The sequence below is a fragment of the Pithys albifrons genome, chromosome 1 (genome assembly GCF_047495875.1).
Source record: "Pithys albifrons albifrons isolate INPA30051 chromosome 1, PitAlb_v1, whole genome shotgun sequence".
Classification (NCBI taxonomy): Eukaryota; Metazoa; Chordata; class Aves; order Passeriformes; family Thamnophilidae; genus Pithys; species Pithys albifrons.
This window is the reverse complement of record NC_092458.1, coordinates 111,947,030-112,019,118: the sequence shown is the minus strand read 5'-3', so window position 1 is coordinate 112,019,118 and position 72,089 is coordinate 111,947,030. Positions and strand designations below refer to the sequence as shown.

Sequence of the window (72,089 nt, the reverse complement as noted above, 5' to 3'; positions counted from 1 at the left end):
GCAAAAACATTTTCATTCTTGCACATCTAAGTGTTGCAAAGCAAATGAGAAAAAGTTTACATATGCTGTCTAAATGACAAATAAAAAGAATTTCAAATATTCTTTCTACTAATGCAGATGAGTTACACATGTCCTGTGTTTTCAAATCTCAGCTCTTCAGAAAAATAAGAGGTCCTTGTCTACAGAGTCACATGCTTTGATTTAATGATTAAGCAGAATACACAGCACAAATCACTGAAAATCTGAGTGCTGAGGGAACACACAAGGAGGTGAAATAACCTCTGTATAAGAATTGGCCATTTAGTAACAATTAGATGCGAATCAAATCATTTATTAAGGCTCTTCTTCCATATCTCATGTCTGAAAACACCAGACTGATTTGAGTCTTTGTTTAAAACATGCAACTGTGCATGTGCAAAGTTACAGAGATCTATTTGTGTGCTTATGTGTTTTATTGGATTTGAATTTGGGCTTGCGAAGGTTCAGTAGTAATTGATTTTGTCTTTAGTAAGTTGTGTGAGGAGACATGGAATGAAGACTAAAAGAATAAGAACATAACAAATGTATCAAGTGTTGCCTAAAATCGAGGGGGAAAAAAAAACAACTTTTTGAGACAATATTAGTATAGATAAATAATTATTCTTAGTAATCTGAATATATATTCCTAAACCACTCTTCCACTGCTTCTGAGGCTTATCCATTACTACCAAAGGGACATTTTTATGGAGTATCTCTTACAGTAAATGTTCTAATTTGACTTTGGATACCTTGTTGTCTGAAAGGACAGGATGTGCTCAGCTCCTGCTAGGAGGTAGCATTGGTTTGCCAAAGCTGAAGAAACTGGAGTTTCTTGCCTTCTCAACTTTGAGCTGCTCTCAGCAGAGACTAGAAAACCAAGAGTGTGACCATCACGAATTTCGCTGTGACAAGTATGCAGATGAGGCAGGGTGTTCTCTCCCTTAGAATGGGAGGCACCAGTTTCATGTTCTTGTACTTTTTCCCAGTACAAAAGAGATGAAGCTACTGGAGAGTCCAGTAAAAGGCCACTGAAAGGATTAAGAGACTGGAGCACCTCTCCTATGAGGAAAGGCTGAGACAGCTGGAACTGTTCAGCCTGGGGAAAAGAAGGTATTGGGGGGATCTCATACATGCGTCATACACTGAGAGGATGTAAAGAATGTGGAGCCAGGCTCTTTTCAGTGGTGCCCAGTGACAGGGCAAGATGCAATGGGCACGGACTGCAGCACAGGGGATCCCTTCTGAACATCAGAAAGCATTTATTCACTGTGACAGTGACTGAGCAGTGTCACAAGTTTCCCGGGGAGGTTGTGGAATATCCATTCTTGGTGGTATTCAAAAAACTGTCTGGACATGGTCCTGGGCAACTGGGTGGCCCTGCTTGGGCAGGAGGCTTGGGCCAGATGAAATCCTGAGGTCCCTGCCAACCTTGACCATTCTGTACCTGTACTTTTTTTTTGTCCTAGTTATGCTTTGAGCTGAAAGCAGATCCTTCACAAATTCACATACAATCGTTGCCAGTTATGCAATTCCCTTGACTTCCTGCACGGTGACAAACTTGATTTTTCTTTGTGGCATCTCTTGGACTTAGCACACCATTGAAGATACTAATAAGCTAGATTATAGCTTTTGGATCAAATCTCTGAAACTTGGTCATCAGATTTAAGTACTTCATTGCAAAATTAACAATAGGTAAACTTATTATTCTAAGCTGTGCTTCTGAATTGTTGTTGAGTAGAGCAAAACTATCTCTGCAATTACTCATGTGTAAAACTGTGTATCAAAAAATATCCGTGATGAAAGTCAGATCTAAAAAATACCATGAATTGGAAGACTATTGCAAGTGAAATGAGAGGTCCTTAATGCAAAGTGCTGTTTGGAGAGGAGGAAGTATAACTCACTGTGTCAAATATTCTAATATGCAGGTTTCTGTTCTATTATAATTAAGGGATAGGAGTAATAAATGGAAGGATAGTATTCCAGGAAGCAAATAAGATGGGAGAATGAATCACTTTTACTTCTTCTATAACTTCTCCTGGATTTATTTCTCTCTCATTTTTTTGAGTGATTTTAGTGTTGATCACCCTCTAGCACAGAGTTGATAAAATAATAAAGATAATAATGTTCCCAAAGGTACTATTACCATTCCCATATCACAGACATCACCTAGTGAACTCCACTCCTTATTTTCATAAATCATGGTTAAGACTCAGGGATTTTGGAGTGGAGGGAGAAAAGAGATCGGGAGGAGGTTGGACAGTGTTACCCTACTTTTTAGAAAGCATTTTCTATACCTCCAGGTTGCTCAGAGATAATTGAAAGGAAAAGATGTGAGCGAATGATTGAGAGAGAGTAACTAAAGACTGATAAAATTTTCAGATGAGGGGTGTGTGTCATAACTGAGAAAGCAGGGCAAGTATGATCTTAGACTGCATAAGACTTTTGATGAATGAATAAATTTAAGGCATCAAGTCTGATAATGAGATACATAAACATAGGAGGGCTTCATAATATAATATGGGAACAATCTCTAGATAGAGATAAAAGGTGAAAAATTTAAGGAACCTGTTTGTATTCAGTATCTTAAATCTATCATCCACTAAGTCCAATCTAATCATTTCATAGTAACAACTCAGCACACTGTAAGGCCACATCATTATTTCCAGTTTCTGGCTGTAGGTCTTATAATGAAAAATGCTTCAAACTATTCAGGTACTGAAAGCAAAGAGCTTTATTGGTAGTTATTCTCCACCACATCAGCATACTGCATATTGGTAGCTATCTACTCCTCTGAAATGAAAAGAATTATATTTAAAATATATTTTTAACCCTCTTCTGCTGCTGAAATGTTTACCTGGTTACTCAGCATAGCAAGGTGTCAACCACATGGATGCCATTCAGCCCTTTTTACTCCTCACAGTACAGCTGAATGGGGCCCACACAGCCAAATGTCCATGTGTTGTGCCAGTCAGTGTGACTCGTTAGAGTTGTGAGAAAGGCCACAATTTTCTCAAGTGGCAGCAGGCACCTGTGCCTCTGCTTTACTCATCTTCCTGTCAGGAAATACCCAAAGAACCCTCACATGCAACAATTTATGTTCTGTCTGATGGGCTGCAAAGTTGCATAGCTATCTGCTTTGCTGATGTGGCTTTGCAGCTCTAAAAGCAGTAATATTAGATAAGATGGATTTAAGAAAAAAAAGTATAAAATTTGCAATAACCTTGGTCAGGTTGTAGCTGAAAGGGGGAAAAATCATATGAAAGTTATCAGCTGGTGTAGAGAGATTTATTAAAATATTAATAGTATAGATAAATCATGGCTCAGATGAGTTACTAAGATATTTTCAAGCAGCTATAAAAACTTGCACTTAAATTACACTAACTCTTAGTTTACCATTACAGTTACTAACAGTAATAACTGCTAAGCAGCAAAATCTTCATAGGAACATTTTCCAAAAGGTGTCATATCATTTGGCTTAGTTCTGTAGAAGTGCCCAGGGAGCCCACAGGCTGCCAGGGATGCTGCTGTCCCACATTTAAAGAGAGGGCAAAGGGACCTGCACTGTGTCCCTTTTACTCTGATTTAAAGTTCCTGGGTGCCTAGAGCTTTACTGGGTGTGTGTTTTTGGGGGGTGGAGGGGGTGAACGATAAAAGGAAGAAGTCATGCCTAAAAATTAAATATAATTTAGAATTTTCTCATTAGATTGACATTTTCTGACAAAGTCCAATGCAAAGAGAAGTACCAACCCCAGTTTGGTATCTAATCCTGAATCATGCAGTTGGTGTAAACCCTATTTGGCCATTCATTGGACTCTCTAATGACAATAAGAATATTTTAAACCATTCAAAATGATCACAGTTTTGCTTAGCTGCCCACACTTTGCCATGGTTACGTGAAGAAGTAACTTCATGACACATGCTTAGCGTTTCTTGTATTTGTTTGTTTGTTCAGGCTCTGGGAGGGCTACCACAGCTATACGTCTGAGAGAGGAGGTTTGAGTTTCCATCCTTTCAGCCCCCAGGCTGTTAATTTTATCAATGTGAGTAGAACTGCCAGAGTTTCCATGTTTGGTGTGTTTGGGGTGTGCCAGGGTGGGGGTAGCACAAGGAGGAGGTGTGCTATGAAATAGCAGGTGAGGGTGGTTTCATTGCCATGGGAACCATGAGAGGAAGGGAGCATATCTGATGTGATGGGGAGAGGGCACAAAGAGATGTGTTATTATTTAGCTGTGCTTATTTTTAAAATTGTTTGTGGCATGGAAATGTCACCAATGCAGACTGTGACTCAGAGAGGACTGGAAGTGACCTTGGTTTAAAGCAGCTCTGCACCTGCCAGGACTATCCTCACAGAGCTCCTACCAAAATGTTTTCCTCTGATATGTATTAAAATTGGTGATGTTGTGAATATACATTCCTATAACTTGACAGCAGTTTCATCCATTGGTGATTTCATTGGTGGGTCCTTCTTGAAAAAGTAAGCAGGTGGTTTTGGGTCTTGTGAAAATTAAGATCAAATCAAAAGCTGAGCACCTTTGGCATCCCCAAACATTGTTTATGTTGCCCCTGTAGCTTCCAAACCAAAATTCCCCTCTGTCCATGTTTAGTATGACTCTTTCAGTTTCTTGAATGTTGAGATTTGGTTCAGGTAAGTTATAAATACACTTCTTCCCCATGCAATATCTCAGTTGTGGCTCAAGCTACAATGCTTTCATTGCAATGAAAGCTGTAAATATTAAACTTAAGCGGTGTTTTTATTTATGATTCTAATCCATCAGGAAAACTAAAATCAAATAATAGTTCTGAACTTGCTTTGCATTTGCATTGATTTAATCAGTTCTCTAAAGGGAAGTGGATTTCCTCTCTGTGCCAGTCACTAAAGATGTCAATTCCAAGTACAAAGCTCATATTTCCTAATGGAGATGTTCTATGGGAAATATTATAAACATTTATTTAAGAAATTATGAAATAAAGTAGATGCCTTTTTCCTTTTTTAAATTTTTTTTTGTAGTGATGAATTGCCACTGAGAATCACCAATAAGAGCACTTAGCATTGAAAGGGTATTAGCTTTACTTACTTTCCACCCAATTAGAACTTCATATAAAAGAGAATTTAACTAAAATGTAGAAAAAAACATTAAGAAAATAACAGTAATTATCTAAAACTTTAAAAAATGTTCTTTGGTTGCAGCTTGTTTGCTATACCTCTACACCAGAGGAAGTATTACATATGATTAGTAAACAGACATATTGTGGTTACCATATTTGTCCATTTTCAAACTGACAAGATTTTACCAGTTTTTAGAGTAAAAATGAAGAGTGAGTTCTGCTGAACCTATTTACCCATTAGTTCATAGCACTGTAGGACATAGGTTTTAAAATAAATGCATTGAATAATATTCTTTGCACCTGCAAGTGAATCTACTGCTGCCAAAGCCTGTAAATTTCACTTCAATAAACTTTCAGTCTACTTAATGATCTTTCCCATTGATCTTGTGACTTGGCCTATTATAAAACTTCAGCACAAACATGAACTGCTTAAGACATTAAACCTAAATTATGTTTTGAGAATTTTATAAGTTGTGGTAAATTTAGAGCTTAATGTATGTTATCCTTCTTAAAATTTAATTTTAAATAGGCCTGTTTTATAATACATATAAAAGAATATAAGCATTTTTTTAAAAATTAATTTAAACACTTTTTGGAATGTTGATTTATCTGGGTTTGCACTTCATTATGTCCGCAGATTTCAAATAGCACTGGACTGGATCTTGTGTGTTGTCTAAACCAGAATTTTCAGTGACTATTGTACTAATTATATCTGTTTAAATACAAAGAAAATCCTTGTTAAGAGGAGGAAATTATTTTCAAGTTTTAGTGGGTCTGCTAAGACTGCACTATTGCTTTCCAAGTTATGTGGAAGAACTTTTCAGCCAAGGACACAACTCAAAGCTGAGGACCTATGGCAAAATGATCTGATTTTACTTGGAATTTGTTTAACTCTTATGTGTTTTACTGAAGGTCTTTTACTCTGACAAGAAATGTTAAATAACCCAGTAATAAATCAAAATAGGAGATAGGATACAGTTCTCATTCCTTTTTTGGTACTTAGGAAATGTAGGAAGCGATTTATTGACTACTGAAATTCAAAGGATTGGTCACATATGGAAAAATATTTTTTAAAAAATAAACCAGGACAATTGCGTAAATTTAAGCTTCTCAATGTGTTATGAAAGTTGTTCCTAATTACACATTTAGTGGTAGCTGAGTAGCAGTAGGTACAATCTGTTCCACATATTCATTCCCTTCTCCAGTTCCATAATACAGTAAAACATGTGGCATGAGGATATATATGTCTGATACACATGCTTTTTTAGTATGGTACAATTCCCTTCTATAGACAGACCTTAACAATTAAATTCTGCTCAGTTAGTATACTTGCATTTATAAACCTTGAAAATTTTTGATAGCTGCAGTGGATTATTGCCACTCTAGATCAAGGAGAATTAGGTTTTTTGTTTAGTACTTAATATATCTTTAAAAAAGTTACTTTATTATCTTGGTTCCCCTGATTTCCCTTAGAAAAATAAATCTGTTTCGTAAAGGACTAGAATAACTATTTAGAAGTTGACTTTGTTTCAGAAGAGGTGGACAGAAATGGTTCAATTTTGAATCACCCCTTTCCAGCTTTCTTCTGAAATAGCAAAGGTTTTGTTACCATCAGACCATTTGGTGGCCAATTCATAGAAGACAAAGCTTGAAAGTCTTCTGTTGCTTTGCACTTAATTGCACTCTGTTTTATTTAGAATGTAGTGCACCAGATGACAAAAACTTAACATGCTTTGACTGGCACTGATAGTAAATGGCTTTTAGTACAGCTGAATATATCAACATAAGCTTTGATAAAGTTTTCTTCTTTAGATTAGCAGAGAGGTTAGAAAATGTTTTACAAAAAATCTATTTTTTTGTGTCTGTTCTTCTATTTATAATTTTAGTTGTAAAAATAATTTAGAAAACTGAAATAATGTGAAAAGTCACATGATTTTTACTGCCTTGGATTTTTATAAGTAATTCCTCTTTACTGAGATGGCTTTGGGATTACAGGTTAATTCACTGTATTATTTTTTTGTCATAAAGAGCAACTTCCATATCAAATTACAAAAAATGGAGAATGTATGCCATAGTTTTCACAGCTACTTAAAATTCAGCAGCATTTTTAATCTTCTATAGAGGTTCTGAAATATTTAAAAAACAAAGAGGAAAGATTAATACTGGTGGAATAGTTCAAACAGAGGTGAGTTTTGTAATGTGAAAAGTCATACAAATCTTTAAGTAGAATGAAATAGCAAATTTATTTAGAGAGAATTCTTTAAAATGTATTGATGAAGTACATTTGTATGGGAACTTTGATTAATTTGTGTGTGCATTTCAATTGTGTTTGTTATTTTTTTGAGCCAAAAAAGAGAAAAAATGTACAATAGTTTAATATGGTGTTTGAATGTTGGAAGAAATAGAAAAATGAAGTTGTATTTAGCTGAATACAGAATAATAGAATCTATAAGTGTCAGTTGACAATATCATGTCGGTTTTTATATTGTGGTTCATTCCATTTTTTGGGTACCTACTTTTCACTAAGCAAATCATACTTCAGTTATGCCACTTAATGTCATGTTGATTATTTCATGTAATTCTCTCAATAATTTTTAAATAAAGTAATTTTCATTAAAAACTGCTGGTAAATAGTGAAAAACAAAAACCTAACCAAAAACCCAGGAGAATATTTTATTTCTAAACAGCCAGTTCTGTTAATCCATAGTTTTCATCATATATTTCCATTTGGTTTTAATTACCAAGTACATTTTCGTGAAAATTAGGAACTTTTGTGGGTTAAGGGTTCCTCTGCTCCTGCTGTTTATTTCTTTCACGCAGACATACTTCACTGTTTCTGGCAACCAGACTATCTTTAGAGCAGCACATGGTAACACTGCAAATTCTGACAAACTCTGAACACTGACTTCAGTGAGAAACATGGAACAACACAAAGCCTGGACCAAATCTTGAGGTGGTGTAAAATGATAAATTTCTGGCTTGAGGCAGATCTTCAAGTTTCCCCTACCTGAGCATCTTAGCTGTGTACATATCTCCACGTAAATATCTTCAAACCCACTGAGAGGTGAAAACTGAAATTGTATAGTGGCAGCACCTCTGTAAACAATAAAATTTCAGGCTTGCCATACAGCATTCCTTTGGCTTCTGTGGTTGACTTTGAACACATAAAATAAATATAATGAGCATATGAGAAGGGTTTCAATGAGAAAAGTATCTGTATTGCATGAATTAACAGTAGTTTTATCAGGACTGTATGAAGTCTTGATCTAAATAGGAATGCTGCTCAGCTGCATAATTGTGCCCATGTCATATGTAAGGGGAAAGTGCACTTTACTCAACAGTGCCATTAAGGCTGGAAGGGAGAATTGTAACATCTTTGTTCATCTACAAGATCTATAAGTAATATCTCCCACATAATTTTATTCATGGTTTATCTTCCATTTCAGACTTTAAGATGACAATGCTGCAGAAAAAGTTGTCACCCAAAAGAAAGCACAGGAAAATACATTCTCTTCTAATTATTATTATTTTTTTTAATATATTTCTTCCTTAGGAACTGTGCTAACTGTAGGTAAAATGTTAGGTGGCATTAGGAAAAACTGTCACCTCACCAAATACTACTCCACCACAAACTCACGGTGGTTCAATGGGTATGGGAATCTCACTTAGAAAAGAGTACTAGTAAAGAGCAATTAGGGAGGGACCAGCCACATCAAGCCTTTTTGCTCTTTATCAGCATCTAATTAATTTGTATTAAAAGCTGGCTAGATAGCTGGGAGTGTCAGGAAGCCTCTGTGCTAATTGCTTTTAAAAATAAATGCATCAGAGCCACTGGGGCATTTCTGCTGTGTTTTTAGATTATTCATATAAATTATGAGGTTATCAAATGCAAATGCGAAATTGCGAGGCATATGCTCGGATATCATTGTCCTAAGCTGTGCAATTACTCAGGGTGTCATCTCAGTCTTCAAGCAACTAGAAACTTCTGTTTCTACATAAAACATCATCAAGGTATTATGAAGCCTTTGGCAATAGAACACAATTAAAATACCACAAGCAGTGAAACCCATTAATATAAAAGAGGCTAAGTTCAACAGGAATAGTTGGGGCATGCCTGTTTGACAGTGACGGGAGCACAGAGCCCTCGTAGGTTAAATCACCCTGCAGAGAGTCTGCACTCTCTGCATTGTAATGTCACAGTACAGTGCCCAAGCTGCTACACTTAAAGACAATTTGGACATCTCTGAGCTCCACCTCAGTGGCTACAGGCAGCATTTGTCCTTCTTTTGTGAGTCCAACTCATATGAAAGCAGTAGCAGCACAACACAATCCAGATGTTTATGTTACCAGCTTCAACTACAGCTGTATTAGGCTGTGTCCTGTTCTACTCCTGACTCCTTCTGCTCCTGTGCCTGAGTCCTTTCAGCCACCTGTATGGGCACAGCTATTTCCAGCAGCTTGGATGCAAGCCACTGCTGTTTAGGAAGTCAGTGGAGCAGTGGTTATTATGGGGCCAAACCTGCTCTAATGTGTTCTGCAGGACCAATAAAACTGAGGAAACATCTTCCCAGCTCACAATTAACCATGTCCTTTGAGATCAAGAATTCTCTGTCAACATGCTGAGTTACAATAAACCTATAGTGTTTTAATCTTTCAGGCTTGAAAAAGATAAGATACACTGCACCATAGTGAACAGCTTTACTTGTAGATGCTTTGCTAAGCTATCTTAGATAAGTTTTGAAAACAACAGTTAAACGTTCTGAAGAGTATCCAGACACTTAAAATTCGCACACAAAAATGTGCTGGAAACTTTCACTTCACTGTTACTGCATTTACACTATGGAGAGTTTATATTATGCACATAAAGAAAACATCTGTATTTTCTAATTATAGAGGTCTTAATAAACACCAGCTTTGAACCATGACTTTTTCTATATCCATAGAAGCACAGCACAGACAACTGCAAGACATTTCCCCATGCTACCTTTCTGATGTGTGTGGGACCTGACCCCAAACAAGTACCTTTATGCAGATAAAGTTGGGGGTCTGGATACAGTTAATTTTTAAAGTCTACTGAACTTGCCAGCTGTGAGGACTTCTGGAATGCCAACATCCCATCATTGGAAAGAGACCATTATTTCATGTAAACGTGTAAAGAGCTTACAGATGAAAATTACTCTCAGTCATTCCTTGCATGGCCTGTCCTTGAAAGGATCATCAATTTTCATTTCTTTCTACATCATTACTGAAATACTCATCTCTCAATTAATGTACTGCAACCTTAAAAAAAAAAAGAAAAGGTGGATCAGAACTTTCACTGTCATCCCACCTCATGACCCTGTACTTTTTATGAGGGCAACCTCTCTTTCCATCACAACAATTATGGAAGAGTAGAGCTATCAGTGGTTCAGTCCAGATGCACATTTCACAATTTTTTCCTGGAAAACTAGAGCTATATATAGTCTAGTGAAATTGTATCTTCTAACTTAGCATTTTGCCTTTCATTTTGTTCCTACCAGAGGGGCTGTCTACTGTGGGCCATCTAGTTATTTTTGAAAATGATCAATCTATCAACAGCAATTGTACCCATAAAGCTTCCCTGTGTTAGCATCTGTCATAAACTGAAAAATAGATTTTTACATATAAAGGTATGAATCTGTGTATCATGTATTTTAATGAAAACTACATATAATATATGCTATACTTAGATTTCAGAAGTTTTAATGAGTCACTCAAGTACCTAGTCAGGGTCTCTGGCATGATTTATTGGCTTGTTAAAATTCATAACTGTAGTTTCCTTTAAGTAGTTACAGACTTTCTCATTAGTACCTGTACAACCATCACTACAGACACTGCACACCAGATGACACTTGCCAAAACTCTCCTGCCCCCTGCAATGCCCCCTGGCATCCTACAGGCTCCAAACTCACACAGAGCTCTGGGAGCTGCATCTTGTATCACAATTCCTTGTGCCCCCAGGTGAGAGTTCATATCACCAGTCATAACCTGCAAACTGCTTTTTAGTGGTCACTACAGGTTTTAGCTCCCTTAAATTTGTCAAGTTATTCCCTATCCATCCGTTTCCATTTGAGCTAAATAGAAGTTTTTCATTTGCAAGGTATGAAGAATGACTTGCTAAATAAGCAGTATAATAAATTATTGCTTGACGTTATATGACAATGATTTGAGTGGCTCAAAACTTCTTTCATGACTTGTATGTAATCTATGTGGGAAATGGCATTTATACCTTCAGTGAAGGTCTCTCTTTGCTTAAAGGTTCTCTCTGTTTGTCCTCAAAAAACTTGGGGAAGAAATTCAGCTTCTAAAATCTTTCTAAAAATCTGCATTTGTTTTACTCCTGTCTCCTTTATTCTGCATATTTTTTTACAGAACCCTTTTCTTGTAGGTTTCCTTTTGAAAGCTGGAGACCAAATTACCTGCAGCAATGGAATTCCCCACATCCCAGCCTGGGCAAGGGCAGAGGTAAGGAGGAGGGAAAAAAATTCTGCTAGGTAATGTCTGCGAATTATAAACTCATTAGTTCACATTCTGGTTTTGGATTGACTGAAACCTTGTTGCTTTTGTTGGAATTTGTTTTAGCTGTATAAATGATAATTATAATGCTTGGCTTTGTGAAAGTGAATAGGAAACTACTACATTTGGTTTAAAGTGTGTCATTTTAATTTAATCCTTGGTTAATTTCAATTTGGTAGTAAGAATGATTCTCAGCAAGTAAAGCAAGGAGTAGAGGATAGTGGACAGAGTATGAATGTTTTGTCATTGTGTCCTGGATTCTACAGGGATGGTGATCCCAAGTCCTGAATTGCAGTTAGCTTGGATAGTAACTGTTTGGAAATATGCTGATGGCCAAGCACATAATGCATGGCAGGGCAGCAATAAATGTCTTATCACTAGAGAGCATGGAACACATGTGTATATACAGGACCTGTGCTCTAGGAGGCCTCAGGATGGAAATGTTTAGTGAAAGAAGCCCCTTCCCAGCTTCTTTTCAGCTGCTGTTCGTGCAGGCAGGGAGCAAGAGAGCAGCAGAACTTGTGTGCATATGAACCAAATAATTTCTTCTGTCATAAGCCAGGCATACTCCAGTAGACCTGCGGAAATATTATATGCATGGAGTAAATCTAGAATAAATCAGGACTTGCTATATTTGCATGGTGGACATGGACATACTTCATGAAAAAAGGCACTTACAGCCCTAAGTGGCCCCGTGTTTGCAAAAGCCAGTCCATAGAGGGCTCTATGTGAGAGGTATTGGTTACCTTAAACTTCTTCCCATATAAAAAGGAAGCTGTGTTGCTGTGTTCCCAAAGGACAGATATGGATTGGAAAAATCAGCTGTGAAATGACTAAGAAAAATTTAGTTGCATTTCCCAAAGCCAAAAATAGAAGAGTGCTTATAATAGTAAAGGTTGACTGAATCCAGTACTTGTTTCTGCTATAACTGAGCAGCAGAAGAGTTGCATTTTGTTGAGGAATTCTGTTGTCTGACTTCAACATCCAGTTGGGGGGAACCCTTCATTTCTGTAAAGGAAGGTTTTCTTACAATTGGGTTACGATCAGCTGTGTGAAAACACACCTTGCTATTTGACATAAGTCAAGCAAGGTAGACTACTGTGCCCTCTTCCTCACAGACAGGCAATTCATGTCACTGTCATCAGGTAAGTAAGGCACACACACCCTACAGTGAGGCAAGATTCCTGAGTTAATCCAGATACTGAAGTTGTGGTTCTGGTTGACTTTTTAGAAACTTCTTTGCATCTCTCGGATTCTCTAAAACTGAGAGTGATAGCATGTGACAGACTTTGATCTTGAGGATTTAACCATTTGTTCCCCCAAATCCCTTGACATCTTCTTTGTTTTCATGCAGTAAATGTACTATCTAATTTTTTTAAAACCACAGCCAGCTGACTGGTTATATTCCTGTCGATGCTAGTGAATGGCCTGACTTAAAACAGGACTTACTGCTCTTCTAACTGATCTCCTATTATACGCCACTTTGCCTGAATTCCTTTTCCGAAATTGCCATTAGTGCTTAGGTAATAAAAGCATGGCATCCTGTACATACTTCACATCACTCAAGAATCAAGATGTCAGGATTGCTATTTTTCTCAGTATCTTTCCTATAGATAAAATAAGCAACATTGTAGAGGCTTTTATCAATGATTAGCTTATTGTAGAGCATATTTCATGCACCATGCAGTTCTGTGTGCCTTTTAGGAATGGTATTGTGGTTTCATAACATCCTATCGGCAGGCAGACACTGCAATAAGAAACACCTGATTCTGACTTTGTGCTGGCATAACTCTGCTGCTTCAAATGGACAGAATTGAAATTAGAGTCAAGTGCAGTAGAGTTGCAGACATGAGCTGGTGGGCTAAGTAGAAACTTCTGGGCTTCATTCGAAGCTATAAATCTGTGGGTAAATTTTAATTCATTCATGTGCATAAATATATTGCAGGTTTGGTGTTTGTAGGCCCAAAGTTTCTAGCCTGGTGGGTTTTTTGGGTTCCAAGTGTCCTCTTGGCACCAGCAAAGTAGAGAGTAGCACAGTGACAAACATCACTCATAGCAGGACTCTGCTGCTGTCATGATGTTACTGCTGCTCATGTTGCTTTTCCCAAATTAGCTTTTGATGAGCTGCTTGTGCTCCTATCAGAAAATAGCTGCAACTGCACAGAAGATAGTGCAGCTGCCAGGGAGGTTTGGTACCTCTCCAACCAAGATCCACGTCACTGTAGCTACTGAACTGTTGCCACCTGATATACTTAAAGTCAGTTGGATGAGAGTTACTTCAGCTGCAATCAACCCTTTTTATTCAGGGTAGGTGAAGTCTCAGGTTCAAGTGTCTATCATTGCTGTGCTAACCACAGTATTATCCACATTTCTATGTATTATTTGCATAATTTCCTGTCTGTAGTACCAATAGTGTAAGTCCTAGATATGATTATACATTGGCAGTTAGATATGATTACACATTGGCAGTTAGATATGATTATACATTCACAGGTATTAATTTTTTAGAAATATGGAAATTTGCTTCTCTAAATATACTTTTTAAATGTGCCAAGATCAGTGATGTCTGATATAACAAAGTTTTCGTATACTGTTCCTCCTTTGTCTTGACTAAGACCATTTCTAGCATCCATTTTAGATGCCCACTTTACACTTCATGGAGTCTTATAGTCAACCAAAACAATATACAGATCATTCTCAGAAAGTTACAGTCAAAAGGATGTGTCTGAAAATACTTCTTTGGAACTACTGTGCACATACAACTTTAGATCTTTTTTTCCTTTAGTCCGCAGCTGCAAATCTTTGCTGGCCCATATCATGGAACTGGGGTACTGCATTTGTGCTGTGCTGCATTCCTACTGCTGTTTCTGCACTGAGTGTCCTAATAACACTTCCATGATTATCCTTAGTTGGAAGAGCTGCCAGTTTAATGAGTTGCCTGTTGGCTATATTGGTCTACCAAACTACTCTCCTCCTTCAGTGCTCCTGGCTCTGATCTCATCAGAATGAACTAGTAACACATCCGTAAAAGTTTTGCAGTGTTGGAGAACCTTGTCTCTCCCCTGCCACTACAAGCAGTAACAGAGCCTTGATGGAACAAGCCCAGCAGTACCTTCAGCACAATGTATATGGCTGAGATTACTTGCTTGCCTCTGTGTTCTGTCTCTTTGATCGTGTTCAGTTTGCTCAGTACTGAAGGCATATTAGAAAAAGCAGTAATATCTTAGGTCATCCTGTCCCCTTTTTGTAGTTTTTGGAGTGATAAGAATTTCATAAACTGCCTGTTGGCACAAACTCTCCGTGCTTGTGTCTGTGGCAATTGGAGTGGCTGTTTGGGCAGAACATATAAGCCTGTTGACATTCTGATGTTTGTTCCTTCCTTCTGTCCCAGAATTAAAATTTTTGGATTAGGCACATCAAGGGAACGTTCCTGTCTCTTCCTCTTGTTATCCATTTATGGACCTGTTGTTCATGAATGTGTGCAGCTGCTTTTCCAACTTATTGATATTTTTTTTAACACAAACTCCTATGGGAAGTCTGGAATGTAAAAATGCAGCTTAAATACCATGGTGACACAAAGATAAGCAAGCTTTCTGAATGTTTTATAAAAGGAGATTTCTACCATAAATATCATCTGTCAATACTTTGATTTTTTAGTGGAGCAGGTAGCTGCATAAACCATGAAATCAGCAAAGTGGAGTGATACTTCCATGTTATGACACAAAAAGGCAGTGGAGGGTCAGATAAAGGTATGGCCAGTCATGGGTTTCATACAGTCTCCTCTTTCCAACTTGATGGTCAAGGTAAATCATAAGCAGATTGAATACCTCTAATAGTACTTTCCCAGCACTTTTGCCAAACTTCCACTGATATGAAATTCAATGATGAAATTCTCTGAGGAACCTAGTCTAGTGAAAGGTATCTGCTCATGGTGAAGAGCATTTGAATTAGATGATCTTTAGGGTTCCTTTCAATCCAAATTGTTCTATGATTATATGCAATACTGATCCAAAAGAGTTTAACAGAAACTTGCTGTAAATTTCTTTTACAAAATTATCTGGTTGCTTTTTGAATCCCTATAGTCTGAGATTTCAAAACACTTTGTGACAGGCCGTTCCTTCCATAGCAATGCTGAAATTCTGATATTTGGTTGATTTGTTGTGAGCACCTTATGCATATGTGGAGAATTGCACTGGAAAATGCATAATTATTTTGAACAACAATTTCAGATTGTGTTTATGAGCTGTGAACAGAAAGGGGGGATTGATTTGTTTTAATTTATTTATTTGGATTTTTAGTAGTGCTATTGACATGACATGGATGACATGACTGCCTGATTTCTGACTATAATAATGAAACACAAACAGAGGATTTGTGGTGTATGGTTCCAAGCATATATGCAAGTTATATCAGTTATTGACATACACAGTTATACAGATTTGTGGAATCAAAAGTTCTTTTTATAGTCACAGAAGCTTGTTTGAGTTGATCCAAAGCTACAGTAGAAGATTAAATTTCTGTAAAGTACAATCCCAGTTCTTCCAGACTCTTGAGAACATGGTATATTTTAAACAAGGCCTCCTTCCTGCTACAGTCCATGATATTGCTTATCTGACAAAGCCAGGCCTGAGCCTTCAGCCCCAGGACTGAGCTGGAGCCTGTTGAAAAAGCTGAGATGGTGGAGGAGTGTGGGGAAGGTTTGAAAACAGCTGAAGTGGAGCCTTCTGGGTTTAATGTGTTCCATAACCAGTTCAAACAGGGCAGTGTCTGAAAAACCCAGATGTCAGAGTTACACAACAGCTCCTTCAGGAAAGCAGCTTTAAGTTTTCAGTGGGCTTTATAATAAAGAGCATGCATGAAATGTTCACCCACAGATAGTGAAGTGTTTCCTTTGCTAGCAGTACTCACCCACCATCAGCTCTCAACTCATCCTTTCACAGGGGGAGAGAGGGATCTTCATCCCTAATGCAGGTTTTTACATTACTCTTATGTTACTGTGCGTGGGTTGTGTATAGCAGACTTAATGCAGCAATTTGCAGACCTGCATCAATTTAGTGCTTTTCTTTGTTCTTAAAGAAATGCTATGTTGAGTGAAAGTTTGAGGCTCTTTTTCCACCTGGGCTACTGTTGAGGCCCTTTGAATGAAAGAGGGTTTATTTTGAAACTTACAGAAGTTTGGCATTTTCTGTTCATACCTGTAGCTTTGTATTCCAGCAGTGTTCAACTACATCTGATCTATATTAGCCACCCACCATGGGATGTGACGAGATACATCCTAGAAGCAACTATTTCTCCCCTCCTCTGAAGGGAGTCAAGACTGTGAGCTCTTGTACTGAAACTATTGAAAGAACCCCACATCAGCTATCCTGGTTTTAAATATTCAACACTTCTAAAATTTTCCTATGAAGTTCTGCAAATTTAGTGTTTCTAGTGGACTGTCAGGATTCTTTCACATGGCACTTGTTTTTGGCACGGTGTTCTTTTTTACCCTTTTATGGGGGTATAACAGCACTGCTACTTGTTTTACTGCCTTGAAATGACTAAATTTTAAACCTTCAGTCTTGCTAAACAGAAGGTTGTTTTCATCCTGAGGAATGACTTAAATGGACCAACACTGACCTGTGGTATTCTTATTTGGTTAAGACTAATGCTTTGGTTGGGTTAAGAATACAAACTGCAGTGAACTGTCATTAGCATGGACTCACATGGCCTGTGCCCTCAGTTTAGTTAACCAGCTGTAATGGTGCCTTTACATACAAGGTATAAAGGAGGCTGCAGCTCTGCCATTCCTCCAGGTACAAGCTGCCATCTCCTCAAATCTTACAGTGCTGGGCCTTCTCAAAAGTGGAGTACTTCTGGTTCTGAATGCTGTAGAAAAAATATCTTCACCTGATATTCATTACAAGGCTTGATGTGCCTCTGCTGCACAATCATAAGTTCTATTATTACCATGCATAAGACCCTTCAAGTTTGATGCATCCTTAGACCATCTTCAAACTGCCTGGAAGGGTTTGGCACAGTCAGGACTTAGATAAACACTGATCTCTTTTTACTTTGTATGTCTCACTGGCTTTTCCATCCCTCTCTTTGACTCTGTGTGTAATTTATTGCCAGTATGCTGATCTGTACCCATCTGTGCTAATGACTTTAACCCAGGGTTTTCATGTGACTGTAGTAAAAGAGGGAAAAAATTAGTCAGGATGTTTCACCTCAATCTCAAACCTCCGCATTTACCTTACCTGACCTTTGCCTCTCTAAATAAATACTAATGCCAACCTCTAAACAACCTATCCACCAGTAAAAATTTCTGATGAGAGCTGTCTGTGATTGCTGACTAGCCTCCACTGGACTGTTATAAGAGGATTTTAATAGGGCTTTCTTTTTGCTATCAAGGCTTGATCAGTAAGGCTTGACACAATATTCTTATTAATGAGGTTCCATAGACTGTTTGTTTTTCCTATTGTGCTCAGTGAACAGTGTAATAGTCTAAAAAATGAGAGGACATGTTGGATGCTGATTTAAATTTATTATAAATCAGCAACCTGTAGTCATATCAGCTTGCCTTATTTTGCCAGAGAACATGAAAAATGTAACAGGAATACAAGTTCTGTTTCCACAAGTCTGAGGAAATACTTCATTAAACGACAATTTCTTGGGTGACTTTATAACCTTACATATTTGATCAGTTGTACAATGCACTGCTTTCTCTTAAACGACCTGGATTCAGAGAAGTAAGAGCAGAAGAATCTAATTAGCTGTCCCTAGCTAGCAACAAACCGTGGTGTAACAGCACATGAGAAAAACAACTAGCTGCAGTGTTTAAGCTGGTATGGTGGGTGCAGTAAATCCTTCAGAGGCTTTCTGCTCACTCTGTTAGTGTGTGTTGGTGTCAGACTATTGTATGTGGTTCTCCACAGATTACTGGGTCCTACTCTAAGCCCATACATCAAAAGACAGAACATACCAGGGTGAAACTTACCCCACAGATTTCATGGCTACAAGTCAGAAAGAGCCTCTGTATCCCACTAAAACTTCACATTTTTAATATATGAAAGGGTTTCCATGTAGTGCAAGGGTCAAAATCTTCTGCTATGTCATCAGCACAATCCTACCTATTAAACTGAATATGTCAGTCATTTGGGAACTGAATTTGAAATGAATCTGTCAGTTATCTGGGGATGATGCAGAGGCTGGGAACAGTTAGTTACAGGGAGCGTGATGCAATTCCGTCCTTCTGTTGCTTCAATACTTTGTATGCTTCGAAGAGAATCAATACTTCGTCCTTGCACAGATGAAAGGTATTAATCAGTATTTAGCACCAAAATTTGAGCCTGGATGAGTGGGACCTAAGCTATCCTGACAGCTACTAGGAAAACCACAAACTCTTTATCTGTTTTCAATGAACTTTTAGCTATTCCATCACCTCTGTTTTCTACTTCAAATTGGAGCTAATATACCATAGGCACTAAAATTTAAAAGCAAGCTCCTTTTTCTCTAAGACAAATCATTTCTCTCTATGGAGTTCTCTTCAGTGTCCTTGATGCAGAAGTATGAAATGTTTCTTTTGAACAGATGGGTTGAGCTCAGCACTGTGGTATACTGATGGTTGCTGCTTTAGCCAGGTGGTCAGAACCCTCCTCTCTGGAGGAGATTTATGACAGCAGATGATGCCTAAAAGGATTTGAGAAATGTGATGAATTGTCCATTCTATTCTATCCCATTTTTTTCTCAGGACTCTTGGTGGGAGAAAGGTTTTAGTGTAGGAAGGACCAGGTTAATTCATCACACCTTATTCAACAGCCTCTGTTGGCAAGGTCCAAAGGATCCCTGCTTGAAAACTATCAAGGTATTCTTGATCTGAATGAAATTGCAGAATTTCTTTGCTCGAATACAGGTGCTTCTAGGCTCTAATTCGCTTTTGGTTTTGGACAGTGAGTGCCCCTTCATGCTGGGGCAGTGTAAATGCTCCTGCCTGTTTTGAGCACAAGTGTACCCTCTTCCATCTCCTTTTCAGATGGGAGAACCCTACAGAAGGGCAGATAAACTGAGTTAGTTACTGTTACACAGTTCTCTACTGGCTACAGGATTTATCCTGAGCTTTTTCTCATAGTTTTTCTTGCATGGAAAGGGCTGCTTAATATAACTGCAGGAATTACTGGATTGTGGTAAAAAGCATGTAGAGCTCGCACTGAAGGGTATTTTCAAAGAGTTGACTTTTCTGAGAGCTCCTATAGGTAGCCAGGGCTTACTTGACTTTGACTTTAAATAATATAATTCTTGTCTTTCATAATAAATTTCTAATAAGCTACAGCCTTATTCAATTAGTATGGTGAGCAGTTCTATTTTGTATAGTTTATTTTTGAACTGTGTTTTATTTGAAGGTTCATCTGTCATCGAAATTATGAGAAATATATGAAAATAGCATCTCAGCATATAGATTTTTTCCTTCATATTTTGTGTGAAATAAAAATAGAAATAAGGTAAAAATGTGACAGAATTAATATAGTACATAACTCTGGAGGCATTGCTGCCTGGCAGAATAATTCCTAATGAAATCATCATTCAAAGGAAACCTTGCTTCAAGTTAAAGAATGCACATGAAAACAATAGATTATTATGCTTAAAAGAAAAGTAGATAAATAGACAGAAGGCACGATTGAATAAAATTCTCCCTACTTGGGTAGTTTGTATTTCATTTGGTAGGTATAAATCCATGTTATAGATGCCTAGAAGAGACGGTATTTTCCCCAGGCTTTCCGTCACTAAGCCATTAATGTGGATTTCTTTGCTGCCCTCCTGATTGATATCATATCACTGACTGTCCTGTGGCAACTACTCCCCAGCAATTTGGCACATTCATATTACTCATGTTAATCAGATATTTTCTTCAGCACCTGCTCTCATCCTCTGTAGGCTTTCTTTAAACTTACATGAATGTTACTAAGAATTGACTGAAGCTCAATGTGGTAATAAAGGTATCCCCATTAAAAAAATTAAAAAAACAACCCAAAATTTCTTGCAATGTAGAATAAAACTTACAGTTTCAGTACTTTAAGGGACTTTTTAAATGATCATATTTGATAGGGTCTATCAGGAATTTAGATCTATTTCAATTGAAGTGAGTTTATTGACCTATGTCCAAGAAAGCACAGGCTCATTCTTGAATTCTATGTCCTCCTGCAGTTCAGGCTGCAGACTAAAATCAGGCAATTTGCAGGTATTTCCAGTAGTTGTTCAGGGAAGGATATTTTATTAGTTTCCCCTTCTCTGTTGTTTGAAGTTCGTGTGCTCCCAGGAAAATGCAAGTTTGACTTATGAAACTAGTGGTGTGGTGCCTGGGGAGCAGGTATCAGTTACTCCACAGCTCTAGTGAACAATAAGACTTAAGGTCTGAATTTCTCCTCCCATAATGGGCAACTTCCTCTCACCAGGCATGGAAAGACATCATTCTGCATGGCTCTGGACCATAGTTAGGAGAAGTATTTCTATTTTCCTTGAGGAACAGTGGTCATATTACCCACTTAAAATAGTCTAGGTTTTGACATTGTATTTCAGAAGCAAAATTATTCCTGGCTAGCCTGAGTTATGAAAGATTTACTTTGAAGAACAATACAAAACTGCCGATGCAATTATAACGAAAATACTATTCTGAGGTAAGGCTATAGGAAGAACAAGGGTATATAAAAGCAATTTAATTTCATGGGTTTTGGAAGCATTGCCTTTTATCTATTTAAGATCTATTTTTATTAAAATTTTTCAGCCTGGAGGTTAACTCATATTTTAATGTATGTTTGTCTTTCAGTAGAGTATTGATTTAAGCAGCAGGTTGCATGACAGTGGTCAAAAAATATTAATTTTCATGCATAATATTGATATTTTCTCTTCAAGAAACACAAACGGCTATTTAGTAAAGCTTCTTTTACTGAGTTGCTTTTTTTTGTTAACTATGCTAAATGCAGGTTGGCTCACTAATGGATTGTCACATGATCCTGAGGATAAAGAAATTTGTTTATATTGGTCTGTGCTTTTTGTCCTTTACTTCTTCCACTAGGATCTTTCCTGTTCTCTCCCATATGATACCCTCAGATCTCTCTCTCCACTGTGTTCTTATCTCCTCTTATCTCACAAATCCAACAGATCTCACCACTGGCCTTATTCTCCTTACCCAGCCTGCTGGCTGAACCAGAGGCAGGCTGACCAGCTGGCGAGCACCAGATTGCCTTGCCAGGAACAAGAACTTCCCAAGTAAGTAGTGCTCTGTGGTGTTAATTAACAGGGTATTCATCTAATTCATACACAGTGGCAGTTCATGCTGTGAGCCAAATCTTTGATTGACAAAATCTTGTGCACTCTGACTAAACCAAGCACTTTGTTCATGTAAACCAGAACCTAATCCTTAAAGTGGAAGTAGTAGTTGTGTAAGAAACTGCTGGGTGATCTCATAAAGTGAATTTATCACATCTCTGGTCCTGCAGTTTTCTATGTGTTAATGTACTAATTTATTCTTACTTTGAGCCTGGCCTGCATTTCCATGCTGCTGTTGCAAAATGCCTCTTTTGAGGTTTAGTGAGTTCTGAGATTTCTTGGAGAAGTCTATTGGTGAGTTTAGTTCTGCTTTTGAAGTCAGAGGGCAATCAGATTCAGAAGAAGCCTGACTTCTCTTGCATTTTGTTCAAAAGGGGCTTTTATAGCTCAATCCTCAGTTTAGAAATACATGCACTTTCAAGCAGAGCTATGGGTTCACATATCTTTATCAAAGTGCCTCAGTGCATACTGAATAGGAGCCTAACACAACACAAAAGTGAAGTTGTCTTCTGCCTGTTTTACCAAAACTTTTAGTTGTTGTTGCAAACCACAACTATTCTTTGAGTCATGTGATTATTTCTTTTTAAATATTCCTTACTTTTATTTAATGCAAATAAAGTTTTGTTCTCGCAGTTACTGACAAAACACCAGAACTGTGTTTTCCAAATTATCTAATCCAAATAAAACCAATGGCAATATAAAACCAGAATGACTCCAAAAGCTTAGAAGCCCAAAGTGTAATAACAAATTCAGATGAGCTCATACTTGAATTCAATTGTTTTAAAGTCAGTTTGAAGCTATGATTTTAGGAGCATACCAACCAGTGAGTTTTGATTACAATAGACCAAAAATAGTGCTTCCCTGTAATCAGGTTATTAAAATAGAGGAAATAACCAGCAGATCTTACCTCATGGGCAGCCTTCCAGAAACAGTCCAGTCAATGCTTGTGTTTGCTAAGACAGTGGGAATGGACGTATCGGATAATCAGTGGAGACCATGATACCCAGCTATCATGGCTCAAGTGCCTGTTAAGTGTTAACCAGAATGGAGACTGCCCTGTATGGTGCTGTCATTGTGCCCAGTGCTCTGCACAGACCCAAACCTTTCACCTTCTGGCCAATGACGTCCATCTGCTGGACACAAATCGACATTACAGCAGCCAAACACAACGGCTTCTTAAGAGGCACTGTCTGTATGTATAATCGGGACTTTTAAGGAAAGAGGTTTATTTGCAAATTCTTGTAGCCTGCGGGAGAGTTTCTCAGACTGGATGATTTCCTCAGTAAACCTATCACTCTTAACGGAGATATATTCTCACTTTTTTTCCCCGCAGATTCTTACCTACATCCTGATGAGGCTGCTGCATTTTCTTCAGGTTCAAAATCTGAACAGTGGCTGGCTCCCTGCTGATAAATTCACCACCAGAAAACAAGTAGAAATTTAACAATTAAAATTTGGTCTCTCACTGTCTGAGAGACCTAAGCTGTATAAGTCAATTAAAGACAATCCTTTTCCATTTGTTTTAGCATACATCACACCAGGAATAATCCTAAGAGATTTAAATGAATCCTCTTATTTGTATGCACTAGATCTTGCTACCTAGGAGATGTACAACTGCCATATGTAATAGCACAGTGTACCTGAAGTGTGTTTAAAAATAGGAAGCCTGTGAAACAGAATGGTAAAAGCTTGAATTAGCATGATTTACAAAAAGCTTTATATCAATTTTATCCATGAAGAATAATTCAAAGTATCCCAAGTTCCTGTTCATGTTGGCTAACATAATCCATGGAATTTAACATGTGTCAGAGAAGAACCAAATTAGAAAATCCTCTTGAAAATGTCATATGGTTTTGAGACCATCTAATCAAAATTATTCGAAAGTAAAGTGTTTTGTAGTACCAAACCAAAGTGTTGAACTGCCAGAAATGGGAATCCTGCTGAATTTCCCATCCTCCCCTCATGTCAACATGGAAAGGTAGCACTGTTACTGCCTACATCCTGCAGTCTGTTCTCCCTGGAGTCTCTTCACTGCCTCACTGAAGTGATTAACTGATAGATCCATGTTTCTGAATCCCAGCCAACACAGTGATCTTTTACTTCAGTTGTTGAACAGAAGGGCAGTAACCACAGTGTAACTGGAAAGTGGTTGTAAGTCTTGCTTTCATGGCCCCTGAGCACTGAGTGTCCTGCTGTGCATATTCTTATTCTCCTTTGAGAACCCGTATCCAGCTAATTAATTACCCAGTGAGCTGTGTTGTCCCTGATGCTTTGCAGACAGAGCAGAGCAACATTCCCAACCAGTAACTTCTCTTAAAAATTGATGTTTGCCATTGGACAAGACATTTTCTCCTTGTGGTGTGTTTGCACGCTTGCTAGAGTGAGGAAGTTCCTCTGATACGAATACCCCTACCAATAAGCTTCAGGGTCACTTGGCAATTCTATATGAAAACCACTTACTGTTCTCAACAAATTGTAATTCTGACAATTTTTTAAGGCAACACTAAACAGAGAAAATCAATAAAACCCTACTCAAGTTGTAATTTGGACAATTAAAAATTGTAATAAACAGTGAGACAATTGGTAAGTGACGTGTTGGTGCGTATTGGTGCTTAGCTACATGCAGTGGATTAACTTTCTGATTTGGCTAATTTAAAATTCACTACATGCAATCAGCTTTCTTTTTTTTCTTTTGAGAGGGAAAACCACAAATGAATGTAAGATCTTCATTCTCTTTTGTACCTCAAAAATATTAATTATTGCTGTTAGTACTGGCATTTATAGAACACCAATTCTATTCCCTGTATACAGCAATAGAAAAAACAATATCTGAGATATTTCCAGCTGTGTGTGGTGATGTTTATATTTCTCTTTAAAGAGAAGGTGTGAAGGGAGAGAATCTGTGTATTTCTCCCTGAATGTTTTAGAGAAAGCAAGTTCCCATATCTGATGGAAACAATATTGCAAGGGCTCTGGTGAAAGCTGTCACCTTTCTATTTGCAGAAAGCTCTGTCTTGTATGAAGATTTGTGTCCCTTCAATACAGAGATGTGGGAGCTCTACCCTCACTCTGGGAATGCAGAAACCTTATGTCAAACAGGCTTTGCTTCCAACCAGTTTTCAGTATGGAGCATTAGGCACTTTCCAGTGTCCTGGAGTCATATCCAGCCACTGACCATGACAAATAAGTGAGACACAGATTAAAACTCCTGCTGGACCTTAAGACTGATTTTCATACTGTTTTGCAATATAGATGCCATTTAGAAAAAGGGAAATATTTCTGCCAAGGTTAAATATTCTGAAAATAGAGAAATTACCTGTATAAATACTGCAATATGCCTAAGGGACATTTCTTTCTTGCACAGTGTTAAGTTTAAAAGTAATCAAATCTCCTAGGAGTGTAAAGTCACATGAAGTGATTTAAAGTGGAAGAAGAACAGAAAAGTTAACATTACCATTTCATCTCTGCCATTGTTTCTGTTATGCCCAAACTTTAGAAAACACAACAACGCCTGTAAGAGATCCGGCAGGCTGATGTCTGTCCATCCCGAGGCACAATGGAAGGAATCAAGAATAGAGCAGCTGCCTGAATTCTGAACCATCTTGTTTTCATAGCCTCTTACATAATCCTTTTTTCCTTCTGATTCTGTATTTGCCAAGTCAAGGGTCTATCTCATTGTTCCATTAGTGCATTACCTGAATTCACAGCAAACCAATGAAATATGGCAATAAATCCTATCAGATGTTGTATGTGGAACATAGTCCCAAATGCTCTCCTGAGTGATCCACATCCCTCTCAAGCACATATCAAAAAAAGTAAGATTATATAAGGGAAAAGAGAACAACAAATGTTTTCAAAATGGTGACATATAAACTGAACAGCACAAGTGCCATTCTTTTGGAAAGTGAGTTTTTCAGATGATCTGTGCATAAAATCACTGATGGGATATGTGAGTAGAGGGGATAAAGTGCTCCCACCCTCATTCCTCTCTCCCTCCGTGTTCCTGGCAGGAGTCTGGATAGGGCAAGGCTACGGCCGCTGCCCCTCTACTATCAGACCCCACAGCTGATGAGTATCATATGTTAGTCCAATTAATTTGAAGGATTAATTTTCATACAATTTAGTCTGAAGAGAGAAGATGCAGTGTTTTAAAAGCACGTTTCTTGCCTTGCTATGGATGAGGTATCTGGCTCATTTGTCCTTCATAACTTGCAGGTCTGAATGTTTCTGAGAACGTTAGGATTGTCTCTCTCATGCATTGCTTCCCATCATGTCACTGCTGGATCTGTGACCTGTCTTTGAGCAGGCCTGTTTACTTGTCACCTTATAATTTATAATTAGGTTGATGTTATTTATAACCCATTCAAGAGATGCAGATAGATTTTCAGGTGTTTTTGTCCATTTATTATGACTGAAATCTCTTAGGTTTCCCCTAGGTCTCAAGAGGTTCAGTGTTTTACCAGCAGGAGCTTCCTTATCACTGTCAGGAATGAAGTGTTTTTTGGCATGTGCAGAAGCTGAATGCTGGGCTCCTGGAGGACTTAAAACTAGAAATAGGTGCCTACTTAGGTTTATGAGCCTTCAGAGCCAGGCAGCAGCTGAGCAGAACTTTTCAGTATCACTGCTGATAATTGCAGCTAACTTCTGTCTAGCTGCCTGCTTGGATACCTAAATACCTTTTTGGGATCTGGCCCTAAAGAACTTTTTTTTACTTTCTTATGCATTAAATAATGAAGAGCAGGCAATTAAGAAATCTTGCTTAACTGGTTAACCTCCTTAAGAAAGCTACAAATCAGCCTCATTTCCTCCTCCTGAGAATCATTAGATCATTTGTTACAAGAGCAAAGGGAGCCTCTACAGTGTTTCATGGCAGAAGCTCATAGGGCTGCTCTATGGAGTGCTGTGTTCAGTTGTTTACAAACCAAGTGTGATGGATTGAGCATCCCAGTTGGATGTTTAGTTTGAAAAGTGATATGTCAGTTGCTATTTAATTAGGACTCTGCAGCTCACCTTCCTCAGAAGCTGCAGCTTATTAAAGTGTTCCCTGATTGGGAATATGCAGATGCTGTTGGTGGAAGAAATAGCTGCCCTTAGTCAGAGTGAAAGGACTTTGCCACCTCTGACTTGGAGTTATGGCAGCAGACTTGGACCCCAGGGCTTAGGTGTAAGGACATAGCAGACAAACAGGCTTCTGTATTCCTTCCAAGGAAAATGCTGTCAGAGAGGAGTGCTGTTGTGCTCCCTGTCCCAGGAGGGGAAATGCTTCTCCATTGCTGCCTGTGTATCCTACTCCCATGGCTCTTCTCTGCAAGAATTTCAAGAACAGGTGAGCAACTTCTCTGCTGCTTGCTCATTTGGGCTTGGATGTGAGAGCAATAGCAGGCAAATAATTTGGTGTTTAGTACCTCTGTGAGAGGCCTGCAAAGAATAAGCTGCTTGCAGTAAAAGAACATGACAGTGTTTAAGGCCAGGTTGGATAAGGCCTTGAGAAACCTGGTCTAGTGGAAGTTGTCCTTGCCCCTGGCAGGGTGATTTGAGGCTAGATCAGCTTTAAAATCTCTTCCCACACAAGCCACTCTATGATTGTCCAGTGGTGCAGCCTTCTCTTATTTGGAAGGCAGTTAATACTTTACAAAATTGAGGCCTTGAAGCTGCAAAGAGACTCCCCAGAATGCTCTACTGAAATTGTAAAGATACCTCTAAAATAAACTATACTGTGCCATACAAGTGCCCTGGTTTAGTCAACTACTGTTAACTGCTGCTTGCCTCTTCATTGCTGCAAGATTTAAAAAAGAAAACAAACCCTACAACAACCAAACTCAAACTCTCCCCAAAACCTGATGATGCTTATGCAAACTGTTATACTGATACATTTGGAGAATTATATATGTTATTGATACTAAGATACAGCAACTGTGCCAGTGCCTTAAGCCTGTCCGTTCATTTGCTTCAAATGTACCTTTTGAGAGGTGAAAATTCTCTGTTTCAGAAGTATGAAAGATGAGTTTAGAGGAAATCATCTAATCTGTGTGTATATATATATATAATTTTTTAATAGAAAAATTGACATTAATTAAGTAAAACACCAAGTACAGTGGTGTTGGGCCCAACTTCTCCAAAAAACTGTTGTATGTACTTCTAAGACAGAAGCACGGTATTTGTTCTAGATATTAGAGATAATGATGTGTATAGGGATAAGGATTGTTTAGCAGGTGAGAAAGTTCTCCATTATGGAAGTAAAAGATGGAGCTTAATCTTCACCTCTTTTATCTCTGACTTTGGGAATATTATCTTTATTCAGCAGTTTGCTTTGGCTTTTGTGCAAGCAAAATTCTGCTGTATTTCCCAACTCTTCTGTCTTTTGGGGAAGTGACAAATCACCACTGAGAGCAATATCTCCTTTTTAAGTTTGTTTTTTTCAAGCAGTTTCAGGATGCTGGTTTTGCTCATTTAAACACCTCCTTTTTTGTTAAGGCAGTCACATCCTATAGCACAGAGATGCCCCTAGTGTATGAAATAATCATGCCAATGAATCTTGCCCCCTACAAGAGGCTAAACAAGATGTGTGACTTAAGCCTGTGTCTGAATGACAAAGTTCTAGCCAAGATCTTGAGCCGATTAAGTCTACAGTCTCTATATCTCCAACTCTAACAGAAATAATGGTCATAGCTTATATGGTCATTGTGGGAACTATTGCACTTATATATAAATATTTTACACATTTTACTGTGCAACATTATTTCACTAGGAATTAATTACTTTCTTGCTCATATAGATATTTCTGGTTTCATGATGGGAAAGTAATGATGCCATAGACAACTGAGGGGAGCTGGCTAAGTGTTATCAATAGCTGCATTTTATTTACCAGGAGACTGGCAATCCTCTAGAAGTATTTTTCTAGTCATTTCCTTCACCATACACACAAGTTCTTTGGATCAGCAAAGAAAAGCTAATGAAAAGCCTATGATAATGAGATCACAAGAGCAATATGAAAAGAAACTTTCTTGATTATTATAATAATCTAGTATAGGAGCAAATTATATTATTACTCTAATATATACTCTCGGCCAAAGGATTAAAAAAACCCACATCAACCCCCCCAAGTAGCTGTGAAATTGTTAAAGGCAGTTATGAAACTGAAGGAAAACAACTTTTCACTTCCATTTAACATGTATGTATATTTAGAGCTGGGAAATGGTATGTGGTACTAAAAACATACAGTAAATGCTTTCTGTCATGTAAGCCAAAGAAAGGATTGACATTGCCCAATTTCTGCAAACAAGAGCAGAAACATAAATGTTCCTATAGTCACTATTCACACCCAATAAAATATAAGGAGTGTTTCTAGCTGAAATATTATTGAAACCACTTATGTAAAGCAAAGGGAAAGGAGGAGGAACTAAAATGAATGGAGTTCAACTGCAATTACTTTGCTTCATGAGAAGTTACCTGAAGTAACCTGGGAAAGATGGGCTTGCAATGTTTGGTGACAGAACTGTCTGAGGATGAAGCAGGAATGCAAAATCATTCCTGTTCTCCTGTAGATTGCAATATCTGAATGCAAGACAGGGGGAGGAATGTTAGCTATGCCAGCAGGGATGGTTGTAGAACATCTAGGCACCACAGGGAAGTCAGATTGTAAGACTTCAGAGTGGTTTCATTTTTTTTTTAATTACGACTTAATCTAAGATAAAACTGATCATTATTTCACTCTGTTAGTCCTAGCTTGGACTTGTGCCTCTGTCCTAAAAACCTTACAGACACAAATGTCTGTACTCAGATGAGGCAAGCAAGGAAATGGGATTTTTTTTTTAAATTTTAAATAGAAATCATGGCTAAAGCCTTATCCCTACCTTAGGGCTTGTTGGATGGGGTCAAATCCTTGTGCTCTACAACACCCACTTTAGTGGTTTGGGTTTGTTCTGAAAGTGCTGCCGGGCTGATGTTTTGCTTTGGGCTTCACTTCAGACGAGGCACTGTCATCTTGCCCCCAGCTACACAAACTCTCTGCTGTGTCTGCAGACACTCTCTATCATATTCTGGCTCAGTCATCAAAGTGTCCATATGACTGCCATGCCACAGTTACAGGTGGTGTGGCAAAGACTGGAGCACTGCTGTAATACTCTGTGAGCAGCTGTGCTGATGACAACAGGACAGATTTCAGAGCAAAGTGTCCGTCAGTGATCATGCACTTGTTTCTGGTCTCCAGTTTAGAGAAAAATAAAAACTTTTTCTCCCAGGCTTTTCAGTTGCCAGGAACTGCTGGGTTTCATCCTCAATGGCTTCATATTTACCCCTTTTGCTGCAGTCTGAGAGCTTCACAAGGGAAGCAGGGAGGGAATCTGTGCTCAATCTGTGGCCAGTTAGAGACCAAAGAAACCTGCAGGGTAACTGGGAACAGCACTGAAGCTGTCCTGCATTGGGCCAGTTGCTGCTACTGTGTCAGCTGGACGACTGAGGGAGCACACCAAAGTGCCTTTTTTATATTTTTATTTTTTCTTTTCTTTTTCTTTTTCTTTTTTTTTTTGAAGGAGGAGGATAGAAGAGAACAGCATCATCCAGCATATGAGCATATTTAAATCAGTTTTCTGCTTCTCCTTTACAGTTACTTCCCAGCTGCTTCCCACTTCCCTCTCAGATGCAACAGGGCCCCAGATTTCAACTGCTGAGATGGAAACATGCTTAATAATAGATTATGAAAAAGACATGGTGAAAAATTCCAGTATAGATGGAGGATTTTAGTGCCAGATTGTGCCCTGGGATTCCAATGCGTATCTTCCATTAAAGCCATGAAAAATGTTTGCTTTTCAAGGAAGAATTTGGACTTTTGACACAATTCCATCTTTTTCTTTGGGAGCCAAACATTTTCTGTGGTAACAGAACATATTATAACAAGAATAAATATAATGCATTCAGGCATTAAAATGAATAACAGTCCTTGATCTATTTGCTGAAGATTACAGGCATGAGATGTGAAAGCTGTTAGTGGCTTAAAGAAAGATAGAAAGATATTTGCTGTAATTGGCACTGCAGCCTTGCTTTTTTTTACAAAACATGAAGAAGATGACCAGAGAGGTGTCCACATCCTCACATTCTGTGGAGACATTGCCATGCATCTCATGATCCTAAATTTGGCCAGTGGTTTGCAGTATTTCATTGCCTTTTGAATCAAGAGATCCTAAAATCTTGGTGTAATGTACTTGCCACACATGAACTATTCCAGAGGGGTCAAAACCTCAGTGGTGAGTGTGTATGGCTGTATGTATAAGGGAAATGTTAAGCCTGTTTCCTGTACTCACAAGTGTTGTATGGATTAAAATGGCATTGCATGAATGGAACACTTCTTTTTTTTTTCTCAAACACTCAGCCCTTCAATTTCTGTATTATTTCAAAATGGAGCAATATAAGTATATACTGAGTGGTACTTTGTCCTCCAGAATGGAAATAGTTCCCATCCTTCTCTCTCTCTTGAAGTGTTTGGGGCAGTCTGTTTCCATTCCTTCAGGAATGAAAGTGAGTGCCTGCCTGCCTCCAATTTGTGCTTATTCCCTGGCAAATGGGGTAAAACAGAGCTCAGCCCAGGAGTTTTTGAGCTCTCTGTTGCTTCCTGCTTTTCTGGGACTTAGAGCTGGAAACGTAGATCCCAGTGGTAATGGTGCTGCTATTTTACAGGAATATGCCTGTCATGACCTGAGTCCTGAGGTCAAGATAAACTTGCTTACTGGGCTACCCAGTACAATGTAAGTTGGTGTAAAACCTTCAGAAATTTGTATGGTGGCAGATTTCACCAGAAGCTTAACTTGCTTTAGTGAGCATCTGTCAAAATTGAGTGTTCTCCCCAAGAAACTGCTGTTGCATCAAAGTTGACTTTAAAAAAAAATTGTCCATCTCATCAGAGAATTTTCAGGTAGTTGTGAACACACATTGTTTTTAGCATTACTATACCTTTACATATGAGGCATAGATAATGCCTGGTGTGTATTTCCTTGGGATGCATTGTGTATCTTCTGTTTTGGTCTCCTTGTTTAGGAAAAACTAACTTGTTTTACATTGTTGGCTGTTGAGTGGGCCAGAACAGCAAAGCCAAGAGGTTTTGCCTGTAAATACTAGCCACAGCTAGCTAGGGTGTGGTTTCCAATGATTTAAATACTTACAGAATGCCAGCAGAGGGTGAAAAAAGGAGGAGGGGGGAATAAAGGATCGGAGTTGTTGTTTTGTTTGTTTTAATCTCTGTGGGGCTGCTAACTGCACAGAGCTGTCTCCTCAAAGAAATATTTGGTAATAATCATATAGTGATGAGAAGGGAGGGGAAGGACCCTTACTTCTTGTTGTTATTGTTCAAAAGTTTGGAAAGGCTTGCAAATGTTTTCCAGCATATTTATTGAGACCTTTTCATGAATTTTCTGTTCTATGGAAGTGGTGAGCACCTCCAACTCCAACAATAAAAGCTTGTCTCAAAGCAGACAAGCAAATGAATGCTTGAGGAGCCTGCGCAGATTGCTTCTACCACTTTGTTGTGCTCTTCTTCTCTCCTTCAGAACTACCCTGTACCAGACAGGTCATGTTCCCTTGATGTTACAATCCACATAGCTGCTGTATCAAGCCGGGTTTGAAGGAGTGCTTACTTAATGCTCTGTGAAGGATTTTCTGGTCTTTATTTCTTATGCTTCCCCTTAGCATCCCCAAAGTTCAGTGAGTCCAAGAATTGGTGTACCCTGATGGATTTAAGAAGCTGGAACACCCAGCAAAGATGAATGAACTTTATTTAAAATAGATACAGCCAATTCTTTTCCTCAGAGTAACAGGCTGTGGAAGAGCTGGGATGTTTCCCTACTGTAAAGATCTTGTCCTACCTTAGCAGGTTCCTCTCCTCTCCTTTTGTCAGTGTGATGCATCTGCATTAGCAAGCTGTGCTTTTCATTCCAAAGTGATGAAAGGGGACAACATTAAATTACAATGCCTTTCAAGAAGTCTCCAAATCTTATCAGATCTCACATTTCATCCCAGCTGTTCTTTCATAACTTTTTTTAACTATTACGCTAATTGCCACTCAAAATAGTAAATTTACTATCTTGAGTGGACCTAAGTTCTTGCACCTAAGTATTTGTGCACCTCAGTGCTTGCAGCTACTGTTGTGAAATAGTATGGAGGTAGAAAGCAGAGATCCTCTCTCTCTTTTTTTTTTTTTTTGTACATTCCAATTCCTTGTGAAACAGCCAAACTCACAACCTCCCATGTTTCTGAAAAGAGTGACCCTATATGTACCCTGAGCTATTGTTCCACTGTTAAAAATGGAAATCTGATACTGCTTCTTGTGGGGTGGAGGGGAAAGAGTTGAGAAAGGTGGCAGTTTTACCCCAGCTGTCTCATGATGCTTGAATACCATGAGGGGAAAACAATATAACAAATATCTGAAAATGCAGTCACTTACCACTCTTTTATATAAATTCCAGATTACAAGCCAAACTCATTGTTGACATAAGCAGATGCAAATCTAATGAAGTCACTGCAGTTACTCCTACTTATGCCAGAGGTGAATTTGTCCCTATTTTTGGAACATGCTGGTTTTATGCTACAGCATTGGCACACTGTATCATGTCAAAATCCTTTTGAGCAATGGCAGCATGCCACTGGCTAGCTGACACAATGCATCATGTCAAACATCTGCCTGATAATGATCCTGGTCTACTTTTTGACATGATGCATCAGGCCACTGTATCATGCCCCAGAGGCATCTGATAGGAATTGTGGCAGGATCTGATAATAAGGAATGTGTGCTGAGTATCAGAGCATTTTGGAATCTTGTGGAAAACAGTGATCTCTGTGTTAGTGCATTTATAAACCTCTTGCAAGTGCCTCATGTACTTGGGTGAAAAATGATCACTAATGTACTCTCACTTCAATGTGTTGAATTAACATGGGAGATGATAAATCATGTTCTGTTTTAGTGGGTTCTCCTTTAAGGACTGGTATTGGATTTTCTCTGAAAAATGATCAATTGGTATTGAAGGAACTTGTTCCTATTCATGAGTTTACAGGCTTTTTTGGTGACTGCAATTAAGGAGGGTGTTGTTCTGGGTTTTTTGGGTTTTGTTTTATATATACTAGCATCAGGCCTTACTGCCATTTCCTCTGAAAGCGTTTTACCTCAGACAGAATGGTGCTAAACAACATTTTCCCTAAAACAGGAAACATGTTTCACAATCCTCTGCGGCAAGCGGCACAAGCTTCCCTGAGAGGATCTGCGAGGGTGGATAGCAGCCAGTCGTCCAAATGCGAGGGGGCCGGGTGCCAGGAGACAGGGCGGCCAGAGGAATGCCTGCAGGCAGCCTGGCCATATGCTTGCGGTAAAAACCTCCAGGTCAGGATCAGGCTCGTGTCCAGGAACAGCGAACTTCAGAAGGTGGTGCTTGTTATTGCCGACCAACGGCCTCCGGCTCCTGCAAACCTCGCTGTCGGGATAATGTTCTGCCTTAGGCTTGTTGTTGCAGTAGGAAATAAGGGGAAAGAGATTTCTGAAATTAATAAGGCCCAGATTGAGCAGAGATTTGCATGCTGCAATCAGCACTTGTGTTTTCTGTTTTTCAAAGAAACCATTCAGAAGTCCATATATTTGGTATAGCAAAGTGTATTCTGCAAGTGTATTGTATCCTTCCAGAAACCTCTGAGTGCAGAGCTTTCCAGTTCAGATTGAACTATTTACATAGACATACAAAATGCAACAGGAACAAGTTATCAGAGTGCTATTAAAGAAGTATATGCCTACCTTAAAATCTCTATGTCCAAAACTGGGAAAGAAAAAAAAAGAAACTAAACACGCCTGCAGGAAATTGGATCTTTGTTCAAAGTATTGCAGTGAATGTTTTGGAGAAATGCTTTCTAAAAACAGGGAATCCTACTGGGGTCAGGCAGAACTATTTTAACCTTGTGTATTCATCTAACTTGTTCTGGCCGAGGAGATGTGTGTGTGTTTGTATATATACAGAGAGAGAGAGTATAAATTTAGAATTTTTGATTGAAGGCTTCTATTTCTGGCCACTATTAACTGCAGGTAAACTTCAAAACAAATTTTGTGAAAAAAACCCTTGAAATAATGAATTTTAGACCAAATGAGAAGAATACAGGAGCAAACAAGTGTAAATCATTCCCAGGCTCATAAGCTGGAATAATGCTAACAAACCATTTGCATAGTCTTTTCCATGAGAGGAATGGTATCAAAAGCCTCTGAGCACAGGACTGCAGTAGGGGCAGCTCACTGGCAGAAATGTGCACAGAGGTAGGCCATGAATATTTGTGACTATGCCCATAGCTATTATAACCAATCCTGGATTTTTGTATATTTTTCTAGGAGAACAGTACAGTTAATTAATTTTTTTTTTAAACATTGTGGACCAAATTTAGGGAGGGAAGAGAGTCTCTGGGCTCGCCATCCTATGGAACAAGTATGTTCCTCCTCCCTCACAGACGAATTTCCAGAATGAATCCTTCGGGAGATGAAAGCGTAGCTGACACAGGTGACACCTTACCATGAGGACACCTCCTTCCTTGCACTCAGCTGAGCTTTTCATGGACCAAACCCCGGCACTCAGATGCTTCTGTGTCCCACAGCGAAGCGGCTCGCACGCAAAGCCAACAAACGGGGGTACCCGTAAGGTGCGGCAGAGCGATGCGGAGGGGCGGGAGTGGCCGGGGCAGGTGCTGCGCGCCCGCGGACCGGCGGGCGGGGCGAGGTGCGGTCCCGTCCCCGCCCTCTCGGCGCTGCCGCCGCAGCTGCCGCCGGGGCGCCCCGCGCTGCCGCCGCCGCGCTATAAGTGCGGGCGCGGGGCGCGGCGGCCGCCGAAGATGCGCTGGCGGCCGGGGCTGCGCGGCGCCTCGCCGCGGCCGCCCTGTGCGGAGGACAAGGAGCAGAAGAAGGAGGAAGAAGAGGAAGGGGGAGACGGCGGTGGCGCGGGGCGGCCGCGGCCATGAGCTGCTCGGACGTGGCCATGCAGCAGCCCGCCCCGGCGGCGTGCGGGGCGCCCCGCTATCTGGCTGCACCCGCGGCGGGCTGCGCGCAGGTGAGGCGCGGGGAAGTGAAGGAAGGACAAGTGGCTGTGATGGGGAGGACGGGGAGGTGGAGGGGCTTTTTGGGGTGCTCCCCTCCCCGCCACCGTCAGCGGGCTGAGCAGTGCATCGCTGGCCGGCCGGGGCGCAGACCTCCACCCCGGCCAGCCAGCGATGCGCTCTGCAGCCGCCGGCCTGATTTGGAGATGCGGGGAGCTGGTGAGGGTGCCCCAGAGCAACAGAGCCGGGTAAGACCTGTTTTTAAAGAGGAAAAATATTTTCCCCCAAAATTTTTATATTTAGGAGAGTGGGTGTTGGCTTGCTCAGATGGAGTGGAGCAAGGGGAGAAAGTTCTCATTCTTCTCTCTCCCTTCTCTCCGCCGTCGTTCCTTACGTCGACCCTCCCCTCTCGCCCCCTTTGCCGGTGCTGAGCAGCTCCTTTGGCCCCGCGGGTGCGCACACGGGCGGAACCTCCGCCCGCCGGCGGGAGGGGACCCGCACTGCTCCCCACGGACGGGGCGCGCCGCGCCACTCACCCCGGCGCTCCTGAAGATCGTCTCCGGCGAGTTTCCAGCTGAATTTGGTGATCAGATGTATTTTTTTTTTTTTTTAGTGAATCAGGAAATTCTTATCAGGCTGACAGCATTTTTAGACTATGCAGTGCGTGGGTGAAGTGGGACTAATATTGACTTGGCCCTAATGTAGTCATCTGAGAATACATTTTTTGGTTGTTGCTGCATTCCATAAGGTTTAATCATTATTATCCATGAAGATTGTTTTCTCCGTACATGGGAAGTGACCCCTAATATCAGCTTGCCTGGGAGTCACTAGTATGGGCTAAAACATTAAAATTCCGATCGTGTATTGCTGTTTTTTTTTCCTTTATTGTTGGGAGACAAAACCCGTTTGCAGAAATGATACCCCAGTGAACTTGTCCAGTTTGCTTACGTTGTTCACTGTAAAGGCAAGCGCTGGAAAACTTGTGAGTTCTGTCTGCTACATCGTGCATTTGCTGTTATTTTTTTCTCTAATCTAGGTCACTGCTTGCAGATCCTTCCATCTATTCGTTTTGAATATGTGGAGCTCCCGTTGTTAACTTGTGTGATTTGGAGGGAAAATAAATAAATAATATCTAATAACCTGACTCTCTGACAAGAGACCGAGAAGTAGAAAACTACAATTGAAACTTTGCTGAGCTTTTTGACGTTTAACTCTGAAGGTGATCATCTGTATTTCTCCTCCAGATTTACAGAATGCGTACTTATCTGAAAAATCTATTAAATGATCATTAGTAGCTGTGTCATACTCAAGTGCAATTGCTTTTTACTTTTAAGAGTAATCATGAAGCTTCTCCTTCAACTGAAAGTAGAACCATATATGAAATATCACAGAGGCATCATAATAAAAACCAAAGTTTCTTGAAATCATTTGAGATAAATTGACTTCTTGCGGGTTGTGCTACTTAACAAGTGGAAGTAGATAAGCAAGGCGAGACACGAAGATAGTTCTGATGAGCCAGTACAGCTCATGAGTCTTAACTGACACTATATGTTCCATTTCCACCTAAAAACTTCCTAAACTGCCTCTCCTACACATTAGTGACAATTGGGTTTAGTTAATCCTGTTTGCACCAGCTTTATGAAATAATTGAAGCTGGAGGGTCTTCACACCCCAGTTAAATGTCAGACTGAAAAACAGCTGCTGTTGCTGAACTAAAAGTCCTGCACTCTCTGATTCTAGCAGCTGCTAACTTTAGAGCAGTTTATGTATTTTCTCTGAATCCAATATTTTCTAAATTAAAAAAGTAAACATAGATTGAGCTCCTCATGCATCTGCAGTCATAGTGAAAAGATTTATTGTTTGGGTAATGTATGGCATTTTGCAAAGCTCTTCTGTTCCTTCAGAATTGTCCTGTCAGAGACATTTAATCAACTGGTAGAGAGCGTAAGAAGGAAGGATGAAGAATCTGTTGCCAGGTTTTTGGTTCTTCTGACACATGTGTTCAACATGTAAAATGCTGCTGTATTCTTCATGAGGATGATGGCCATTTTAAAGAATGTTCCTCTTTGCTGGAATCAAAACTGTGGTTTAAAAATAACAGTGAGGGAAGATGAATTATTGAGATATCTTAAAATAAGGCTCTGCATTGGAGCTGATAAAGTGGAGCTCACCCTTAAAATATCCGAGGACTCCACCAAAGCATTTTTCAGTGGTGCTGGACTTGCTCTGGTGTCTTTTGGTTTGTTGTCTGAGAGAGAAAGCTCTTCTTGCTGCGTTTCCCTTGACTTTCCTTTTGTACTCAGTGCTAGATGTAGGTGTGTTGCTAAAGCTTTTGTATCTTCACAGGTGTTTGCAGTAAAGCCATCTCAGACATGTAATTGATTATGTCGGCTTTCTGCATCAGTTTCTATCCTTTAAAGAGCGATGCAGCTCCTTAGATGTGGAGCTGCTGTTCCAGATGTGTAGGCTCAAGTTCTGGGCTGTGGTGTCTCTCTGGAGAGCCAAACTCATTGTGTTTCTGTAGGTCTCATGCTGCATACCTGGGGCAGGAGAAGTGCCTTCAGCAAGTGACTGACATTGTGTCACTGCTCTGCAGTGAAGGAGGTTACAAATGGCTGTCTCCTTTTTTCTTGGCTTTGTTTTTTTGCTTGTCTGTTTTTAATGAGAGGTCTCAGACTGCTTTTAAATTATGGACTAATGTGCACCTGGGTTGTGCAGAAATGTCTTTTTAGGGGATGGTCCATTGTGCCTTTTTAAAGTTTCCCTGCTCTAAAGTTATTCCCACTTTTCTGTGTCTGTATTTTTTCCTCCCTTAAAATCAGCACAGAACTGATTTTTTAACTTGCACAGAAGGGTAGAATTTCTGGAAACTTAGCTTGCACTGATCCTTAGCCAGGAAAGGACTTGCGGGCAAATTAATTTAGATGGGATTTTTTTTTTTAAGAGCTCTTAATGGACCGAAGCTGGAATTCCAATTGAATGTTAATGGGAATGGAGGCTTAGCACTTTAGATCTTTGAGATTGCTCAAGTCCAGTGTGTTTGCTGGAGGGAAGTAACGGAAATATAGTTGGATACCTGTTAATATGAAGCCAGAAGGAACTGATGAAAATGGGGTGTGGCCCTAATTGTGCAGATAAATCTGGATTTCCATACTTTGCCAAAAGACAGCGCGAGTGTGTGCCGGTGATAGAATATGAATGTGTTTCTGTCTCTGGTGAGGATATGTGCCTGCATGAGGGTAAAACCCTGCAAAATGGCAAAGTTAAAATGCTCTTCATCATATGCTTTCCTGAGGGGCTGTGCAGCTGTAGTAGTAAGTTTTGGCTTTCCTATGGGTTGGATGAGGAATGGATGTAATGGAATTCTAAGAGGCTTTGGAAACACATAATTGCTGAAGAATCCCATTGTATTCTCGGTGCACATGAAACATAGTGACGGCTTGTCTTGTCCTGTCAGGCCAGGTAGAGCAGTCTGCAAAGCTGAGGCTAAGGTAGGGTTCATGTTGGCTCACTAACACCTGAGCTTAAGACTTTTGAAATTGGATGTTACAGTAAATGGTAGTTTTGGAATTTTTCCATGGTATGTAGTTGTAAGCCAACATCTAAGCCAACACTGTCCTTGCTAAATCAAAATCTTGCATAAAGACTTGTGATATGCTTAAGTGCTGGCAGTGCTGTAGACAAACGTTTTCCAGATAAGGGCTTGTCTTCATTAGCAAATTAGGTCACTAACTGAGTTCTTCCTTCCAAACTAACAACGTTGCACACAAGGACAGGTCATATTTAGCGTCGTGTCAGCTGGCTCTAACTCAACCCCAGTTCCATTACTGTAACTTGTTTTTCCCGTGAAGTTCTTTGTATCATGTGCTTACAAGTTCTGAGGATGGGCTTATACTGCTTATGTTGTGTGGCAGTCTGCAATGTCTAACAGCAGATAACAGCAAAGGCTAGCTTTATATTCAGCTTTTTCAGTTCAGATTATTTCTCAAGGCTACTCCTGAACCCTGGTGTTAGCTCCACTGCTGACTTCTCTGGAAACTGAATCAGACCTATATAACTTACCTTTAAAGGCTATTCTCAGACATACAGGATCTAAAACTTGGATTAATTCTTGTCTTATGTGTGGGATTTTGTTGGTTTGTTCAGTTTGGTTTAACCCTACAAGACTCCACTGATTCTAAAAGTTTGGCTCACTTTACACTATCATTGTGTTTGGTACCAAATGCTATTTGATCTTCCTCTACCTACATAAAAATAGACTTTTAGACTTTAATGGTACGCCTCTGTTTACGTGTACAGCAAAAGATGTAAAAATTCATTCCTTTTTCACCACTTCCTTCCATTAGCAGAGCAGGGCAGGAGCTGTAGGCTATACGGCTGCAAATCCAATGGCTCACCTGAAAGCCAGCTCTTGCCTTGCTCATTTGTGTGGGTAGAAGTTACCATTTCATGCTTTCAGGGCATGCCATAAATACTGCTTTCAGACCCAGCATTTGATGGCCTGATTGCTTAGAATTCTCTTCTTCCTTGAATATTTTCTATGTTATCAATAGGAGCCTGCCTTGCAGGCAGCTTCACAAATGGAGGAAGTGTCCATGATTTGCCTCAAGTTTGTTGCTGGAATTCCTTCTCAGAAGCTTATTTCAAATGACAGCCTTTTTCTCAGGATAGGGTCATATAGTGTTTCCTCAGTGTAGTTATTCTTTATTTTTGGTTCCTGTTCTTTCTCTCGTAATGGAAAATCTGTAACAGGTGGCCGCAGGCACACCAGACTTTCGTGCTTGGGAGCATAAAGGACCATATGCTGTATGATGGCATGTATGGAGATACTAAGTTGTAGGAATAGGCAACCAGCTTACATGAAAAATAAGAGCTGGCCTGAATTTCTGATTCAAACTTGGCTAAAGTAAAACTTTCTCTGTTCTCAAGTGTGGTGTGTGAGGTTTTTTTTGGGAGAGGTTTTTTTTTGTTGTTTTGGTTTGTTTTTTTCTCTTTTGCTGCTTACTAGCTGGTTTCAGCTGGAAGTGAATTTATTTCAGTTTGCAAAGAGGAATGCTCTGACATTTTTACCAGACACCCTGCGTGAGAACTGGGACCCTTGAAGTCAGTTGGACTTTTGCCACTGACTTTAATGTGGCCAGCATTTCACTGCATGAGAACCATTCTGCTTGGTTCTGGGTACGCTATGTCAGAAAATAACAGGAATCTTCAAGGCAGGGATTTTCTGTGAGATTTTGGACCACAAGCTTTTAAAAGTGGTCAGTGTTCCTTTGGAAGAGAGGATGATGCTTATTCAGAAAACCTGTTTTTTAATATTACCTTTTCAGTGGTAATGTGCTGTTGACCTTTAGCTATCTGTTATTATATGGCTTACAGTTAAAGATTTCAGTTTTCTTAGAAAGGGCCTGTTTGTGAATATAGGAAATAAAAAACAAAATTGGTTGAAGCTGAGTTAAGCCCATGCTGTACAGCACTATTTATGCAAAGGTTGTGCCATTTCAGCCGTGACCTGGGGTCTATTGTCTAAACTGGTATCAGGTGCTATAGACACTGAATTTCCTACTTCCTAGTATGCTAGGCTGACTTTAAATTCTGTATTCTAGGTTTTGGATAAGATTTTGTATTTGTTTTGTTTTTCAGAGGCTGCTTGATATCAATCTCTAGTTAGTAAGGAAAAGAGAGGTGAATTTTATTAATATATTAAAGTAGTTAACATTCACACAAGAGTTAACACTGTCATCTACAGACAACTGTTGGCTGCTTAAATATATGCCAGAGTTGTTCATATGAAAAAGTACAAGTGAAACTGGACTAGCCCAGATTGGTTACCAGAAACCTAACCTGGTGTTCGTTTTTGTTCCCTCACATCCCATGATGGGACAAATTCATTTAGCAGCTGATGGGCTTGCATACTTTTTCACTCACACAAGTGCAGTCAGAAATGCTATGAGAAGATTACACTTAAGTTCAGAACAAAAATTATGGAATTCATGTGCAAACAAGGTATTTTAAATGAGTTGGGGGAAACATCCTTCCCCCCCCTTATTAGAAGATATGTACAATGGAAAGGATGTATATACATTGCACACAAGGAAAACTTGTGTCACTTTATCTCACTGTGGTCTATAATTTAAAGAATTTACCATTTACACGCTGATAATTTCTGCCTGAAATATAAATTAATTGTATCTGTCTCTGATCACAGGCTTGATGCCATTTTGAAAAATCTATTAATTTAGAACTCTCATTGTTTGTAGAAAGTTCTCCACAAAACACAAACTTTTCACTGTAAATAACTTTAATCCATGCACAAGTACTTGTTTGTCAGTCCTACCATCTTTTTTTACATTTAATAAAGGTCAGATTTGGTGTTTTTGAAAGGAGTGAGTGCTCAGAGCATCTTGTAATGACTGCCCATGGACTGGAGGGGAGGGAAGAGAGTTGAAATGGAAAATGAATTAGATTCTTAGGCTGTGGAAGGGGGAACATTCCTGCACAGAGAAGCAACTCTGGAGATAAGTTTTAATTTCCTGAGCTTCAGTCCCTGTATAGGAACACTGAAAGACTTCCTTCCTGATAACCAAGTCAAGCCAGGGGCGATATTAAATGGTGTATTTCTGTATATAATTGCGTGCTTGTATATGTATTTGCATAACTGCAGTATAAATACAAGTAGTGTACCTGTAACAATGTAAATCAACTTGTCAAGTTGTTCAAGGACAGGCAGAAACACTGCAGCTGAGATGTGATAATCAGTGTCTGTTTGGACTTCTGTAAAGATCTCTTTCATACTTTGTCTCTACTTGAAGAACAAAGCCCACCTGAAACCAAAAATGAGAAAACCACCCTCCCCAACCGCTTGTCTTGTATTTGTGAAAGGCTCTGGGTTATGGTGCACCTTTAAGAATGATCAAGTCATTGAGGCAGATGCATTACAGATTTCTAATGCATGTGTCTCCTGTATATGCCACATTGTTATAACTGTTTCTGTCTTACTGAAGTCTCGTTGTTCTGTGATTACTTAAGCAAAACTGTGAAGCTCACTATGAGCGGTACTTTACTAAGCATTTCAGGAACAAATCTCAGGAGACTTTTTTGGAGATGTTTGTTTGTTTACAGAAGGCACAAAGCATTTACCAAAAAAAAAAAATTACCCAAAATTCTGCATTTGCAAAAGTATGTTTCAGAGCTTCAGACTGTGCTTCATTTTAGCATTTTTAGTAAATTTTAGTGCTTCTAGTAAAACTTTTAGTTCGCTTTTTCCTTTTGTTTGTCTGTTTGTTTAATTTGGTGGGATTTTCTTGGGTTTGTTTGTTTGTTTGTTTTAATGAATCAGTCCCAGAATTTTTCCTTTTACAATATAGGGTCTTGGGATAAAACCAAAAGTCTAATACTGTGCTAAGCTGAGCCACGGTGTAACTTGCTTTGTGAAGCACAGATTTACTTGAATTCGAGCCCGTTGCCTGAATGTCCCAAACTGAAATAAAATTATGTGTATCCCTCATTGCAGTTTGTGAACAACATCTGAATTAATGGTATTTACTGAGCTGTTTTACATTTATCAGTTACTGGAACATCAGATCCTTTAGCTGTTACAAGCTTTTAGTATTACAGATTTTAATTCCGTTTGTCAATAGTTCTTCCTTAGAATTACTTTTTTAAAATAATCATTCATAATTAACTTAGCTCCAGAGTATGTGTTTTGTGTTACAGTGGGAGAATTTGTATTGGCTTATATGATTTTAGAAAGCAGCAAATGTAAATGTATTGATGACACACAAGATCAGGAAATTGCTTTCAATTATTTTTAAATCAGACATGTATTTATTGTATAAATGAAACTTTATAGACTGTATGGTTGTTTGACTTTTTCTATAGAACTACTCTGACAAAAGGGTAAAAAAGCCATAAACTTAGAGAGATTCTGATGGTGCTAGAGAGTTGCCAAGCAAACCATTAAAGATAAGTCAAACGGTAATTCTATAGAAATGCTATTGAATACTTCTGCATATGTGCTGTAGTTGTTTTTGGGTTCCTGAAAGTGCTTGTGTGTAAAGTCAGCTGTGAAAATGGCTGGCTAGCTAAAAGCTATGATTCCTGCAGCTTGACTGTTGTGGGGAGAGTTTTTTGGGTTTTTTTTTGTGAAAACAGTTGTAAAGTGGAACATCTGAAAAATATGTTCCATGCAAAATGGATCTTCACACACATTTATTTTGACATTCAGGTTTGATTTGAGGGAGAGAGAGAGAAGATTCTGAAATAGCCATTCACAGATGGCTTGTGCATTTTTTTCAAATTTTTTTTTCAATATACTTCCCTGTGGTTTTGGTTTGGGATGGATTTTTTGGTGTATACTTGCAGACTTATGAATCCCTCTCTTTCCCCAGATCATGTGTTTATTTTTTTTAAATTACTTGAATTTTGGTTTTTTTTTTGCCAGAAGCTGGAGTTTAAAAAAAAAATAAAAAGAAAAAAGGAAAAGGGGACAAAAACCCCTCCAACCTCAAAACAACAAAGAACCACCCCAAACCAACTAACTAAACAAAACAAAAGACCTGAACTCCCCAACCAAACCCCAATCACTACTATAAATTTTTACCCATGGTAAAAATTCTCTTGGCAATGAGTGAAAATTTATGCATTTATGCAGTTTTCAGAAAACACGAAATTCTCCCATCTTTACCACTTCATAAGTGAATAAATGTGAGGGGCCATGTACACTCTGCAGAGAGAGTGCAGCCAGGAAAACCTGGTGCATATTCAGTTAGATGGGTGAAATGCAGATGCTGTGCTTCTGACCACCCTTCCACAGGGAGGGACTCATCCTCTCTAGCCTTTATTAATGGGGAGATCCTCTCCAGGTGGGAGTCAGGAAGGAATTGTTAGAGCCTCTCTGTTTTCTTTTGAAAGTATTGAGTGAAAGCTGTTGCTGATAAATTGTGGTTATGAAACATGCCTGAGAAGCAGGTCCATCTGTGTTAAAGGGATAGAGACTCTTAAGTGAGTATTCTCTTCTTTCTGAAATATCCCTGTAGTCCCACTTTAATTACGAAATAAATATTCAGTGCACTCAGTTATTTTTTATTAAAGGAACCATATGTTGAGCTGCCACTGAATCACTGATGCATCTCTTCTTTGTTTTGTTTTTAATTCCAGAAGAAGTTAGCTGTGTACAACAAGATGCAGGAATCTCTGGAAGTGACACATCCCAGCAAGCAAGAGGAGGATGAGAAAGACCAACCTGCCGAGATGGAGTACCTTAACTCTCGCTGCGTCCTGTTCACTTACTTCCAGGGAGACATTGGTTCAGTAGTGGATGAACACTTCTCAAGAGCTTTGAGCCAAGCCAGTAGCTTCAATTCCGAAACTGCCCTTACCAAGGGCAAGACAGGGCTAAGTCCCCTGTGGAGAGGTAAGAGGAGCAATAACTTACTCTCTGTGGTGTGGCTTATTTGGTCTGTGTTATGGTAATGCATACTGCATTGCAGCTGAAATTTTAATCCTCTGTGGAGGTGGAAAATTTTCCCTCAAATCTGAAAGAACCGAGGAGCTTCTTGAGTTGAGTGATCTGAAGTGTTAAAAGGAGAGAGAGGTGCCAAAGGCAAGGAAGAAGCAGACGTCTCCCACTCTTGCCATAGCCACTGTCTCTGCCAAGGCCTGAACGGGATGGGGTGGAGCTCACGAAGCTTCACAAACATCTGCTGCAAGGTTGAAGGCCTTTTTTTTTTGAGCTTCAAGTGTGAAACTTGGCCTGTGAGGCAAGAGCAAAGCTTTTAGTGATTCTGGCCCTGGACATGAGGAAACCTATGCAGCCTTCTCGGGTGACTTTGTCAGGTGATTAGGATTCATCCATGGCTGCTTTTCAAGTGGGGAGGAGCCAGCCCAGGCTGGAATAGGCAGGCCTGGGGGCAAGATCTGGCCCCTGTGTTTTGGTGCATTGCTGCCTGCTCATGGGAGAGGTATGGCTGATATTACAGCTTCCTTCCTGCATGTAAAATGGGCATGACATTACTCTGCTTCCAAGCAGGGAGTAGAAATGTGGTAGGTTCTGTGAGGCATTTGCATACTGTCATAACACTTATGTCTTGTTATGAATATAAATGCTTATATGCATTAAGAGCATCAATGTAACAAAGAGCAGATCTTGCCAGGTACTCTAGGTAGACCTTACAGAAAAGATTTCAAGTTCGGTGATTGGAGAAAGCCTGACAGTAAGATGCTGTATCCATTTTGTTAAATGTGGCAGTCTGGGTAGTTTTTCAAATCCACAGCTGCATTATTTCTGATCACATCCTTATGTGGACTGGCAGAGGGATGCAAGGATTGTGGGTAATGGCCTTGCATCAGGTTGAATGAGAGAGATATCAGTGGAATCTGTGTAGGAGCAATGGTGTTCATAATGAGAGACACTGAGGTGAGACTGTACTCGTGAAAGTCACAATATTAAGGACAGACGGGATTTTTGGAAACTACTGTGAAGAGAAAAATAGCATAGAAGGACTTGCTTTCCAGAAGGATGATGACAAATCCGAGGAAGTTTAAGTAAAGGTCAGCACAAGTGGCTAGGGAGCTAGAGGAATTTATGGCTTGAGCCGGGACCATTAACATTAATGGGAAATTTTCCGTTGACTCGGCTGAGAGCGGGATTGAACCTATGGTTACTAAAAAGGAGACTAGAGCATTTATAAATGGCCCAGACAGTCTATAAATGTTTTAGAGATGGGATCAAGGCAGTCTCCAGAGACCCCATGCCCACTGCAAGTCCTCTTCACTGAGCTTGGAGACATACCAGGAGTGGGGTTGTGTGTCTTCTCTTTGACCTCAGACAGACCCAGCTGTTTTTCCTTGTCTCCCCCCATGGTTGCACAACCATCCCTGGAGGGTTCTGCAAGGGACAGGGTGGCCTGGTAAAAGGGTTCTTCAGCCGTGCTGCCTCCTAACCCCATGTGCCCCATGCCCTCAGTGGGGAATGGAGGTCTGCATGTCCTGAAAGTCTTCCGGGAATAAAGTAAGGAGATACACCCTTTGCTGTCGCTGCACCTGCTGAATTGGTATGAAAATCCCCAGGGAGGCCACTGGTCAGGGCTGTGGATGCTGAGAGAGCTCAGGGCATTTGCTGCTTCAGAGAAGAGAAGCTGACAAGAATTTGATCAGGCCCAAATGAGTTTCTGAAATATGCCTGCTTGAAAACAGAGGGAAAGAAGGATGATAATACCCTGGCCTTCTTGTTTATATAGTATTCAAAGGCACTCAGTTACAGCAAATGAATGAGGCTCTGAGCAACCTGGTCTAGTTGAAAGTGTCCCTGCCCATAGCAGGGGGCTTGGAACTAGATGATCTTCAAGCTCCCTGCCCAGCCCAAACTGTGTTATGATTTTGTGAATGTGGATTTGTATCCCATTACCTAAAGAGGTTAAAATATCATTATCTGGAAGTTCTTTTATAAATAACTTTCATGAGTAATCAGAATTTTTGTCAATTGATTACTCAAAGATAAATTAAAGAAAAAAAACCCTTTACAATAGGTATTTTTCCTGAAGGTTCAGATTTAAATGGAAAGTGTGTGAACATGAACTGGCTCCCCAGCTCACTGTGTTTTCTCCTTTACTTGAAAGGAGAAGTTAGTAGTGTTTTTTTTCCTCACATTTTGGTATTTGGTTTTGATTTTTTTTGGTTTTGTTTTTTTTTTCTTTTAAGGCGTCCTGATTTTATCATTGCAGTGCTGTTGGAGGGTTTTTTTTCTTTTAAGGTGTCCTGATTTTATCATTGCAGTGCTGTTGGAGGTTTTTTGGTTTTTTGGTTTTTTTTTCTTTTAAGGTGTCCTGATTTTATCATTGCAGTGCTGTTGGAGGTTTGTTTTTTTGGTTTGGTTTTTTTTTTTTGGTATTTTTTGTTTTGCGGAGGGATTTTGCTTACATACAGAAAATAGAACCTCAAAGAAGCAAATTTTCATCATTTATATGTTGAAAATGAGTTCAGGCTAACATTAACTTGAAAACTGATTTTTTATAAAATATAGTTCCTTACAGAAGGGTCCGGCAACATGGATTTTAGATATTCAATTTTAGGTGTAGCTACCTGAAATCTTTCTGCAGTCGCTAACATAACTTATGATACCTTGAAACCAACATTACCTTAATGGTATTTGTATCAACATGCTTTTCCTAGCTGAAAGACTGTTTTTCTTTCCTCTTGCCTTAACTGAGAAGCAATGTTGTACTACAGAAAGTTCCATACGTTGTCTCCTTCCCAGCGTGTGCACTTTGGCACGTTTCCAGTGCGTGTTGGTCGAGCACCGTGAACATTTGCATTAGTTACCACTTCGTGGTATCCCAGATGTTGCCATCTCCCTGCCTCCCTGCACTTGGGGTTGGAAGTTGTGGTACCTGTAGTGTCTATCTTGGCAAACAGTTTTTGTTAAATGCCTCCTTCCCCTTCTTCCTGAAAGCCCATTCATGCTACAGAGATTTAGTTTTGTTTGTTTTCTTCTTTCTCAAGGGCAGTGCAGAAGTGGCTGTTTCTCCATTGCCATGTGCCACAGAAGCTGAGTGTCTGTGAGCACTCAGGATGGATGGATTTACTTGCATGTTTCCATAACCTGGATACACCTTGTGTCTCCAGTGGCATGACTTGGCCTTGACTGGTGAGCTTGGCCTCTGCAGCCACACTCAGTGATGTCTCAGTGGGGGCTGGTCCATGACAAGTTTCTGACAGAGGCAGTGGCCTTTTAAAATGTGCACAGCTTGAAAAATGGAGATGATCAACAAGTTTTCTGTGGCCTACACCTCCTGCGTGTTTGGTAAAGCCAAGCTGTTATGCAATCTGGGATGAATTCATATTGACAGATCCAGTGGTTTAAAGTGTTCTCTCTTGGTATTAAAGCTGTCCTGCAGATACTTTGTGGTTTTTTGCACTTTTTTGAAGTGCAATGCTTGGGATTTAGGGCTTTTCCATGCAGATAACAGCCAGATAGTTCTCAAAAAGTCTCGATTACAGAGGTTAAGTTTCCAGAATACTGGCAGAGCATTGTCATGCTGTGCTTCTCCGCTCAGTAGTGTGGAAAACAGACCGGACATGAAGAAGTTTGTATTTGCTTTTTTGTGTCAGCCCTGCTGACATCACCATAAGCACTCTCCATGTCAGTGTAATCCCTTTTAAGAAGGAATGATTTACAAACAAGTAACAATACCAACTTTGGAGAGGTGTTGAGGCTTCTGTAGTATGCTTGAAACTCTCTCCAGCCTTCAAGCACGAGTTACAATAAAACAACATTGCTAAAAACAGCTCAAACTTTTAAAGAAAACTGTGTTGGAGTACAGTTTGCCAGATAAGCTTGCAGCCTCTGAAGCATTTTGGCACAAAACATTCTCTACGTTTGTCCACAGTGTGTTTGCAAAGTTTATTTCCAGTATCGGAAGTTAATCAGACTCAATAAACTGCTTAAATCAAAGCAAATTAATGTGTGGAAAAATTTCTGTGTTTTTAATGGATTCTAAAACAGAGACATGAGTGTCCTAGTGATGTAGTCAGAAAACACTTTTAAGTTTCCAAAATATTTTTGCGTAAGCAAAGTTTAGAGGCAGGAGCATTTGAAGAATCTGTTCATTCTCAATGGTGTCTTCACCCAAGTCTCATTCCAGTTTCTCATTAAACAAAGCAAAACAAAAGGTTATTTAAAAAAGAAAAAGTATTTTTATAAAAGTTATATGAGGAACAGAGGATTCCTCGCCTCATCAAATATTAAAATTCCCTGGCTTTATTTCTCTATAGGCTATTTTTATGACTGTTCTTTCATCAGAGGTGAAGTCCTGTATTTTTATGTTTCCATCTTTGACCAAAAAAAAAACCACCCCTATTTGAGCTGAGACATATTGCATGAAGCAGTACTTTCTAACATGAGCTGGCAAGAGGATTGTGAGAATGGAGGAATTTTTAGAATGTGATTTCATAATGCAGATGTATTTGAATCCATTTAAATATAAGTTGAGCCCTAGCTGTAAGAAGCAGTTAGTCTTTATTTCTGACCAATAGCTCTTTGAGCTACACAGAGGTTTCTGCTTGTATGATCCCACTGGGTACAGGGCAACATGATATATTCTGTAAGAGACTAACATAAGAGGTGTTAGATATGATCTTTATCCCATCAAAGCATGCAATTAGTTTGAGATCTGGTATTCTTCCTTTAGCCAAATGTCTCCTATTCTATAGTGTGACCTGTTTTCTCTGTCTTCAGGTGCATTTACAGTCACAACAGCTGCCTTTCTAAATGCTTTGGTCTGGGCTGGTCAGGGGTTACTATCTCATAATTCTTGTACCAAGATCCTGAGAGGGCTGTGACTCTTTAGCCTGAAGAAGAAAAATTTTCCTGGGGAGGATCTTATCAGTATGTTTAAAAACCTAATGGAAGGGAATGAAGATGGGGCAGCAATGCTTGCTGACAGAACAAGAGGCAATAGAAACGGTTTAGAAAACAGGAAATTCCATCTGGACACAATAATACTCTTTTATTTTCCTTTGTGTTTTGGTTTGGGTTTTTTTTTTGTTTGTTTTTTTGGTGGTTTTGTGTTTGTTGTTGTAAACTGCTGAGGGTGGCTAAAACCTGGGACAGGTTGCCCAGAGAGGAGTTTGGATCATACTTAAAATCTGACTGGACATAGTCCTGAACAACCTGTTCCAGGTGATTCCACTTTAGCAGGGAGATTGGGCTAGATGATCTCAAGAGGTCCTCTCTTATCTCAGCTGTCCTGTGGTTTCTGTAATTATTGAGGAAGCCTGAGTTCAGTGTTACAAACTTCAGAGTCAAATTATTCAGGGCTTACTGTCATGGGATGTGTTGTTCAGCTTCAGTAATACTTCATTTCTCTTTCTCTACCAGAAAGCTCAACAATTTCAAGCCAAAGGAGCAGTTTCCCAACTTCTTTTTGGACCAGCTCTTATCAGCCTCCTCCTCCACCGTGCTTAAGTGGAGTACACCCTGATTTCCCTGTTACTGCACCAGGCACCTTCCCAACACCAGATCCCAGCAGCTGGCCAGGACATGGCCTTCATCAGACTGCCCCACCTCCTCCCCCTGCTGCATCTGAATCCTGGCATTATCCTTTAGCATCTCAGGTGAGCCCTTCGTATGCACACATGCATGATGTGTACATGCATCGACATCACCCCCATCCACACATGCACCATCACCATCCCAGCTCCCACCGCGACCCCCGGTACGGGTCCCTGCTGATGCCTTCAGTCCGTGCAGCCAGGATTCCTGCTCCCCAGTGTGACGTGACAAAGACAGACCCCGCTGCTGTCACCAGCGCTACCTCAGCATGGGCTGGAGCCTTTCATGGAACAGTGGACATAGTGCCAAGTTTTGGGTTTGATACAGGTAAGATGGTTTGATTGTGTCTGTGACTTGTTTTAGTGTGAAGAATTTGAGCAGAAAAGGTGAACTCCCCGTAGCTGAAGCAGGGCTGGTTCTCAGCCATATTCAAATATATTTCCAGGTGGGAATCCCTCCTGTGATTGCTGTCAGGGCAGATGAGCTGGGAGATATGCAGCTCTCACAGCTTTTTTGCTGAGAGACCTTTGTCTGCCCTTGTCCCATTCAAGCCAAATGAGTTGTGACATGATATATGTTGGTTTTTTATTGTTTAAAATCTTGTGGGAAATGGTTAATTATACTTCCATGTGGAAGCTCCCAGCTTGTTCAGCTAGTTCATATGCACATTCACCAAACTGTAGCTCCAATTAACTAAAAACTCACAGTACATGAGGACTGCATCTTTACCTAAATTGGAACAGCTCAGCATTTCCTTCCTGTGCAGTGTCTGAGTGTTAGAAGGAGTGTGAAAATGCTGGTTGAGCTGTGCTTGCCATCAAACTAAACATCTTTCTGTAGGATCTGGGCAGAGGTCAGTGAATTAGATTTATTTTAGTGCAGATCTGTAGCTTAAGGACAGCTTTCATGAAGCAAACCTGTGTCTGTGATCTTTGACAAGCAGGCTCCTGTCTGAGTATCTGGGGCAGTCTGGCAGCCCTCACTGTTCATAGTTGCTTGCAGTTGGGTGATGGGTGACTGAAAGCTTCCAGGTCATCCATCCTGGAGCTCATATATGCTGTTGAGGGCTTCTTTTTCTGTTTGGTATTTATTTCACTGGCAGCAATCCTTGTAGATTAGTACTTTAAAAAAACAGTATATTATTTGATTACAGAAAGACTAGGTGTGCATATCTATTACCATTTCATTAAAGTATCTGTCTCTTTGATAGCTCTCACTGACTGATTCAATGTGTGAGAACCACTTCTGTGTGTTGATTGGTGCACAGGAGTACAAAGAATTGGTGGGGGGGGGGAAAGGCTGTTTTTTGAAGATGAAATAATATAAACCTAATACAAATCTCTCTCTATTCCCTTAAAGCACCTGGGAAGCAATAATCTCTTCTAAAGACTATGCCATTTGCTGCCTCAAAAGTATTAGGAAAAAACTTATTAGGATTCTTAACACTGCACATTTTATATCTATTAATAACATTTCCATCCATACCAGTGATACAAGAGGAATTATATTTTATGCTTTTGGGTATAGAATGACAGTCTGACCAGACTGGGATCTCAAGTTTTGCCCTTGTGACAAATTCCATAAGGGCAGTGAGCTGCCTTCCCTGAAGTGTGAGTACACTGCCACGGGTAGAGGGGATGAGCCCCCTGGTCTCACACCAGCCCCCTCAGTCCTGCTGCAGAGCTCTGCTATTTGACTTAACCTTTTGGGGATGGAGCTGAGAACTCCGTAGGGAATTTTTAGTCAGAAGAAATGACTACCTGGCTTAGGTTTAAGTCCAGCCTAAACTGTGAGTAGTTTCAGTGCTGTGCAAACTGGTTTGCTTACTGCTGCTTTGTTGTAGTAGTGTATGGAATAAACCAGGGGCTCCCTGACGTCCGATCCTGTCAGATCTCGGAAGCTAAGCAGGGTCAGCCCCGGATTAGTACTTGGATGGGAGACCTCCTGGGAAATGCCGGGTGCTGTAGGTTCTAGTCCTGAGGGCTTCACTGTGACCGTCCAAGCTCACTCGGCCCTGGTAGATGAACCTCAGGACTTAAACGGTGGGGCCACGCTGAGCCTCACCTAAAATTCACTGTGCAGGCTGGAAGGGCCCACCCACGTGGGGAGAGCCCTTCCCAAATCTTCGTCAGAGAAGCCGAGCCGCACACAGACACACACACCTCAGAAAGGACTGTGAGTCCTAGCACTGCTTTATGGGAGTAATACAGCTTTTTGCCTCATGCTGCCTGCTCTTTGTGAGAATCCCTTTGGGGTGCTAATTTTGTCAGGATCCTGATTTGGCAGTGGCTTGCATGTCATGTAGTTCCTCAGTGTGGGAGGCAGTGGAAAAGGTCTGAACTGTTAATTTCTGGCCCATGTTTGACATGTGTGTGTGATTTAGTCCATGAGTTCCCGTGAAGGAAAAGAAAGAGAAGAAATGGTACTGGTTTGCAGGAACAGGATCTCAGCAGACCAATGTCTTGTGACTGTTCAAAATGGCCATGCACTGACACACAACACCAAAACCCTATCAGGCAGCCCCAGTGTTGGAAACAAGGGTCCAAGCAATGAAACACAGCAGGCAATGGAAGCCTGTGACATTACAATTACTTGCTCTCTTCGCTTGCACGCTCATCTCTCCTATGCTTTCCAAGCAGAGACTTGCTGGGTAGGGCAGGAAGGCTGAGCTCCTTTTCCAGCCTTGCCTGCAGTTTGTGCAGTTGAGACGATGCTTTGGTTACAGGCACGTAAGGTCTAGTTGTGGTGAAAAGAGGGAGTTTAATTGCATCTGTGTTTTGTGTGCACATCAAATGGTGTCAACCCAGGGAAGGTGTGTTGTGCTGTGGAGGGAGAAGGGGGCTGCTGAAGTACCATATCCAGCACCACTGAAGCTTTTATTGCTTCTTGTGCACTTCAGGGAAAGATTACACTGGATAAGTCTCCACATCACACGGAATTTCATTACATTTAATGCTAATGTGAGACAGCTATCTCAACAGAGAAGCAGAATCGTACTGGCTTTTAGTGTCACAGAGGTGGTTTCTTCAGGGTAGGTTAAGGCTACAGTGGCAAGAATGTGTCAATTTTGAAAGTGTTTACTCATATGTCCCTGGAGAATATAGCCTGTGAAGCTGCTAGCATATCAAATAGCAGGAGTTTCAGGTGATTTATATTTGAAAAGTTCATTTGGTGTATACCTAGACATTGCTTTTCAGAGTCCTTCAGCTAAAAACTGATTTTCTCCCCTTACCGTGGGTCACATTTCTTGTGCTACTGTCACATGAGATTATAGAAACATTTGCAAAATTCCTCATGCTGAATGATACGGAATGATAATGTTGGGATCAGGGCAGGCTGCCTGTAATCTTACCCTCTTCCAGCTACATTGTTGCATCTCTGCCATACTAAGTCAAATAATTGATCTCGAATGGATGATGCTGAATCACCCCAGGGGTTAAGAGGACGTTCCCCTTGTGTGCACAGTGGAGTTTGGGAATTTATGTTTCAGGACAGATTGTGTGGGACATCAGTGTAGCACCATTCATAGAGTGAACAAAGTATTGATCTGTCTTGCACATCTGTTTGAACTTACATGGTCCTGTTTTAGATGATGAAGAGGGATTTAGCTACCTGATTCCCGTTAAATGTGGCTTAATCCTTACATTGTATGCTGCAAATTAACCCTTTTATAAGCTTCTTTATTGATACAAGTGGGATTAAAGAAAATACTGGTCTATGTGAAGGTCTAGTAAGACCCGTTACGTTTGTGTCTGCTGTTATGTAGTGTCTTTCCAAAGCTGAAGTGCCTGAGCTATAATGCTCAGTGTAAAAGTGCATTTTATATCAAGCATCAAAATAAACACATTGATATAAGCACAGTTTGTTTGTACTTTAGGCCACAACTCCCTGCACAGCAAGGTCAGCCCCTTAGAGCACTGACTATGGTTCAAGACATGTGTCCTCAATGCACTTCTGCAGCCGAAACCCCACTGTGTCAGGGCCACATCCTTCTATTTACGTTGAGGGTGTGCAGGCAGAGTCCAGCACTGAAGATCAGGGACTGGGGAAGGGAATTGCCATCTTGCAGTGGAGCTCATGGTTATATGAGGCCACACCTTGAGCACTGTATTCAGTTCTGGGCCCCTCAGTTCAGGAAACATATTTAGAAGCTGGAGCAGGTCCAGAGAAGAGCAACGAGGCTGGTGAAAGGACTTGAGCACAAGTGCTGTGGGGAGAGGCTGAGGGAGCTGGGGGTGTTTAGCCTGGAGAAGAGGAGGCTCAGGGGAGACCTTATCACTCTCTACAACTACCTGAAAGGAGGTTGTAGCCAGGTTGGGATTGGTTTCCTCTCAGGCAACCAAAGTAGGACAAGAGGGCATGGGCTTAAGCTCTGCCAGGGGAGGTTTAGGTTGGATTTCAGGAAAAAGTTCTTTACAGAGAGAGTAATCAGGCATTAAAATGGCCTGCCCAGGGAGGTGGTGGTTCTCCGACCCTGGAGGTTTTTAAGGTGAGAATGGATGTGGCACTCAGTGCCATGATCTAGCAATCAAGGTGGGGTTGGATTAAGGGTTGGATTTGATGATCTCAGAGGTCTTTTCCAACCCAACTGGTTCTATGATTCTATGATAGCCAGCAGTGTTTCCCTCAAGAGCAGGGCAGGAGGTGTCCTGCACCCCAGGATTTCAGGTGATCAGCTGGATCTGGCTGTGCTGGCAGCTGCCTGGTCTGCAGGCAGTCCTGTGGGGAGGAGCAACTTGCCTTGCTGCTGCAGAGCCTAGGAGGATATCCTGTCCTGCTGTTGGACAGATGTGCTGCAGGAGGCTTCCTTTAGTCCCAGCACACTAAGAGCAAAACACGATTCTGGCACATCTGATGGCTGTAAGTCTATATTAAATTTGAGATGAGTATTCTTTATCATGTGAAGTTATGCACACTGAGGTGAATAAGTTTAAATCTGGGTGAATTAATCAACATCCTGTAGTCCAGGCCTACTATGGAAAGTTCACTTTTGGAAATGCTTGTACATCAGTTTAACACATTGAGTATGAAATCTGAGGGGTCAGTCTTCTGCCTTCTCTGCATTTGTCTCTGTTCGCACACATCCCACGAGTTTTTCACCACTCCTTAAATTTGTTTAGGTGTTCCCACAGAAACTCCATAATATTCCTGTGGCAATTAGCTGTAATGTTGGTGTCCCAGAGACAGGGAGCTGTGCTGGGGTGGTAATACTGACTCATGCAATGCAAGCAAGGGTGTCCCTGCTTAGTACAGGCTGCAAGTGAAAGCTCTTGGTAAGTAGCGGGGTTGCATTTTGATTCTGTGTTAGGACTGCAGATGGCTTTGCCATGAAGGAGGTGAGAACATAATGAGGAAAAGATATGGAAAGCATTCCACATTCAGTTCTGTAACTAGGGCAACTTTGGGGGGTTTTTGGATATATATAGCTCTACCTTAAACCTCCTTGGTACAGTTATTTGTGTCTTGCAAAGATACCTGTCCAGGAAGATGTCTGTTCAGCTGGTTATTCCCATTCTACCAGTTGCTACTGTCAGGTGGATGACCTTTTAAACAGATGTATGTGTCGTTTATTTTTTTTAAGCTCCTAAGACCCATATATCCTATTTTTCTTTTTATATTTTTCCATTGCCTCTAGTGGCCTTTAGTGCTCCACTGCTGAACTTAAATGACTTCTTTATCCTCTTAAAGGTTTCTGGCTCCTTTTTTCTTTTTTGTTTTTTTTTTTAGTTTTTTTTGGTCATCTTTGTTTAAAAAAAAATGTAAGCAGCAGGGGAAAAATAACCCCAAATTGTCATCACTGACTTGGAGGGAGCTTTGAAGGAAACTAGCAGCAGTTCATTATGTCTCTGCCTGTGATGCTGCCAGGAAACAAGTAGCTCTTAAGCAATTAGGAGACATCTTCATTGAATGAAGGGCCTCTGAACATGTTTTTATAGGCATGAGCTAGATGAGGGATATCTCAGTTTTTCCAATCTGATGAAATAGGGGAAAGTGCATGTGAAATGAGCAGAAAGCCACGGAACCAGGTGTGGGATGCCCTACCTGTGTGATTGGCTTTCCCTATCTCCTCAGTTCTGGGCACAGGAGTGTTTGTACACTGCTTTGAAATCCTCATATGGATAGAGCATTTTCCTGTCTTCTTTTCTGTGAGCATTAATTGCTTTGTAGCTCAACTCTGAAATGCTGATCATCATTAAATATTTAACTGTTTGTGAGGTTAAAACAAGGAGATAGTTGTCAGATTTGAACCCTTCATGCCTATTAGGCTTTCTGAAAACATGTGGGACTGCCTGTGTGTTTCACTATGTGATTAAATACAAAAATGAGATCTGTGCTTAGCCCATGGATCTGTAAACTTTGGCAGGTTAAATATCAAACATGGAGCTTCAATGGTTACAACATCACTGAAGTCTGGAGTTGAACCTATTTACATTAGTGGTGAAATTGATGCTAAATTCTTATTTAATGCATTGGACTTGGGGCACTGTAGCAGGACAGTATATAATGTGGCACAGTGGAGCTTTACTGTCTGTATAGGAATGATGATTTATAGTGGGAAGTGCACCTTCATTTCATGAAAGGCGATTTACTTGGCTCAAAATATTAAGAGACAGGTTTTATATCATTTAGGGTCTTACTACCTCTTCAAATATGTGCCTGCACCTTTCTCCTTTTTACTTTCCCTATAAATGAGCAAGAATGTATCGTCTTCAGGAAGTTTAATCTGCATCTCCCTTTCTGTTGTCTGGATTTTAGGTTTACGTCCTGTTAGGTGTAAATCTAGAGAAGATTAAATTCTTCTGGAGCAGAGAAATCAAAGATTATAATACAGGTTCCAAGTCTATAATGCTAAAGCCATGACATAGCACCGCGTTTATTAGATAGTCCTCACTTTTTTACAAAGGAAAATGTTAGAGGAACTCATAACAATTGCAAGCTGAAAATCATTAATTTTTCCCATGTGGAAGCACTAGCCATTCTTGGCTGAAAACTTGGCACTCTGTAGGTGAAATTATGTGGGTTTTTTACATGCTGCAGGAACATTTTTCATCTCTCCTCTGTAAGGTGAAATGCCACAAAACCTGAGATCCTAAAGTGTCCCAGGCTTTTTCTGAAGGAGGTAGTGCCTCTATCAGGAAATAGTCTGTTGCATACTGGATTATTGATGCAGATCTTGCTGGTGGATTTTTTCACACCATGTCATGCTTCACATTAGGTCAAAACAAGGAAGCGCATAGAGGATTTTATCAGTGTTGATAAAATCAGATGTCGAGCCAGTCTCAAGTGTGATTTAAGCTTACCCCGCTCTAAAAATTGGAAGTCGTAACAATGTTGCTAACGAGTTCCCTAAGCTGGTAAATTGTGGTTCGGGTTTTTTCCTTTTATTTTTTTTTTTTAATCAAAACGTCTTTATTCTTAGTTGCTTGGGGAAGGGGAGAAAAAAAACTATATCCCATTTTAATTATTTTTACTTTCTTTTATGACCTGCAGGTCTACAACATCAGGACAAGAGTAAGGAAACTGCTTGGTTCTGAAGTGCAGAGACATTAAGACCAGCCAGAGTCAGCACAGCTGGGCGGGTGATACAACAGTTGATGACTCCTTCAGCATGGAGCAAAGGACACACATGAAGATGAAGAGCCAACTTATTCTGGTTTTGCTATTGAGCCTTTTGTTTATAAGGCCATTTATGGGTCCCACAGTGTTGGAAAAAACCAGAAACCTAACTTCTCTTTCTTTCCTCATCTGAGCCTGCTGCAGCTGGGCAACCTAACTCCTTTCTGCTCCTTTAACAGTGTTTTGTTTTGTTCAGCTTGATATTTTTATGAACAGTCTCAATTGTCAGGAAAAAACCTCTCCCTTGACTACAGTGCGCCTCCTTTCAGGAATACAGTATTTTGTAGCTCTTTGTGCATCTATTTTTGTAGAAATACAGAAAGTTTGGGTAAGGATTGATGGGCTATTTTAGGATGACATATTTTTTTAAAAAAAATTGTAAAATTGTTAAGTTCTGTTTAAAGAACTTGCTCTCAGAGAAGCACTGGCAAAAATGTATAAAATGCTATTTTTAGATGTCCGTGATGTGTTTGTGCATTTTGGTTTTTTTGTTTTTTACCTCAAGTGTCTATCTTTCCTTTCTTTTTAAAGAGCTAAACCTCCCTTGTTTCCACATTACTAGATTTTGATGTTTTTGTCCTTTTGTTCTAGCTTAAGCAAGTATAATTCTCACCTAAAGTTGCAGCCAAATATTTTTTCCTGATGTTTAATTGTAGTAAGGGTGTTTTTATTTTTTCTTGCTTCTAAAGGTGGCTTGGTGCTGTGCTGATTGTCAGAAACTTGCAAACACCTTTAGCATAAAATGAAGCTTGAGGTTACAAGAACTGCATTTCCAACCCAACCATTCTTTCAAAATGGACCAAATACTCTTACAGATTTAAACCAGACATAAATTTGGGCCTCTTCTATGATCCATTGAAGCTGTTGAACACAGTCCCCTGTGGGTTATGTTGCAGGCCCTCCAAGTACTCATAAATACCAGTACAATCTTGCAGGCAGGACTTTCACATAAGCCATTTCAAGGGTGATAACTTACAACATCAATATTCAGGGAAAAAAAGAAAAAGCCAGGTTTATAGAAATGTGTGACTTGTGGAAACAAAACGTTTTCAACTGGCCTGATCTGTGCGCTGAGCACCTCGAGAAAAGCAGTGAAATTTTCATCTCCTGTTGACTTCAAAATATGTTTGTCTAACCTAAGCTGTGCTCTGGGCCTTGCGAGACCCCAGCTGCAGCTCTTCAGTTTCGTAACAAGTTGCACGTGCTCAGCGTGTGCACACTGAGGCTTGGCTGCCATCAGGGTAAGAATCTGGAAACTTGGAATCAGCATGGCCACATCTAACCACAGCCCTCTGCAGTGTTTGGGAAACCCCCCCCTTCTGGCCTGAGCCTTTGGTCTGACTTGTATAATAAGGGCTTTAGTTGAAGCCAAGGTGAGCCCACATGAGTCCTGGATAAGGGCTGAGACCACCCTTGGCAGTGCTGCCCCCATGCCCAGCCCTTGGGGACTCCAGCAAGTGTCACTGTGTGCTCAGGTGGGACTGAGGTGAGCCCAGGTTTGGGACCTTGGTTGCCAGCTCCTGGCTGTTGCTTGGAGATGTTGCCTTTCTGCTCTCTGCACCCAGGATCCCTCTGTAATATTTCCTAAGGTTCTTACAACCCACTGTGTGTCTGTTGCCACTGTTTTCAGACATCCCTTTTTGAAAGGTACACCAGCTGAATGGAAACCAAGGCATAAATGCATGGCTGAGATAAGAAACAGTTTAATTTTTAGGCACTGAGCATTGCAATGTAGTTTTGTCAGGTGGAGACCACATGGATCTGCATGTGAAAGGGGAGGGGGAGTGTTGGGATGTGCATGCCACTCCAAGGTTCAGGCCTCCCTCCCCTCACTGCTGCTTCCCTCCAAGCCTTTTGAACTTGATTCTGTGAGGTGTTGAGAGTTCTCCCATGTCACATGAGAGGACTTGATGTGCTGGCACTGGAGGTATTAGAATTATGTCACAATTTGGCAATACCCTTAAGTATGTACCTTGCTGATTTAAAGTTTGAGGCAACATATAAATGCTGAATGGACTATGCTTAAATGTGGCTTTAAGATAGTAGGGTTATAGTTTCTGTGTTGGGATGATGAATTAAATGTGGTGGGGTTTTTTTTCCTCATCTTTATAGTCCATCAGTATTTTTCTCTCTTAATAAATTTCATTCTCATGACAGTTCTGTATATCACTGCTACTCTGGTGGAGTAACTTCTTAATAAATTCGTAATGCAATGGGAAAACTGTATGGGAGGGAAGGCAGTCATAGCTGCCACAGTTCTTATCAGGACAGTATAGTTCAGGAAATATTTCAAGAATAAGAGTTCTGACTGAGGAATTCTGACAGTATTATAAAACTGGGAAGGAAAAAAAATACAAGTTGTTGATTTTGTTTCCCCTGGACATGGCAAAGCTGGAAGGCAAAGAGACAACGTGTCCTCATTGAACTTCAAGAAGGGAGAGTTTGGGTAGTAGGGGAAGGAAAAGCAGAGGCAACAATTCTTTTTGAGGTGTAGTGTGTTTGACTTCCTGATATAGTTTAAAGTCTAGCAAGAGTGGTCTGTTCATTGCCTTCCTCTTCACAAGCTTATACAATGCGGGACCTTTGCCAATTCCCTATAGATGTCAAGGCAAAACAGAACACAAAAAACCCAGGCCCACAGTTTGCACTGGAATCTCTATCTGGATTGTATTATTGAGTTGCTGGTTAGTGGGGATGAATACGTGGTGAAGCTGTTGCATCTTCCACTTCAAGGACTACTGTTCTGTACCCAGTTTCCACTGTTGAACCTGTGAGTGAGCTGAAGGAGCTTCTGACACTATGTAGGACCTGAGACAAGTGCCAATAAAAACCTGCTATCATATGTAGCCACTCTGAAATTTAAATAAATTAATTTTTTTCCTTAGTCAGTAATTGTCCCTTGTGCTAATAAGTGAGTTCGAAGTAAAAGAGTAAGTGCATAGCAGTAGCCCGATTTCTGTGTTCCAAAATTTGAAGGATGGAAAAGGAAAAAAATCCCTCCCTGCGACAAGCTTTTAACTTAAATTTATCAGATTTACTTCTCATACACACACACATGCACACGAATAAATGTGCTTATGAGAAGCAGATGCTGTGATGGTTTTGTTCTTGAAAGAGCAGGAGAGCACTCGCTCACAATGTTGCAGTTACAGAGAATTGATGACAGTGAGAAAGAAACAGAAACATTAGGACTGCTCATGTTTCTGCAGATAGGAAAAAAAGGCCCTTAATGTCAGGTCACAGATAATTATGTGTCTTAATACATTACTAAAGGAGTTGTTTCATTCTTTTTATGTGTGGTGAGTTCTGACACTGTCCCAAGAAAGTGGATGATTCATTTTGAGAGGTCTTACAAAACATATTGTACTCTGTCACTGTGTCTGGGAGAATGTAGGGAAATTATTGTTTTATTTCAAGAAAATCAACATACTAAACTCCTTGAAGTTGTCCAGGATTATATTTTATTCCTATTCATGTTGAGAAATCTGTCATTAATTTTTGTGTCTTCATTTGAAGACTGGGAAGATTCAAGTTGTCCATCAGTTTTTGAAAAGCAGGTGCCAGTGTGTTTCAACTGCCCATTTGCATCTACAAAAGATGATGGAATAGTGCAGTTACTGATTGCCCAGAAGATTTGATTTCTGGAGAGCTGAATAAGCTGCACTTGGCAATAGCAAAATTTGCTGATTCCTTTCCTCACCAAACACAAAAATTCAGTTATTGGTGTATTTAATACCTGTTTTGTAATGTGATGGTCCCCAGTGAATGGCAGTTTTTTCTCAATCATCTACTCCTGCATCAAAACATGCTTTCAAGAATGGATCTCTCATCACAGCTCTCAGAGAGTAGAGGTTGTGGGAGGGCAGTGTCATGTTTCCTTAGGATTGCCTTGCCTGTACCCAGCCTTTCTGCTTCCATGCTGTTATGTATGTCTTGCTTCCACAATTTTTTATGTGTATATATATATATATTTGTCTACAAATATATATATATATACACACACACATGTAGCTATACCTGGTTCCTTTCATTCCATCCTCATGCTTCAAATGCACATCCTTTGGAAGTGAAGTGAATGACATCACCAAATCTCATCTGAGATGGAAAATGTAGGCATTTTTTGCATTCTCTGTTGACTCAGGAGTGAATAGAATTTTCAGTTACTTGTATGAGCAAAATAAAACCTCAACAAAAAACCCCTTTCAAAACACCTGGTTAGTTGTGTCTGTAAAGATGGAGACAGCAGAGTTGTATAGAGAGGTGCAATATATTGCCTTTCAACAGACAAGCATACCTTTGAATATGACTCTTTTTATCTTTTTATTAATTTCAGGTACAAGCTTTTCCTCCATATCAATGGACCAGCAACATACATTTCTTATAAACAATTCAGAAATATATATAATTTTTAAGTTGACTCTTTGGTTTTAGTACTTGTTTGCGCTTTTAAAGGGTATTTGGACGATAAATATTGTTTGTGTGGGGATTCTTAAAAAAGTTGGTGCATGTTGTTTGGAACTGAAATCTCATGTATAGTGGGAAGGTATTTAAAAATAAATACTGCTTTTACATATTAGCCCTGTGGGCATAATCTGCTAGTTGTGATGCAGGAACAAGTCCCTTTAAAAACTAAGGGACTCTTGCCTGAGCAAGTTTAAAATCTAGTCCTTGTGACAGGAGAGGCAGGAGGGATCTTGGAAAGGTTGAGGTTGTAGAGCTGACAGCAGAGATGATGCTCTCCAGGATTGTATGTAGATATTGGACAGTCACTGCTCAACACACTAAATGTAGACTCTGTTAACAGGTTTATGCTTAGGGGGTGAACTGGTTGCCCAGAAGAATTGTAAATATGCCTGGAAACCTGTGGTTTAGCTGCCCTTGGTCTGCACAGTGCCCATGACCCTCTCCTTGTTCTTGCTCTGCAGTCTCTGTGACACCACAGTGGGACCTATGAAAGCTGGGCTGGAGCTCCCCATGAAGTGCAAGATGGTTTTAGTTCCCTATAAAGAAAGTTTAGGGATGGGGGTCATTAAAACATCACAATCATGCACCTGCTCAAAGGCTCAAGCCTTCAAGATAAATCATCTAATCAGCTGTGCATCACTAATCATGGTCATTTGCCTACAGGAGCCCTAGCACTGCTTCCTCCTCTCAGTGTCTCTGGAAATCTTCAGTGGCTTTGCGATCATTGGGACCAGCCTTGAATGCCTAAATTGCAGCCCAGTGTTGACTGGCACAGTGGGGTGGCCTAGGATTTGGTCCAGCATTGTTGGAAATCAGTTGGAATTGGCATTGAATGTGGTGTTCTTGGGCTCAGGTATTTAGTACCTATAGACAACCAACATTTTTAGCAGTTGAGGTTTACAGTAATCTACTAAAGTATCTGCAGAATATGCTGTACTTGCCCTGCTAGCTGTTTGTAGCTGATGTTTAAAACCATCAGTCAAATCAAGGTCCCTCTCTTCCCCACACCTGTTTTCCGACCTTGCCTCCCTGAAAATTCCATTGAACTTTTTTGCCCCTGTCATCAAAACTGATGGGAGGGGTGGGGCTTTGTATAAAGGAAAGTGTCACTGTTTATTACTGAATAAATAATTTAATGTGTTTTATTGTTCTATATTTTATGTAGCTTTTTTTTTGGTTTATTTCTCTAACACTTAGCTAGTTCGTTTTATTCTTATGCAACTGATTAACTTATAAATTACAGCATCCTGAGTTTCTAGTATTTGCATGAGATTAATTTCTTTTCCTGTTGGAAACATTATAAACCAAGCATTCTGAACTGGTTGTGTACTAAAATTAAACAGGCGAAATCTTAGTATCAAAGGGATTTCAAACATCTCATGGAGGCACCAGTTTCCCTTTTCAGGTACTGTCAATTGCTTTCACTACAGCATCCTTTATCTTTTACAAATAGCATTAACACTAGAGGCTATTTTATGATCAGATCTAGTAGAATCACAACCTGGACTTCTTTGTGTAAGATGCTTTTTCATTTTGTCATTTCCTAACAGTTTTGACAGTCATCAAGCGGAGAGTTTCCATGCAAGTTATGTATCTGAAATTGATTTTTTTTTTTTGGCAAAGTTCAATGAATCCTACTAAGAAGGTAACTGCCCCTGCTAAAATTATTTTATAACTGTTCAATTAAGAAATGTTTGCATGACTGCGTTCTGGCTCGGGGGTTGAAGGTTTGGTGTTTTGGTCACAGATACATCATTTACTGTTCCAACAGTGGGGAAAAGAAACCCTCCAAACTTTGGCCAAGCACTCAGCTTTTGAAAAATTGCCACTTGCATGCAATCAGCAGGGAGCTGTTAAGAGTTTAGTTGCAAAATCCTCTGAAGATCCTGACCATATGGGATGTACTCTTGTTTCAGAGCATCAGGAGATGAGCAGGATTTTTCCCATACCTCCTGCTTCAGGTTGTTTCCAGGACCACGCAGCAAGCAAGGCACCTTGTGCAGAGTCACTGTGTTCTTTGTTTTGGGTGTGACAAAGAGTTGGAGAGAGCTGGCAGCCAAAAAGTCAAGGAGAGGAAGGCCAGGAAAGGAGGAGACAGGGTTCAAAAGCTTTCTGTAGGAGAGGATGGGATTGGGAACTCTTGGGACAGAAACAATCCATAGACAGTGGAGATGAAGATGGGATGCGGACTGCTGAAAAATAAGCAAATAGTGCCTTGGGATTACTTGGCTAATACATGAAAGATCTAGAGTGGGATGTGACAGCTATCCAAAACCCCCAGAATAATGTGAGGACTTAGCAGTTTGGTATAAACAAGTGTCAATGAAAACTTAGGGTAAACACTGCAGAAAATGTCTTCCTTTGAAGTGAGCTGTGTGCACAGTGGTTTAGTCTGTGAGAAGAGACGTGGGACCTCTTTGCTTTAAGACAATCACAATTATCCTCAGCAAAGAAACAAATGTACTTCAGGAAGGAGGAGCATGTTAAGCTGGGGGATGAACTGCATGAAGTGCTTTCTCTTCTCCCTGTAACTTCACTGGTCTTGCCAGAGCAGGTCTCCCACAGTTGGGTTTCCAGATACTCATGGGGAATGCTTCTACACACTCACTGCATCAAGAAATGAAAGCAGGGGAAGTGATGCATTGTTTTGTGATTGATTTTAATTGTGATGCTCCATGTCCTTCATTAAGGTAAATCACTGTCACTCAGTTGGCTTTAGTGAATTTAACACCCATGGAGAATCCTATCAGTTCCGTCTGGATAAATCTCATTGTGGATGTTATCAGCTGGAACCTGGGTTCCAGATGAGTGCATGGGAGAGGTACTTCCCCCAGAGTCAGGATGTAGCTGGGTGACCTCAGTGGTGCTCTATCCACGTGGCACAGGGAAGTGTCACAGAAATGGATAGGAGTGGGACTGGCATCCTCTGTGCTGGCAGGGGAGACAAGTGTGGCCAAGGGCCAGCTTCTGGGAGTGAGGCTGGCCATAAGCCTGGTAGGACAAGGGGGCCATCAGCCCATCTTGGAGATTCCAGGCACTGGGGGATTGGTCATCCCGGCAGGACCCTGGACTCTGAGGGGTTATGCTGCCTGTGTGACGTGGGAGGCCGGGTGGGGACGAAGACATCTGGTGAGAATTCCTCATGGCTGAGCTGTGTGTTGGGCTGGGATGCCGAATAATTTAGCTGATTTCTTTTTTGGGGTTGCTGGGAGGAGGAGGAGGGGGGCTAGATGCCGCAGCCTTCCAGTAACTGCCTCTCCTTCAAAATATCACTTTTGCTTTCTGTGAAGGCAAGTAAGAAATTATATTTAAAAAAACATAACAAACAACAAACCAACACCAGGAACTACACCAATGTTTTCCTTGACAATAACTATACATCTGCAACAGTTTGTCACTATGGGAAAATGAGTGGGCAATAAACTTTTGATGTTGGCTGTTGCATGTACGGAGGTATCACAGGCTTTGAAAATGATTTGTTATGTGAATGCCCATAGTAGCACCACGGTTCAAAGGGAGGTGGTTTGTTTTTCATGCCCATTTAGTTATGAATAACACCAGCTCTAATTTCCTCCTCCCACCAGCAAGCAGAGAGTCCTGCATTGGAAGCCAAATATAGCAACAAAGATTTCTATCTCTGGCCAAAACCAAAAAATCTGTTCCCTTTTAAGAATAGCACTCTATTCTTTTCTGATGGAGATGGATAAAGAGAAAATTCAACCTTTAAGGAAGCCAGTGGGAAACTCCCAGGTCTCTCTCAAATGGCCAACATAAAAAGTATGAACATATTTTTTGGTGTCTTTGTAGAAGCCGGTGAGGACACTTCTGTAGAACCCCACCAGTAAAGTACTTTTGGGGTGGTAGTCTGGATAAATCTTCCCTTCTGCTTGGTGTGTTTTTGATGCCCAGCCTCATCACTCTTTTGAGCAACAGAATCAAGGCTGAATGGGAATTCTATGAATTACAAAATTACCCCTGCTTGTTCTGCATCCTTTTCTTTCTGGTTTGGTTTTGTGGAGAACTTAATTCCTAGACTCTGAAGCTCAGATTTCTGCTCCACCTGACAAGATCAATGAGGAAACATGGAGCAGCAGTGTCAGCCCAAACCTCCTTGGCTTTCTCATCAGTGGAGTTTGTGTGAAGCCAACCCTGTACTCTTTCCCATGGGCAGACTTTCAGGTTGTCATGTCCTCAGAGTGACTGTGGACAGTGGGGCTGTCCAGTTCCTGGCTGGATGGGCTGGAAGAGAAAGGATGTCTTACAAAGGAAAAGCAGAAATGTTTATGGTAAAGAGTTTCCTCAGGTGGTGATTTGACCTTTTCTGGATGGGAGTTAATATTCCCTGGAGATGTGCATGTATATGGGCGTCAGTACTTGCTTTTAAGCTAGAATATGCATTTAGGAGGAGGTACGCACCTACACCCTTTCTGATCCTGAGCAGGGTTTTTTTAACTTCTCTACACAATCTGAGGAAGGCAATTCAGCCTTTCCTTCGAAGGATTTATTCCCTTTCCAGCCCACCCCCACCACCCACCCATAAGCAACTGGTATCTGTGACATGTGAGCAAAAGAATCCCTTTCTCTAATGTATCAGCTGTCCTTGTTTTAGAAGTGTAGCTTCATTCATTTTTGCACTGTTTGGCTGAAGACCTTTGCTGTAAAGTGAATGCTTCAGGATTTTAGAGTTAGCTCTTCCTCATTTGGAAAACTGAATTTTTTTTTTTGACTTCACTAGAAGAAACCTTGGACCTCTAATGAATTTTGAAACCAGTGCAGGGAGGTGTCATCCAGTAAATATATTTGCACTGGATCTGTTTTGCCAGACATGTTTCTGATGGAGTTTTAAATAAACACAGGGATGTTTGGAAATATCTTGTGTATGTAAATATGTAAAATATGCAAAACAAAGCTAACAGATGTGGGGTGTACTCCTTGCTCACGTGAGGAGGCTTTGTGTAACATTTTTTTCCATTATCCTGTTTTTTTAAGCATCTGTGTCTGTTCCAAGATAATCACTTCTCTGTGATTCCCACTGGACAACGAGGGAGGAGGCTGGATGGGCCTATGGGATACCCTCAAGTCTGCCTAAACTCCTGTGAAGAACCTCCTGCTGTGTGGTGAAACCTGCTTTCCACAGGGCACAGGAGGAGCACACACCCTGGGGGCAGCACACAGTAGTGACTGTTCTTTAGATGTGGGATAGTGCCTGGGTCTGGCTGAACTTGGCCTCTCCAACACAAGACACAGCACAGCACAAGGTGTCCACAGCTATCCTCGGGTGCTTCATGACTGGCATGACAACAGCATTAGTCACCAGTACATGAATCTGAATTCTCTGAATTGAATCTGTTGCTCAGAAAAGGATGACAGCTTTGCAGCCTCAATTTAGCCTTTATTAAGTCAGGGAGAGTTGAAGCCTATATACTCTTGTCAGCCTGCTGAGGACTGGGGATTATTGTGGAGAGAAGAAAAGGAAGTCACCCAAACTCAGCCCATGGCACTACTACACTCTTATTGTATTAATTAAGCAGTATTCTGATTTTTAGACAGCCTTTCAGAGTGTAATTCATCCTCTGTGCGCAGCAACTGTACCACTTCCAAATTCTACAGGATATTTTGTGTGACTTAACCACCTGTTGTTTTTACTGATTTTTTCCACCTCCATCCTTGCTCTTGTTTTGCAGTTTCACTGCATTAAGGACAGCCTTCCAAACTCCTGGCTGGCTGGCTGGCAGTGTGGGTATCCAGGGACATGGCACAGTGGCTCCGTGTCACGCAGCTTCCATGTGCACCTTGAGTTTGACCTACCCATAAGCCCTGACACTTGGACACAAGCAGTACAAATTGCAAGCTCCTTTTGTTTATTTGTTTGGTGGTTTCAGTCTCAACAAATGAAAGTGCTTGGCAGGAACAACAGCCCTGTGTAAAGGGTAAAGGACAAAGTGGAAGTGGAGCATCCTAGAAGACATTCTAGCTGCCTCAGAAAAAGACCCATGTACTATGTCCAGGCAAATAGCTTAAGTGAATCCTGCAGAGATTTGCTGCTGCTTGTTCTCATTGCCTCCAGTTAGTCTAGCTGGCCTTGTTGCCTTGCTGTCAATGATATTTCTGTGTTAATAGGCTTGAGAAGATCTTTGTGAGAGCTAGTACTGAACCTCATAGTTACCTTACCTTTGTTTCAATGCAAAAAAACCATCTACCTTGCGCGTAAGAAACTGGCAATCTATAGCGATTTGCAATTCCTTAATGCTACATTCTCCTGGTTTAAAGAGTGACAGGTTACTTAGCTCTTGTTTCTTCAGGTCTTACCCCACAGAATTGCATATAGTGATTACATATGTTCTACCATCAGTTTCACCTTGAAATGACTAGAAATTTCTAGCAGCCTGGATGATACAGATGAGGCCACTGACTCAAAAAATTGTAACTGTTTTATGGCTCTTATATGGTCTCATTTTCTGTTCTTTTCTGAGATGTAGAAATAGTTGCTTTTTGTATGAAAGTAAATACCAAAAGATGAGAATACCCTAGTTGTGCAGAAGGCCCTGGATTTTAGTAAGCCAGAACCAAAACCAACTCAAGAATGGGACGCAGGTTCTTTCTTTCCTCTTCTATCCAATATCTGCATGTTGCTGTGAGATCAGCATAAGACATGGCGTTTCATTTTTCACCCAGAAATCACTGGGCAAAAAGTACTTTATTTTAGTTGCTTTATGTTTATGATACTTTGCAGTATGTGCTGGTCCCATAAATTTGCTCTGTACCAGCTGGCCAGTGCTTTACCTGCAGTAGCTTGATGTTCTTTGTGAACAAACAGTATTCACAGTGGGAACTTGCAAAACAGCATTTCCAGTGCAGGGGGTTGATAACAAACAGGGAATGACATCACTTTTTAGATTTGGGTTTGAAACATGGAGAAACTTAGAGGAACATTGAAACTGAGTAGGATCCTCAAGCTTCAAATCTGCTCCATCAGAAATTATTTGCTTCTAATATTTTGGACTGTATTTCGATGATTCTTAACAAAGGTTCTTCCTAGTAAAGTGGAAGATGCAGCTGTCATCCATGACAGACATTGCTGATTATTTTTCATGTGGCTGTTTGCTAATTTGAAGAGGTCTGAAAGGAAGTATAGAGAATCAAGATCAACTGGTAAAACTTCCAGTTTAATTCATTGTTGCAAAGGCACTCACACAAATCTCAGACCTGTTATTTCTGTATGTGAAATCAGTGATCGTTATAATTTCATTTCAGCTGGAATATTATTTTTCCCTTTCTTTTTTTCTTTGCTGTTTGATGGGTTAGATTTAAACCATCTGCAGGCAGATGGAAAGGAAAAGTGGAATTATTGTTTTCACCAAAAAATTTTGCAGCTGTCAGGGTGTGTTTGACACAGGCCTGATGGCTGAAAACAAAGACAGGACACATTGTCCCGGCTGGATATCAGAGAGCTAAGAACTCTTCATGGCCAACTCTTACTAGGAGAACTTGGGGCTAAATGAGGTAAACAAGATCATTATTTAGCCATACCCAAGGGCTTTTCAGAGAGACTTATTCACTTAATTATGTACTGCTTTTTCTGGGCGTCATTGAGACCCTGTTGGTTTTGGCACAGGGTGGGGGTGGGGGGTGACTCTCCAAGTGATAGTCACAATCTATCATACAAAGCACTGCTTTGTGACTGTCACACCACATGGCAGAGGCTGCAGTCATCACTTCCCATACCTGTCATGACATATTGCTTTTATAATTCAATTTAAGTTATAGCCCCATTATTAACAGCTGCAGCCAATGAAAAAGGGCTTAAATCACAACTTTCTAGGAGGGACAACAGAAGCTATGACTCAAACCTTCCCAGTGTGGATGAGATTGCTGCTTCATGTCCGAACACATGTGTCTCCTTGGTGATCCCAGCACTACTACTGCTTCTAAGGCAGCCCTTTCCACAGGAACTTGGCTTGTGTGAAAGCTGGATCCACTTCTTGGAGCTCCTGCATCTTGCTGCAGTGTTTGTGTTGTTGGTCTTCATAAGAGTTGCCATTCCTTCTGCTTGCACCAAGCTAGGCATCTTCAGGAAAAATAAATGAGTTTCCAAAGTGGTTTAAAACTCAAATCATCTTACACATATCAGTGTCTTTGCAGGAAGAAGTGAAATTCATTAGCAATGTGGAGTTTATTACTGCTAGGCCTTCCTGATATCAGTTTTTTTCCATTTAATGGGAGACCTCTGCTGTGTTGTTGTGTGTTCATTTGTTGTTTGGGCTTTTTCAACTACTTCAATATTAAGATCAGCAACATGACGTAAGACAGTTAACAATAAAGTTTTTGTCCTTTTCATCATGAGTTTTGAGAGTGCTAATACTATGAAGGCATTTAGAGGTGTATTTTTCTGCTCTGAAGTGACAATCATCTATCATTTCCCTCTCCTGGGGCTGACATCATATTGGTAGTTATTCATGTTGTGTTTTTTTCCCCAAATAATTTGGCTGTATGTATCTATAGTCAGGATCTGCTTGAATTAAGCTAAAACTAGGAGAATGACATTCATAAACTGTGAGCTACTGTCTATCATTATGTCATCTGAGCCCTTGGAGTGCACAAGATTTGAGTTGCTCTCTTGTTATTCTGTGGTTGCTGGATGTGTTGTACAACAGCTCAAATTGAAAGCAATTTTGGAAATAGTTCACCAGATAGCTGGTGTTTTGAAAATGCTGAGAAGAACCAGCTTTACAACCATCTTGGATCAAGGTAAGATGGGACTTTGTTGCTGCAGTTGTCATAATTTGGCTAGTGTAGGAGGAAGGGAAAGGCCTGAAGATGTTTCAGTTCTTTTCCCTCATCCCCACCCAAACTTCAACAGGTCAAATAGAGGCCAAACCCTATTTATGTCACTCTCATTAATCTAGCAAGTGTACTCCTGTTGGAAAGAATAACAAGATTTTGGTTTAAGCAC

General features: G+C 40.3%; 1 protein-coding gene across 2 annotated transcripts; it reads left to right on the top strand.

Annotated features, from left to right (window-relative positions):
- Positions 1-35,751: 35,751 nt before the first annotated feature.
- On the top strand, positions 35,752-61,560 carry VGLL3 (vestigial like family member 3). 2 transcript variants are annotated; one of them, XM_071563544.1, is made up of 4 exons: positions 35,752-36,020; positions 45,163-45,418; positions 50,882-51,382; positions 58,547-61,560. In XM_071563544.1, exons 1-4 carry the CDS (start codon positions 35,928-35,930, stop codon positions 58,588-58,590), a joined length of 894 nt encoding a protein of 297 aa, XP_071419645.1. In that variant the 5' UTR covers positions 35,752-35,927; the 3' UTR covers positions 58,591-61,560. The 2 variants fall into 2 exon arrangements, with proteins under 2 accessions (XP_071419645.1, XP_071419656.1); XM_071563555.1 differs by lacking the exon at positions 35,752-36,020 and adding an exon at positions 36,581-36,589.
- Positions 61,561-72,089: the final 10,529 nt, after the last annotated feature.

Bases quoted from the DNA above. Each gene is read 5' to 3' on its own strand.
- VGLL3 (XM_071563544.1), top strand. From the start codon at position 35,928: ATGAGCTGCTCGGACGTGGCCATGCAGCAGCCCGCCCCGGCGGCGTGC. The intron at 36,021-45,162 runs GTGAGGCGCGGG...TTTTAATTCCAG, and splicing joins CCGCGGCGGGCTGCGCGCAG to AAGAAGTTAGCTGTGTACAA. The intron at 51,383-58,546 runs GTAAGATGGTTT...TATGACCTGCAG, and splicing joins AAGTTTTGGGTTTGATACAG to GTCTACAACATCAGGACAAG.